The sequence below is a fragment of the Lepidochelys kempii genome, chromosome 2 (assembly GCF_965140285.1).
Source record: "Lepidochelys kempii isolate rLepKem1 chromosome 2, rLepKem1.hap1, whole genome shotgun sequence".
In the NCBI taxonomy this organism is placed as follows: domain Eukaryota; kingdom Metazoa; phylum Chordata; order Testudines; family Cheloniidae; genus Lepidochelys; species Lepidochelys kempii.
In genome coordinates, this window is record NC_136381.1 from 84,689,817 (window position 1) to 84,761,905 (window position 72,089).

Below are 72,089 nucleotides of genomic sequence, written 5' to 3' on the forward strand. Positions count from 1 at the left end.
CTTTCAGGTACCCTCAGCAAGGGCATCATAAAATCTTTGTATATGTAATGATGACCTTTAAAACTAAAAAAACTGACACCAAGGCAAGCTGCACACCATTTACACAAGAACTCCTTAGAATTTACTCTACCTATGCCATCTGCTTTCTCTGGTATCTAGAGGGCTGTGCTCATTCGAGAAAGGGTAGAGTTGATAGAAAATGTTTTTCCTCATTCAAAAGAGCAGGCCAGATGCAGTGTATTCATAGAAACAATCTGAGACATCTTTTCAAACCCCTGATGCACAATTTCTGTTTTAAAGTGTGCACTTGGTTCTTTGGTTAGAGCAGGGTGGGAAATGGAATTTTCATCCCAGGGGAAATTTATGACATTTCAAAGTTTTCTTTCAACCTTCTTTCTTTCAAGTTTTTTTTTTTTTTGGAACAAAAAGCCAAAATTCACCACAAAACATTTCCAAAATATTTGTTTCAGAAACAACCTTATTATGATGTTTCATTTCAACTTTATTATCTCAACTTTTATGTTATAACATAGTTGAAATGTTATAAATTACAATACAAATACAAAATGAAAGATGTTGACCTTATCGAAGTGAATCATTTTGATCATTTCCCATCAAAGATGTCGACGGAATCAACACATTCCCACAAAATGTTTCAATTTTATCCAGTCAGCATTTTCTGATGGAAAACTGTTCAGTTGGAAAATTTTCAGCCAGCTCTAGCTGAAATCTTCAGTGTGTTCTCTCTCTTATCTCTTCCCCAGTCTGGCAAAAGAAAGCAGTCTGGTGACATTGCAAAAAAGATTTTCTTTACTATACTAGAGCTAGCCTTACCATGCATTCCCTTCTCCCACTATCACCTCTGAGTCTCTCTCCTCCTACACTACCTGTTCTGCATAGAACAACTTTTTTAATTCCATTGAACTAGGCCTCCTTCTTCTCATTCAAATCCCTGCCAAAACCTACTTCTTCCAAGACTACCACAACTGCAAATGAAGTCAGTGAATCAGCCTTTGTATCTTTTCCACAACAACTTCTAAAAAGGGGGATTAAGAAACTGGAAAGCAGGAAACGGGGGGGGAAGCAACCTCCCTCTGGATTTCGCAGAGCATCTTGTTTTAGCTGTAACTTAATTTATGATTATAATCTCCCCATGGTGAGGAATGTCTTTATTTGTGCCTTATGCAATACTGAGCACATCATCTGATCTTACTGAACAATATGTAATCATAATTTTGTAAACAGAGACCGCACACATTTTGAAATACCAGGAAGCTCACCATCTAACAGGAGTTTGATTTTGTTCTTAGATATTCCAACTGAAAGATTGTTCTATCTTTTAAAAAAAAAACAATTAGTGCACCTTCAGGGTCTGCTACTTTGCTATTTGACCCTCCTGCATAGCACAGGTACAGAATGTTGCCTGCCTAAGCACCAGCTTAAAAAATGATGAGGAAGAGAGAGAGAGCAAAGGGAAACCTAATCTTGTACTGATAAGAGCATGGTCACCAAGTTACTCCTACCCTGTTGCAGGAGTAGGGCCTACACACGGAGCCCAAAGTGAAACACTGCTGTCTCTTCAGATACAGCCATTTCCATCCACAGCCCATCACTTGCTAACCTGTTTCTTGAGAGTAAGGGAGTAGGTATACACAGGGTTTGATCCTCAATTTTCCCATTTATAAAATGAGAATAATACTTACCCTACTTCCTAGGAGTCCTCTGAGAATACACTTAATTATTTTTTTTCTCTCCCTGTCCTCATTTTCAACTGGCAAACCATTCTTGCTCAACCTTTTAAAAGCAAGCAGACAAAAATCCAATCTCAATTAGACACCAGGCCTAGAAGACTTCACTGTGAAAGGTGAAAGTTTGAGAAAATTATGACAAACTGAGACAGGCCTTTAGAATAGATATGATTGGGCAACCTAAATCTCTGATGAACTGGTCTGGGTGGGTAATATGGTTGTTTTGCAATCTAAAGACTATATAGGGAGTCACTACATGCCTCTCTCTCTCTCACACACACACACAACCCTCTTAAGGATCCACGACTGAATCCTGGCTCTTTAATTCTGAAAACACAGATGTTTACCACTTAAGCTAAAGTTCCCTGGTTGATGGTTGTAGTACTAGGCCCTTTGTCTTTCCTGTGGGACAGCCACTAAGGGTCTGTTTATACGGCAGCTGGGAGCAAGCCTACCAGCCCCGGTAGACAGACTTGTCCTAGTGGGGCTTGCACTAGTGCACTAAAATTAGCTGTGTGAAGGTAGTAGCACTGACAGAGACATGGACTAGCCACCCGAGCTTGGACCCAGAGGATAGAGAGAGAGGTTCACTCCCACTTGCCATGTAGACATAGCCGAGGACACATCATATACAGACATAGAATATCAGGGTTGGAAGGGACCTCAGGAGGTCATCTAGTCCAACCCCCTGCTTCCACTTGCCATGTAGACATAGCCGAGGACACATCATATACAGACATAGAATCATAGAATATCAGGGTTGGAAGGGACCTCAGGAGGTCATCTAGTCCAACCCCCTGCTCAAAGCAGGACCAATCCCCAACTAAATCATCCCAGCCAAGGCTTTTCAAGCCGGGCCTTAAAAACCTCTAAGGATGGAGATTCCACCACCTCCCTAGATAATGCATTCCAGAGCTTCACCACCCTCTAAGTGAAATAGTTTTTCCTAACATGTTTATGTGGAGCCTGTTCATTTTACCATGAGGATAGGATTAGTAATAGGGAGAGCTTCTGGAAAAGTAGGTGGATGCCAGCTAGATTTTAGAGGCCATTCACAGCTATCTGTGAGGAGGAGACGTGTTTTGTAATACTTCCTGCTTTACAGAACAGTGAAATCCCTGAACTAAGAACTGGCTCAGTTTTGTGATTGCTGAGAATTGAAAGAATGTTGCTGAAGTATATTGATATGAAAGTACAGCTGCTTGTCTAGGTCATTCCAGTCAAAACAGTACAAAATACAAGATGCAGTTTACCATATTTGTTTTGCACCAGATAAAATAAGTAACTCACATGAACTGTACTAGTTGATTGAGTTCTATGAGTAAAACAATTGTATCTTGCAGTATCGAGCTGCTGATGCAAACTTCTGTGAAACAAAGGGCATCTTGGAATTCGATGACAGAGGCAAATAAAAAAAATGCTCTATGATAAAAATATATAGCTAAACTTCAACAAAAAACTTTCTTGGCCCTGGTTTATCAATAAAAATAGATGTGCATATGGCAATGCCAACCGTATACTGTATAAACTGGTTTCAGAGTAACAGCCATGTTAGCCTGTATTCACAAAAAGAAAAGGAGGACTTGTGGCACCTTAGCGACTAACCAATTTATTTGAGCATAAGCTTTCGTGAGCTACAGCTCACTTCATCGGATACATACTGTGGAAGGTATAGAAGATCTTTTTATACACACAAAGCACGAAAAAATGGGTGTTTACCACTACAAAAGGTTTTCTCTCCCCCCACCCCACTCTCCTGCTGGTAATAGCTTATCTAAAGTGATCACTTTAGATAAGGAGAGTGATCACTTTAGATAAGCTATTACCAGCAGGAGAGTGGGGTGGGGGGAGAGAAAACCTTTTGTAGTGTTAAACATCCATTTTTTCATGCTTTGTGTGTATAAAAAGATCTTCTATACTTTCCACTGAATGCATCCGATGAAGTGAGCTGTAGCTCACGAAAGCTTATGCTCAAATAAATTGGTTAGTCTCTAAGGTGCCACAAGTACTCCTTTTCTTTTTACTGTATAAACCATATCTGAAACATGTATTTAGGGAAATGTAGCAGATTCAGTGCTAACCTCAGGGTACAACACACACTTTTATAATGTAATCCTAGTGCTTCATTGAATTATATCCAGCTGAATTCCAGCTATTTTGCTACAGCTGAATAATTCTTCAAATATATATCTGAAGCCAAATAGGATGAGATGCCATTATCAACAGACTTTGATTTGAGGTGGTCTATATGATTATGATCATGTCAATTTACCTTTTACAGTGAGCCAGTAAGAGCTTCAGGGGATTAGCATGCCTGAAAATCTCACACACTGAAATAAAGTCTTAAATGCTTTATTTTAGGCATTACAGTTTGAAAATTTTGGCTTCTTGGTTAATAGTCTAAGCAAAAGAGCAATTGTAGTAAAGTGTTTAGCCTTTCCACAGTTCATTAATCTACTTAAATTTTTTTAAGAATAAAAAGAATTAATTATTTTGGGCTACATTGTGATACTCACTTTAGCATCTTACTCTACAAGTAGCTACTTGGATTTTAATGGGACTATTAATGTTGTAAGGTACTATTGAATGTGAGTTATGGTATCACAGTCTGGCCTTTGATAAAGAAAAAGTCATTCTTCACTGAGTAACTGTAATCATCATTACTTTATAAAAGAAAAATGGGAATAACAACCTTTAATTACAATTAGAGGCTTCATCCTGTAATTCATATACTTTTAATCTAAGGTAGATATTCTCTCTGCAATAAAATTTGTTTATAATGTGTTTTTACAGATAACAAGAGCAAGTTATTAACCAAATATTCTAGGAAAACTAACATGGAATTAATATGCTGATTTTTGTGAGCTGAGAAGTGACTTGTTATTGGTCTTGCTTCTTATAACATTCAGCTGTAAATAAATGATCCAATATAATACAGGTAACTATATCATTTACTCTTCTCACCATTATTTGGTCATCCAAACACCATTTCCATTTATTTAGTGTTTGACTGAAACCTAAAATTGGATATTTGCTTCCTTCTGGGTTTTTTGTTTGCTTGCTTGCTTATTTGTGAATCAAAAATGTGTGTTGTACTAATTTCTTCCTGGGAAATAGTAACTCCATTAACTGTAGACTTTTGCTCTTTGCAGACCCTCCCAATCTGACCTGTGTCTTGACTCATGTAACCATCTGTCCCTAATATCTAATTGTCTTCCAGTTTGTCAAGGTGAAATTTTACATCAGACAAATTTCTGGAAATGATTACTATCTCCTTTGACACTCCTAGTTTGTGCGATTGGGATGAATTCCATATCAGCTGCTAGCTTTTCTCTGAGTGAAAGAATATTAAACACTCACTGAACTTTGAATGCCTTGGCTTGCTGACTCCACTAATAACGCCTATGACCCCATCCCAGCAAAGCACATAAGCATGTGTGTACATCAAGCACATGAGTTGTCAAGGTTCCTCCCCCACTCTGAACTCTAGGGTACAGATGTGGGGACCTGCATGAAAAACCTCCTAAGCTTATCTTTACCAGCTTAGGTCAAAACTTCCCCAAGGTACAAAATATTACCCCCGTTATCCTTGGACTGGCCGCTACCACCACCAAACTAATACTGGTTACTGGGGAAGAGCTGTTTGGACGCGTCTTTCCCCCCAAAATACTTCCCAAAACCTTGCACCCCACTTCCTGGACAAGGTTTGGTAAAAAGCCTCACCAATTTGCCTAGGTGACTACAGACCCAGACCCTTGGATCTTAAGAACAATGAACAATCCTCCCAACACTTGCACCCCCCCTTTCCTGGGAAATGTTGGATAAAAAGCCTCACCAATTTGCATAGGTGACCACAGACCCAAACCCTTGGATCTGAAAATAATGAAAAAGCATTCAGTGTTTTACAAGAAGACTTTTAATAAAAAATAGAAGTAAATAGAAATAAAGAAATCCCCCCTGTAAAATCAGGATGGTAGATATCTTACAGGGTAATTAGATTCAAAAACATAGAGAACTCCTCTAGGCAAAACCTTAAGTTACAAAAAAGATACACAGACAGAAATAGTTATTCTATTCAGCACAATTCTTTTCTCAGCCATTTAAAGAATTCATAATCTAACACATACCTAGCTAGATTACTTACTAAAAGTTCTAAGACTCCATTCCTGTTCTGTCCCTGGCAAGCACAGCATACAGACAGACCCAGACCCTTTGTTTCTCTCCCTCCTCCCAGCTTTTGAAAGTATCTTGTCTCCTCATTGGTCATTTTGGTCAGGTGCCAGCGAGGTTACCTTTAGCTTCTTAACCCTTTACAGGTGAGAGGAGCTTTCCCCTGGCCAGGAGGGATTTCAAAGGGGTTTACCCTTCCCTTTATATTTATGACATGAGTAGATCCATTGAAACCAGTGGGACTATTCACATGCTTAAGTACTTTGTTGGATGGGAGCCTTTATCCTTACTTACATTTATTGCATCCTGAGTATATGTGCTCCACAGGCAAGTGGAGAAGACTTAGATTCAGAGTACCTGGGTTTACTTGAATAGAAATGTTATTAAACTAACACTATAAGGGATTTTAAATACTTTAATTGTTAGTAGTTGTAGACAGCTTTCGTTGCCTGTCTCTCAACACATTTCTGAGCAGTCTGAAATATATTCGTCCAGTAAAACCTCAGGTTTGAAGCATTCATTTAGGTATCATAGTCAAGATCAATTAACATATGTTAGTTATGTTTTTTGTCATCCATACACTTGCTCTAATGTATCTTTCAATTGTCCATCTTGTTTTGACATCAGCATCTTGATTTCCAATATCATAAGCTTAATGGATTTACAATGACGTTATCATAAGTTTGCTTAGATAACACAACCAAACCTTTGGGGAATTTGAAGAGGGTCCCTTTCAGTCAACTGTTTTATATCCTTAGTACAGAAATAAACAGGCTTTATCAGGAGCTTATTTTACATCAATTCTAACTGATGACATTCTTAGACACCCATAAGAAGCAATCATTATTCCTTAGAGGTTCATTTGTTTGTACTCTCATGGGTATTTTCTCAGCTAAGGCCTTTTTATAAATACCATTTCTGCTGTCGAGTATCAGGGGGTAGCTGTGTTAGTCTGTATCCACAAAAACAACAAAAAGTCCAGTGGCATCTTAAAGACTAACAGCCCGAATAAATCTGTTAGTCTTTAAGGTGCCACCAGACTCCTTGTTATTTCTGCTGTAGGATTTTCTTGGCTCTCTGTACAGCTGTCTCAGCCTGTCCATTCACACGTGGGTAATGTGGGCTATCAGTACTAACATCAAAAGCATATTTCATTCATAATGACTTAAATTCTGCTGCAGTAATTGTGGTCCATTGTCTGTCAGTAGTTGTTCCAGAATAACAAAATGAGCAAAAGTGCATTTCAGTTTCTAGATAACATTGTGTCATGTTATGTTTTTTAACTACACTATTTCTATATACCCGGGAAAATAATCCACTACAACCAGGTAATAATGTTCTCTGAATTTGCATAAATCTGCAGCTAGTCTCTTCAAGGTCTGCTTGGTAGGGGTATTTGTCCAGTGTATCGTTCAGCATTGTCTCTTATGTTGATTGGTACTAGATCTCCTTTCAAAAGTCCAATAACATCAAATCCTCCATCAAGTTCTTCCACCTTTCTCATTAGGCCAGGGGTGGCCAAACTGGGGATTGCAAGCCGCATATGGTTCTTTTACCATTAAAGTGTGGCTTGTGGAGCCCCCCCTCCCACACCCCCATTCTTCACCTACCAGACTTGGGGTTGCGGAAGCTCAGGACCTCTGCCTTCTGCCCAGCGGGAAGGGGGGCGGTCTGGAGGCTTCAGCCCTGCAGGGCACACCTGCCAGGGCTTGGGGCTTCAGCAGGAACAGGGCTGAAACCCCAACCCCCAGCTCCCAGCAGGCGTGCCCAGGTTCTCGAACTTCTGAAGATTGTTGTATGTGGCTCTGAGGGCCAGTGAGTTTGGCCACCCCTGCAGTAGGGCCATCATGGCTGCCATACTGTGGCTGAAAAGCTTATTGGTCTTTGGTCTTTTGATTACATGCACTCTGAATGCATAGCTTTTCTCTTTGTAAATTGTTTCTGTGATGAACTGGCCCATGCAGTTCAGGATAACTACAAGGCTAGTCAGAACTGTGTCAAGTGACTTCTGGTCTGGGAAGGGTTGAAGGTTATTGTAAGTCATTTCTGAGATGACAGTGACTTCAGCTTCTGAGTCAATTTTAAAATCAATAGTCTTGCCATAAATATTCAATTTCACTCTCCAGGCAGGTTCTGCACTGTCATGAGTGATAGATCCCAAAGGAATTATTGTTGATTGTCTGTAATATGAGTCAACTCCCTGACTGCTTTGGTGCCTAAAACAGCTGCAAAATGTCCATATTTTGTGCAGGTATTATGACTTGCACCTCTGGCATCATCTCTTTGGATATGCCTTTTTCAACATCTTTGCACTGAATTTGTCCCTCTTAGCCTGGGAGTAATTTCTCCTTGCCTTGGGGATTTTGTGATAATGACTTTTAACACTCAATTGTCTGTTTACAGCTTCCAAGCTACTTTCAGGTTCTTCAAGTTGCTCCTGCCTTTTGTTCTGCTGTTTGACTAGTTCAGCTTGCTTTGCTATCAGTATAGCTGTGGCCAAGCTTAAGTCTATCTTCATCTGTAGCTGCTGTGAAAGATTTTTATCTGTTAAGCCAATAACCAGCCTGTCTGATATTTTCATGTATTGCAGTTCCAAAATCACAGTTTTCAACCAATGCATGCAGAGCGTTTATAAAACATTCAGTGTTTTCTCCTGGTTCTTGAATTCACTTGTGAAAACATGCTTTTTAATAAACCATATTTCTCTGAGGCATAAAGTATGCATCAAATATTGCCAGAACCTTTTCATAGTCATCTTTGTGACTGTCTTCTGTAAAGTCAAAGGATTTCAAGATATGCTCTGCCTGCAGCGCCACAGCATAAATTAAAGAAGATACCTGAATATCTACAGTTTCCTGGTGGAGCTTGGTGGCAATTTGAAATCTTGAAAATACTGCTTTCAATCTTTCCATTGTGAAGATTTGGCAAAGCTGAAGTTCTCTGGGACACTGAAGAGTTGTGTGTTGATGAGATCCTGCAACCTTTGTTGTTGTTGTTGTTGTTTTTTTCTCTTGTGTCTGCAACCTTTTGCTTTGGTTCTTGTGGGGTTTTTTTCCTCTGTCACTAATTTACTTCTGACTATATGTCATGTACTTCTTGTACACAGTAGCTTGCCGGGCTATTAGTAGATCAGGCTTCTGTATCAGATATAGACTGACTACAGAACCAATTTCCCAGAGAGATATCCACGAGATGTGTTCAGTATAAGATCCTTTAATGCTCTGCCAGGCATGGCTAAGTTTAGTTTAGTTTAGTTATTTTAGAAATAAGGTGCAAATTTTAACCATGAAGGTAATTAATCATTGGAACAACATACTCAGGGTTGTGGCCTATTCCGCAATCAGTGAAAATCTTTAAAACAAGATTGTATGTTTTTCTAAAAGACATGCTCTATTTCAAGCTTCTGGATATGAAGCAGTAGTTAATTCAAGGAAATCCTACAGTTTGTGATATGCAGGAGGTCAGACTAGATGACCACAGTTGTCTCTTCTGGCCTTCAAACCTATTAATAGATAAACATTTTGTGAAAGCCCCTTGTTAAAATATTGGCAGCACGTCACCTTGTTTGATAATATATTCAATCTGTTATGACGCAGAAAGATTTGCTCCCAAGAACAGCTTTAAAGGACACATGGTTTACATTTTGTTTAATTTGATCTAATCAGTATGTCTGAGTTGTTAACTCAGGCATCAGCTCTGTATGCATCCAGAGAAAGGTGATCCATATTTAACATAGGCAAATAAAAGCAAAGTATTGATCTATGACAATTAGTTCCTTACACCAAGACCAGTTGTACTATCAGTACTGGGAAAGGGCCAATTCCCAGCCTCAGAAGAGAAACAAAAAAATGTTTATCTGAAAAAGTGTTCAGTGTGGTTCTGCCCTAAAAGCTGATTTGTTAAAATGTCATCAAGTGATTTCATTTTAATTGTCCTTCTATGGTTTCCAGATAAAATCTGCTCAACGTACACTTAAAAATAAAGTTTTTCTAACTCTCAACCCCACAAACTTAGCCTTGGATCAGAATGCCACCACTCACTTATCACTAACAATAAAGATTCTGGGAGAAATTTTCAAAATAGCCTTTGAGCTAGATTTTTTTAAAGTCTTTAAACTCCTAAAGATGCAGATAGGTACCTAGTCGGATTTTCAAAGTAGCTAAATGATTTAAGCCCCTAACTCTCATTGAAAGCAATGGGATTTAGGCACCTAACTTGCTTAGTGTTATTGAAGAGTGCACTAGGTGCCTGTCTGTCTATTTAGGCATCTAAAAAACTTTGAAAATCTGGCCCTTAGGAGCCTAAATCCCATTGACTTTCAAGCAGTTCAGCACCCTTGTTCAAGCTGAAGCCACAGAGTCCCCAAAGCGGGATTTTTAATGTAGGTGGGGGACCTCATATCTCACCAGATGGGCCTGATCCTGTAGACATGATCGGAGCACACCTAACACCTGTCAGACCCTGCAACAGGGAGAGTGAATGCAGGGGGGCAGCACAGCACCTGCACAAAAGACAGAGAGGGGCACAGGGAAATGCAAGGCAAATGAGAGAATTATTAAGCATGAGCAGAAGACACAGACTGTTTCAACTGCTGGAGTATTTGGTACATAAGCAGCTGTCCTGGCTTAGGTGCCTAACTCTAGAAGAAGGTTCGTGGCTGAGGATTCTGAGCAGGAGGCACATATCTCTGTCCCATCAGCCAGGAGTACCGGGTCAGCTGCTTAGATACCTAAGACCCTTTCCTTTCACTGCACCTCTCCTCAGCATTTCACTCCTGGCTAGTATAGTGGCTCCTTGCTCAGCTGGCTGGCTTCTGAAAATCCCTTTCTTAGGCACTTAATTATCTCTATAGGGACCCTAGATGCCAAGGAGCCACGTAACAAGGGGCTGAAAATTCTACGAGGCAGTGGGCCTTCTAAAGGTTAGATGTTGTTCCACTCAGCTAAGCAACACCTAAAATCTCTTTAAAAAGATGGCTCCAATTGCTCAAGTCTCTTTTGAAAATGGGACTTAGGCTGGGAAATCAGTTATACGTCAGCTTTCGAAAATTTTACCGTCTTCATTAGAACTATTCTTGTGTTGGTTGGTAGAATTCAGCTCACTCTTCTGTAGCTGTAGCTGTGTTGTCTCTACAGGACTAACAGGAATAAAAAATGAAAAAAAAATTCAGTCGGTATACTAAGATGACACACAAGGAGCGGCTGGCGTTAATCCAATGGAGCCACTTTTACACAGTCAGATTTCAAAGTATTGTACTGAGGGTCGCATGGACCCAGGCTATTAGGAATACACTGCCTCTGAATTTCTGAACTCAATTCATAAGAATCGAGAACTGCAGATACATGCCCTGTCCCCCAGCATGACTCATTCCTGTTGTCTGTGACAATGATAATGGTGAGACCACACAAAGGATTTGAAGGTTATAACTCTCAGTGACTTCTGTCGTCAGAGCAAGCCACAAAATTGTTTTCAGCAACAGAGATCATTTACTGGTTGTCATGACAGCTCTTGTTTGTCAATTCACTGTGCAGCCACACTGCTGTAAAAGGTAAACAATTTGTATTTGTCAATTGATTAATAGGTCTACAGACCATTAAAATGAGAGCTGAAAGAAACATTTCTAATAGGATTAGAATAAGCTGGAGATAGCATGATTTTCTGATAAAAGAATGCAATAGAGATAGCTATATTCAAGTTTGGCTGATGCCTCACCTAAAGGGACATACACACATGTTTATTACAGGTCTTCAATTGATCTGGTACGTGGCAGTACAGCATACTAGTGCCTCTCTCAAACTGTTGTCTTGTCTTCCAGATTCTCAGCTTTCTTTATTTTTTTAACAAAGCAAATCTTTAGGTGTTATGGTTGTGAAGAAAACCTTAGAATGTTAACGAAGCAGGGGGTTGGACTAGATGACCTCCCGAGGTCCCTTCCAACCCTGATATTCTATGATTCTGTGAAGTATAGCCAATGGAGGGATGTCGATATGAGTCTGCAGAGAACGTGGAGCAATAGTTCTGTGAGGTATGGATTGCTGCATTCATTTTAGTGAGAGCTTAAAGATGCCTAATGATAATTTAAATGTCAACAATGCTAATTATTTCATTCTACATGTAAGAACAAAGAGGGAGGTTTACAGATGTGCACAATTCACTGTGTCTGACATATCGTTTTGGTGCTATGAGTTGGTGGCTTTTGGGAGATACCAACACCAAATGTTTTTCCCCAGTCAAGAAGGATTTAAACCCAAGTAACCCAGCAGAGCCCATCGACCCCACCAAGAGGAAGCCAAGTTCAAGGAGCCCAGTGGAGCCCAGACAGCATGCAGAGTCATATTTTGAACATGTGCACAATTTACTGTCACAAAACCACATTTTGGTGACTAACATGGGTGGAGCTTATGTTGGTGGGCAGCGCTTGGAAGAGTATAAATACCTTTTTCCCTTCAGTTTGACCCCAGTTTAGTAGGGTCTTATTCAGTTCTCACTGAAGTCAATGAAAAAACATTGATGAAGGTGGACCAGCTCCTATTTACCTAGAAAAAAGCAGAGACCTACCGTGATCTGCCGGATAGGCCAGTTGAATGGGGAGACCTGGGTTCTATACCTGGCTGACTGATCTACTCCTTGTCACTGTCTTTTTGTGTGACCAATGGCAAGCCACTTCTCTGTCACTCTGTTTTCCCTCCCACCCTTTGTCTGTCTTGTTTGTTTAGACTGTAAGCTTTTGAGGGGCATGAACTGTCTCTAACTTTGTGTTTGCACAGTCTTTAATATAATGGGACCTCGGTCTTGGTACCTCTAATCTCTATTGTAATACAAATAAATAATAATAGAAAAAATAATTATCTTGTGTCAGTTGCAATAGATTGTATTGCACAAATGGAAATGAATTTTTGTTTATTCAATCTATTGTAACCCTTCTGCCCGTCAGAGTTGGCAGCAACAAGGGCCGGGTTCAATATCTAGGGGTTCCATTCCAATAACACAATGCAAACCGGCTCGAGCCCCCACCCAGTGACCTGGGACAAATATATACCACCCCCGCTGGGCGCCTCCAAGAGGCAATACTTCCCCTCTCGCAAGCACATAGTCTGAGTGTAGCAAAAGTCTTTTAATAACAGAGAGAAACAATGTGGCATTATGTTGGGGAAACACCACCAACCGGATTCATAACACAACCCATGAGCAAAAACAACCCCACCCCAGGCAAATTGGGGCATGCCCTTTTCCCTTTGGTTCTTGAGTCCAGCAACCCCAAAAGTCCAATGCCCCAAAAGTCTCTGTCCCTGGTCAGGGCAGCCCCAGAGTTCGAAAGTTTATCGGCGGAGCTTTACCTCCCAACCTGGGTGGAAATGGGACGGGGGTAAGAGGCACCTTACGTGATCTGAAGCTGACCGCCCCATAGCTCCATAGCGGCGCTCCTCTCCGCTCCGCCAGCCGCCCCACAAAACTCCTTCGCGCAGCTGCACTCCGCTCCGCCAGCCGCCCCACGAACTCCTTCGCTCAGCTGCGCTCCGCTCTGCCAGCCGCCCCACGAACTCCTTCGCTCAGCTCCACGGCCCACAAGCAGCTCCTGCCATCCACACACTGCTCCGTGTCGAACTGCTTCGCCAGCCGTCCCGCAAACTGCTCCACAATATATCTTCAGGCTCCCCCACTACTTAACACAACACTCAGTGATTTCAGCACTTAGGTGAATTCAGCTTATAATAGGGGAGCCCCAGTGCTGGTGCACTGTCAGCCCAAAGTGAGCTCAGCAGCCTATAACTAGACTTCTAATGAAATCAAAATTAGCTCTGATATTCCACAGTGGAGAGAGGAGGAAGTGCAATTAGCATGTAAGGCCCTCACCAAGGGGCCCATGCCACCAAGTATTAATACTTGTCCCCAGCCTCTCTCCATTCACACAGTTTTGGAACCCATGACCCTTGCCTAGCGAGTGCTACTTAGATGATGGTGAATCCCTCCATCGTAACAAAAGGCCACGTACAGTTCCAAGCACAGTTCCCATAATCAGGGTAATAACAATTTATTCTTCCTGCCCCAATAACAGAGACACTGGGGATCCCACAGCAGCCAAAGTGACCATTTGGGCAGCTATGGTCTCATTCTAGGCGTGGTGGGTGTGCCTATGCAAATGAGATCGGCCCCTGAAGTTCTTTTCCACAACTTGCCACACCTCACCACCAGATGTCAGGGTGGAGCTCATCCTGACACTGCTTACACTATAGAATGACATATACCAAATTCTCTAGTTCAGATTCCCTGCTATGACACTACAGTCGTTAGTAGGGTTATATCCTGGATAAAAGACTCCTGTGTTTCTAGTTACTATACATCTTTAGTCCTCGGCATGTGTTTACAAGATTTGGCATGTGGAACTAGCATGGATGAGGTATGTGCAAGTCTCATCATCTTTTGTTGGTGTTTTTTATACATAGCAGAATTTGAGCTACTTTAGACCTAGCTATAAAATGAATATTTCCCCGTTTCCAAACCATTGCATGTCCTCAAGACTTCTCTGAATGATGTACAGAACTGCATCATTTCTTTCATAATCTTGTGTTGTGCTTAAACTCCTCTCCATAATATTTTTGCAATTAACATGTATTTTTGTTTATTTTTTATTTTTTTCACAAGATGTTGAGTCCCAACAATTGCAATAAAATCTATTAAACTGAAGCTGAATGGGTCTCCTCTTGTTGAAGGTCGTCTTTATAATCCATAGTCAACAATTGTTGAATATTTCTTATCTCTATTCAGTGATGGCATCAGGCATCTGATTTCCAACACTGCAAGTGCAAGATGAATTATTATTCTGCTTGGCAAAGCACAGGCATTAGGTGCATTGATAAGCAAGGTCAATAGTTTGTTCTGAGTCACAAGAATCAAACATTAAAATTTCAGTATTTTAATGTCAAGGGTAATTAAAAGAGAGACATGTCTCTGAAAACACAAAGTTTTGTCTGGAAAAGACAAAGAAAATAGCCCTAGACAATAACCTATGATCTTAATTGCAAAGGTTAGAGCAGAACATTGACTGACTAGCTTGTCTTAGGTTTTTGCTACCATTGTTTAAATCTGATTCATGAACTGTATGTTAGAGCAGATGAGTTTTTTAATGTAGACCGTAAATTTCAAAATGCAGGTATTTCTTATATATAATCCCCAAACCACTGAAACCTAAACTAACATTGGCAACCCATTTGTATTTTAAACCACAAGTAATTCTAGACTTTGAGGCATGTAAAATCACATATTCTTAATGCCTTCCAAAATGACTGGAGAAATCAAAAGCTCTTTAAGAAGAGACATTGAAAATCAGTGTTTAGAGAGGAGGCAAATAGGAGGAGATATGACAGGTATGCAAAATGAATGATATAGAGATTGGTGTAGAGTACTCCTGTGTACCAGTTCTTACACTACCAAAGTCAGAGGACATTCGATGAAATTGAAAAGTAACAAGTTTATACCTATTAAAATAAATACTTTTTACACAATGCATAACTGACCTGTGGAGCTCATTGCCACCAGTTTTCACTAAGACAAGGATTTAGCAAGCTTCAGAAAGGATAAGACAATTGAGAATATGTTGATAATGAGAATGTCTTTAGTTACATTAAAAGAATAAAAATAATTGTAAGGAAAATAAACATTCATGTTTCAGTGCATAAGCTGGTGGGGATAAGGAAAAACTTCCCCTATTGGCAGGCTATTCCTTTATGAAGTTTCTTTTTGCTTCCTTTGAAACACCTGGCACTGGAAACAGGAATCTGGACTAGATGGACCTCTGTTATAGAGTCATAGAGTTTAAGATCAGACGGGACCACTAAATCCTCTACTTTGACCTCCTGTATATCACAGACCTCCAACATCATCCAGCACTGTCCAGAACCAGTCCATTTTGATTTGAAAATTCTTTGATTTGATTTGCGCTCTCGTTATAGGATCAGTGAAATTATATGATGGGGCATGATGTGGGACAAAGACCAAAAAAGAACATGTGCTTGCTGGTGCATGGAGGCACAGAGGCTTGGACTCCTAGATCAGAGGTTCTCATGACAAATGTTTTGGTGGCCTCAGGGTGCGGCCACCAACGCTTGCTGGTGGCCTCTCTCACATTTTTTTTCCTAAAATACTTAATTAACTTTAGAAAGAAAACAAATTAATATGCACATGTACACATCCAAAGCATTGTAATGTATTTATTGCTAACTACTAAGGCTGCTGCCGTGAAAAGTGATATTTGTATGTTTGTTAACATGTTTCACAGCCTCCCAGCTAGCTACTAAGTCTGCTGTGAAAAGTGGTATTAACAAACACACAAGTATCACTTTTCACAACAGACTTACTCAGCCTTGGCAAGCCCAGGGACAAATTAAGCCTTAGATGGGGAGGTGGATAGGGAGGCAGCAGGGACCAGGGGAGGCAGCGGGGAGCCAAAGCCTAGGAAATGAGGCCCTGAGATGGAGCTTGAAGCCCCTGTAGCCTAAAGCCCCAGAGTTGGGGGCCGGGGCTAGAACCTGAGGATCAGGGGACGGAGCCTGAAGCCAGATAGCCAGAGCCTGTTGCCCCACCACCCCAGGGCTGAAGCCTGAAGCCTGAACCTCACTGCCCCCAGGAAGGTGGGGAACTCACAGGCTGCCAGTTCCTCCAGCATTGTGCCCCAGGTGTCTCCAGAGGGAGGGGCAGGACCCAACCCCTTCTGGCAGCCCCAGCAACCAACACCAAGGCAGCACATCCAGGAGCAACATAGAGGGGGATGGACTGCACTGTACATTACTCAGAGTAGTGAGTAACATTGCTAAATAATACTACTTTCATCTCTTAACTGTCCTTATAAAAATGATTTTTATTGTAATCAGCCCAAATGCTGCAGCCCTTACTCAGGCAAAACTCCCATTGGGAGTCAGGAGAATTTGGCCCATCATGTTTTATCCACACATAGTTAATAAAATCAACCCCAATGATAGAGGTGTTAGTGGATATTAGCTACATTTACTTTTTTGATTCTGAGGAAAGAGGAGGGCCAACGTTTAAGGGCCACTGCAGCAGCAAGGAAAAAGTCAGAGATATTTCCAACCGTTTTTTTTTGTTTGTTTTATTTACATTACAAATGCCAACTGCTGGCAATATCCACATTTGGCTGGAAGCCAGTTCCAGAGCAGAGCAAGCCATGAATCGAAAAGTGCTGTGGACTTTGAGAAGGGTGTTATTGCAATGATAAAAAGCCTGACAGCCTTGCATACTAAATAATAACAGGTTTCCCTAAACCAGGAAGGCCCTACAAAACAAGAACCTAAAAATGGTTGAAGCAAGTGTAGCTAATGGCTAAAGAAGGGAGACGTGGCAGCTGAGTTCTATTTTTTGCTCAGCCACTTGCTATGTGTCCTTGAGCAAGTCAATTAAGCCCTCTTTTCTTCAGTTGATCCATCTCTAGAATGGTTATAGCAACACCCTGAAGGGGTCCTGTAAAGCTCCATTAATGCTGGGAAAAGCAGTAACCTCTTTGGCTGAAGTGTTCTGTATATGTGAAAAATACAATTAATTAACTACTGTTATTGAGCACAGCACATTTGGACACCAACAACAGTTTGTCTGTGTAATTACTGTAGTGTAACTTTTAACCCAATCAAGTCAAAGGTAGAGTATGTATTTGTGATGTTGGCAGGCCAGATGCCAGTTCTTGTCAAGGCCTCAGACATTACCTCAGAATGGATAACCTTGTAGCTGGAGACCAGACCAGGTCACCTGTATGTTAGTTTTGCTTACAATGGGTATTAGTCTTATAAGAATGTGGTTAGTGTTGAGCATCTATGAAATGCTTGTAAGTTGCTGTGTGCATTAAGCTCACTTGCAATGTCTGTATGCCATGCTATAAGAAAATATATAAGTTTTGCTTTATAACTTTGAAAATGTTTGTCCTGAACTTGTGAACACAGGCACGGGAATCGTCCTGTCTCTCTCTGCCCATCCAGAAGGACTATCAAAGATCATCACAATACAAAGGATTGGCTAATGGCCCTGTCGCACCTGGGAAATGCTACATGCAGGGAAGAAGCTCATCCTGTGGGCTTGGAAGCTGAATGAAGGAAATAAAACAAAGCCACAGGAAAATTTTCCATCTTTTTGGCTGTTTGAACTCTGACAGTGCCAGAGACTCTAAACTGAACCCAGAGATCCCCAGAGGCTGCCTCCTGGGTGCTCCCTGAAAGATACTTTGAATTGACAGATCACTACAACTCTGTCACTCTCAGGATTTAGTTGGTAACTCATATGTGTGTATATGTTTGTTTGCTTTAACTTGTAAATAACTCTCATTTCTTTTTCTAGTTAAAAACCTTTGGATAGTTTATTACAGGGGTTGTCTTTGGTGTAAGACCTACTGTACCAGACTGATCTGGGGTAAGTAACTGGTCTCTTGGGACTGGAAGCAACCTGAATGTGGTGTGATTTTTGGTGTAAATGACCAGTTATCACTAAGTCCAGTTTATCTGGGTGGCAAGATAGACTGGAGAGTCTAAGAGGACTCTCTTTGATTCCATGGTAAGGCTATTACAGTGATTCAGGAGTTTGCATTTGTTACTGGCTTGAGGAAATCTAATTATAGACCACACCACCAGTTTGGGGTGTCTGCTCTGTTTTTGACAGTCTGCTCTGCTCTGAGGTCAGCACTCATGGTCGTGAGCCGCTCTAGAGAGCATGACAGTATTTATAGCTATTATACACATCAGACTGCCTTACAGATCCACTTCCAGCATTAATTTAGACTCAGTGCCTGCAACTCCTTCAGGGAGGATATTTTTGCTTAGGCGCTGGGTGGTTGTCCAGTGTCAGCAGAGTATCTGAAAAAGTCATGCTGCCAGAGGAAGGAGGGGAACAGTATTTATATTAATATTGGTGTGAGAGTGGAGATTAGCGCTTTTATGTTTCTATTGTATGACATTCTGGGGTGCTATCTGGACCAGTGAGGGGCTATGTCATCCCTACCCTGCAAACTCGAGTATCTCACAATGCTTTGCTGCTTTAGCTCCCACCTGGGCCATTCGCAAACAGTCAAACAGCCTGCAGGTAACACCCTGAGTATCTGTGTATAGCTGCAGCCTGCCAGTCACACTCCAGTCACATTCTGGCTTCTACCCGCCTTGGTTACAACTTACAGGGTGACCCCAACACTCTCCCAGTCCTGGATTTTCCCCCACAACATATGTTCTGCACTGTCCAGTCCTCTCCTGGATAGTCCAGATATATTAGGTCCATTGCCCCCCCCCCACAGAGGATTGATATATAGCAGTTTGCAACCATAAATGGAGTTATCCCCCACAATTCACAACACTGGATTAGTTTTAATTAAAGAATAAAACAAATTTATTTAATTACAAAGCAATAGGTAGAGTACAAGAATAAGGCATTCAAGTCAGAAATGGTTAAAAGAGAAATAAAGATAAAATGCTTCCTAACACTAGACTTGGTTCAAGGTGAAATCCCTTACCACATGTTTCCAGTAACACTGCTGACCAAATTCTTAAGCCAGGATCTGCTCCCAAAGTCCAACAGCTGTTTCTTTTGTCTTCTTAGGAGATGAATAGGGAGACATAACATGGGGTGGTTTTGCCCCTCACTTTTATAGTTCAGTCCCCCTTTGAAATGCATTTTCCTGAGCGTTGCCTCTAGATAAAGTTCATTCCCATTGTGGGGATGGAGACAATGAGTCTGGTGGCAAAGGAGGTTCCATGCTGTTTTTTGCTAAGATGCAGGTGTTTGTTCCTGCCACCCTTGCCAAAGAATGGCCACTTGATAGGTGATAGCCTATTAGCTTTGATGACATCTGGCTAGAGGCATCAATATGTCTTTTGTCTTTGAGAAACAGGTTTACCCATTCCCCAGATTTGTCTGGTAAACACACTTCAGTTATGACTACATACTTTTCACTGTGACATGATTGTCCAGTAAGTTATTAGTTTTCAAGTGGTACCTCACAAGGCATATTTTGTACAAAGAGTATTACAATAATGAGTAGCATGTGAATACAGGGATGCATTTGATCACTTACTGCTTCTGCTATTTGTCACTGTGGATGGATGGATATCACTATTGCTTTAAACTGAGACTAGTAGACAAATTGGGCCTGATTCTGTAATTCAGCAGTCTTTGATAAAGTCACTCCTGATTTACATCAGTTTTGATGACAGAAGAATCAGGCCTATACTGTTTTGTGCAGGCACACCCTGTTAAACTAGCCTAGACTGTATAACATGTAGGACACTTGAAATATTTTCAAATAACCAGTTTTATAACATGGACCAGAACCTCATCTGGTGTAAATCAGCACCATTGATGTCATTGCAGCAACACTGATCGACAGCAGCTGAAGATCTGGATATGCATGTATAGTTTTAATTTGCTAACATGAAGTTGTTAGGAATTTTTTTAATTAATTGAATATAGAATTTGTACACTAAGTGGATAATACTATATACCATACTTGTGTCATTTTAAAAGAATTCTGTTATCCACAGGTGCAGTTGCAGTAAATAAGTTGCTCACACCAGTCATCCCAGGAGACAGTGTGGTCATACTCCAAGCTGCAGGAGGCCTTTTCCCTTTACTAGCAATAATGATATACAGCAATTAAATAGGCTCTCTCGCTCTAGATATCGAACGTGTCAGGAAGATGAAGAGGAAAATGAGATCTTGCAGAAAATTGTGACAAATAAGGAAGTTTTACATTTAGAAGAGAAATTATCTGACAATCTTGTCCAGTAAGGTTGGATTAAATGAAAATGCCAGCAAGCCTGGATATGGTCTCTTATAAGCATCTCTTTCCAGGCAATAAGTATATATCCTTTGCAAATGGGGGCATTAGCTTGAAAAATGCTCAAGACCTACACTTGCTTCTGACTTGCTTCATAAATGATGGATCCTTAGTAGCTCTAATAACAAAGAAGTTATGAGTATATATCCTAAGTACATAAACACAGGTTGAGAAAGGTTAACCTTATTACAGATTCAAAGCAGCTTCACTTATTCTCCCTGTGCAGAGAGAAAAGGAGGACAGCACACATATAAATATTTTATTCTTTTAGAGTATCTGTAATTAAAACAAAGATATAGAACTGTAATGTGTGCTTTAAATCACCAGAGTTATGGCAACATGAGATGATATTTTTGCATGAGGATATTGGATTTGAATGAACAAGGTGGGAGAAATTAGATTCTTAAGTAAAATTAGATATTTTCCCACCAGACTGCAACTGTATGTGCAAACAGAGCAGGAACTTACTGAAGTATCTCTAAATGCAAGAAGCAATCAGTATGTCTTTTAGTTAGAGATGTTACCTTTTGGATTGGCAGGAAAACAACAATTCTGTTCCACAAATTTTTAAGTTTCAAAATTTGTTTTTGTTCCAGTGAGACATTTTGAAGTTTTTCACGGAAAAGCCTACAGAGGCCAATCCCAGAATAGCTCTGTGCTTAAGGCCCTTACTCCCAATATGAGAGATGTAAGTTCAAGATCCATGATCTTCTGAATCAGGTAAAGCAAGATCTTAAACTGCAGTTCCACGTGTCCCAGCCATGTGAGCTACCCACCAGGCTATTAACTCAGCCTTTCTGTTTGGCCCAATGAATATTTAATTTTTCAAAGTGGAATAGCTCCAACTGAAGAAAAAGAGAGCGAGAGAAACCGTTGGCTGTTCTGGTATGGGTTGGTCTGTCTCTCTCTCTCTCTCTCTCTCTCTCTCTCTCTCTCTCATTCATTTTTACCAGATTCCAACCTGGACCTGAGAAATATTTCAATGGAAAAAAGTTTTGTCTTTTTTTTTTTAACTAGTACCAAAGAACACACAGCTACCTCTGATGTTGGAAATTGTGGATTGGTGGAGAAGTAAGGGGGAACTACTGACGTGTCAGGTACAGGAACTAGGAGCTAATATATGTATCTGTTTAGTAAAGATTGAGGGGATTGGTGCAGCATTTTGTTGGCCCGTGCAGATGTCACACCCAGTGCATGTGGTGACATCTACTTCCACAATATGTTTGGGTAAGCTTTAGGGTGTGGCTGGTATGTAGATGTAACACCCTCTCTCCTCTCGACCCATCTAAAGTAACCACAGAGACTGCTTCAGTTCTTTCAAGTGGCATCTGTGCCATTCTTGAAGAATACAAATGCCTCATCCACTCCAGATGTGAAAGAACTGGAGCTACTTAAAAGAATGAGTCCTGGTGACATCATAACTATGCATGAAGCCACTGAGTCAGGGGACAAAGTCCTCTCCTAATCTATGTTAATAGAGACAAATTTACTGACTGCTTAAAGGACAAATTATCTCATCTCACCAGAACAGACTGACTTTGACCCCCATCTTAAAACTAGGGAGTGACTGAATGTCCACACCATAAAACTCTGCCTGCCCCGGACTTAGAGCAAACTTTCAGAGCAGAAACCCCACTCTCCTATAGGAGCATTCCCCTGTCTAAGTGCCCAGACTGGCCTCTCCAAACTTGACAGGTTTCAGAGTAACAGCCGTGTTAGTCTGTATTCGCAAAAAGAAAAGGAGTACTTGTGGCACCTTAGAGACTAACCAATTTATTTGAGCATGAGCTTTCGTGAGCCACAGCTCACTTCATCAGATGCATGCCGTGGAAACTGCATCTGATGAAGTGAGCTGTGGCTCACGAAAGCTCATGCTCAAATAAATTGGTTAGTCTCTAAGGTGCCACAAGTACTCCTTTTCTCTCCAAACTTGTTCTCCACACCCAAGTCTGACCCTTTGAAAATTCTCCTTTAACCTTTGTGCTTCATTTTGTCCATCTGCAAAATGTTGAGAACCTGCTTTATGAATATCTGTAAAGCACTATCAGATCCTCTGATTAAAGGGGCAATAGAAATGTAGACAGGCGATTTTAATTATCTGCTGTTTTTCCTCCTGGCTTTCACTGGCTGATGGTCTAATTCCCCCACTGAGAATTCAGCATTGTTAGACCCTGGCAGGTACATAATTTGCAATGACAGGTTTTTCACAACTGGCATATCTCAAATAAGCAAATGTGTCCTTGTAATGAGGATTTTTTTTTCTTTTGCTTCACTATCACACTGTGCAGCTTTCACATTGCCAGAAATGTTGCTTGTACCACAGCTTGTCTGGGCTGTGTGGGGCGTTTTGTTCCCCTCCCCTTTTAAAAAATAAAAATGAATGAGGCACAAATGACCAGCATTATGCCTAGCGTGAATGAACAGCAATCCTGCCAGCATGTGTCAGCTCAAATTGCAGGTGAGTTCTGCCAATGAATGAAGGTAAATAACTATGGCAAGGTTTCACTACTGGACTGCCTTGCTCAGCTTGTTAATTAATAATTTTACGTGACTTGTGTCCCCTCTCTGGCTAAGAACTCATTAGCAGCATTCCCATGCAGACTTGCTAGAGGCAGGGCTGGAATAATCATGAATTCTCTGCTGGCCCCTGTCTATCAAAAGCTCACTCTTACGTCAGCAGCACGGAGCTGGTGAATGTAATGCAAGACAAGTTGAATTCAGATTTTTTTCCCTGCACCATTCTTCTCAACAAGTTTATGGAGGAGATGGTATGATGGGATAACATGGTTTTGGTAATTAAATATTCATGGTAAATAGGCCCAATGGCCTGTGATGGGTTTTTAGATGGGGTAAGATCCAAGTTACCCGGGAAAGAATTTTCTGTAGTATCTGGCTGATGAATCTTGCCCATATGCTCAGGGTTTAGCTGATCGCCATATTTGGGGTCGGGAAGGAATTTTCCTCCAGGGCAGATTGGAAGGCCCTGGAGGTTTTTCGCCTTCCTCTGTAGCATGGGGCACGGGTCACTTGCTGGAGGATTCTCTGCTCCTTGAGGTCTTCAAACTACAATTTGAGGACTTCAATAGCACAGATATAGGTGTGAGGTCTTTTTTAGGAGTGGTGGGTGAAATTCTGTGGCCTGCATTGTGCAGGAGGTCGGACTAGATGATCATAATGGTCCCTTCTGACCTAAATATCTATGAATCTATGAAACAAGGAAGATGACCTGCATATCAGCAAAGCAAATCTAAAAACCACTGCTCTCTTGTCATCCATCTGAACTAAGTGCTAAACTAGCAAAGCTAATGCACAGGCAAGAAGCAAGACAACATTGCCACTTTTCAGGATAACTTTTCAAAATTTTGGGCCAGATTCACCAGCCCACTGAGTCTGCTTTGGCCCTCTGCAGCAGCACAAAGCAGACTCAAAGCTTCCTGGGGATTTCCCTGGCATAGTAGAATATCTCAGTGGTGCAGAACTGGCATAGAACTCCTAGGCCACCCCCAGGACCAGATTTAGGGGCAGACGACCCAGGCAAACATAGGCTGATTACTGTTTTGTGGGGCCCTGGGCCAGAGCAAGTGCCCCTCTGCCCCCCACCCCAACCCCACTCCCCGGCAGGACTGCCAGGCAGGCGGGAAGAATGGGTCGGGGTACTGGGGCATCCAATTTTCCGGGGCCCCCTGATTGTTCCTGGACATGGGCCCTGTTGGCCCAGTGGCTAATCTGCCAGTGCAGGCAACCACCTGTGGTGCCAGTCTTGGGGAGTACCGGGCTTAGGTATTCAAAAGTTTAACAAATGGAGTGGGGAGCGCCGAAGATGCTCCTCACCTAGGGCGCCATTTGGTCTAGGGCCGGCCCTGACTACCCCTCCCAGCCTCCAGCATAGGGAGCATGGTTGGGCAAAAGCGGGTGCAAGGTGCCTAGGGAGCTGCTACATCCATTTGATCCTCAGGTGCCTTGACAACCTGTTAGAGCCATAGGCAGCCAGCCTAAGATACAGCAGTCTCAGGGCTGTTTTATCTTATATCCAGGAACTGGGCCAGGTGAATACAGAGCTGCCATTATATCTCTTTTGCTCTCCCACCATCTCCCCATCCCAGTGATTCTGGGCCATTGTCTCTGTGCAGCATACCTAAACCAAGTGATTGTACAACTAACTGAGCAAGCAATGACATCTGTAAGGCACTTTAACATATTCAACAGGTGGAGGTAATAAACTACTGAGCATTTCAATGAGAGCATAAAAATAAGATAATAATAATAGTGTAGATAAATAGAGGACCCCAGAAGAAAACATTCACTATAGCCAACAGAAGTGCATACTTCAACACAACGCCTTGCCAACTTGCCTCAACCCTGAGCACTACTGGTGGTAGGCATGACAACTCAGCCACCAAGCTCACTCACTTCTTGGGCATGTGACGGGTTGGATCACAGAGACCCCCTCGGCTGCCAACTGATGTGCCGAGACTAACTCTGAGCCTGTTTTCCCTGGCAGTTTGGGACTTCAGTGCCCTGCCCGGTTTGAGCCAGACACACTAACCTACTACAAACACAGACCCAGATCTGAACCACATCCCCCACAAACTGCAGGCTTAACTGAAAACAGCTTAAGAGGTGTTCCTGTCTCCAACACTCAGGTACCCAGCTCCCAGTGGGGTCCAAACCCCAAATAAATCGGTTTTACCTTGTATAAAGCTTATACAGGGTAAACTCATAAATTGTTTGCCCTCTATAACACTGATAGAGAGGTATGCACAGCTCTTCTCACCTCCACCCCCTCCCCAGGTACTAATACATACTCTGGGTTAATAAATAAGTAAAAAGTGATTTTATTAAATACAAAAAGTAGGATTTAAGTGGTTTCAAGTAGTAACAGACAGAACAAAGTGAATTACCAAGCAAAATAAAATAAAACACACAAGTTGAAGCCTAGTACAGTAAGAAAATGATGACAGATGCAATCTCACCCTCAGAGATGTTCCACTAAGCTTCTTTTACAGACTAGCCTCCTTCTAGCCTGGGTCCAGCAGTCACTCACACTCCTGTGGTTATTGTCCTTTGTTCCAGTTTCTTTGGGTAGGAGAGGCTACCTCTTGAGCCAGCTGAAGACAAAATGGAGGGGTCTCCCAGGGACTTAAATAGACTTTCTCTTGTGAGTGGAGACGTCCTCCTCTCTCCTATGCAGAATCCAGCTGCAAGCTGGAGTTTTGGAGTCACATGGGCAAGTCACATGTCCATGCATGACTCAGAATTTTACAGGTGGCAGCCATTGTTCACATGCTACCTTGAATATCCCCAAGTAGACCTCTTATGTGGATTGGAGTCTTCCAAGGTACCATTTTCTGTTAAGTGTTTCTTTACTGGGCACTTAACTTGCAAACGCCTTTCTAAAAAAGCTGACCAAATGCCTTACTAATGCTACTTAAACTCAAACAAGTACACAGCCAATAGTCATAAATTTGAATATAAAAATGATACATGCATACAAATAGGATGAATATATTCAGTAGATCATAACCTTTACAGAGATATGTTACATAGCATATGTAGCAGAAAACATATTTCAGTTATGTCATATATACATTCATAAGCATATTTCCATAAAGCATTATGGGGCGCAAAGTCACAGGGCACTTGCTGTGATTGCCAGTGGTGGTTTTGTAAGGTGAACACTTGCCTCCTGAGAACTACTGAGACCACCAAACTCATTTCAAATGACCCACCAAACAACTATTAGAACTTGATCCAAATTCAACAGGAGTCTTTCTGCTGACCAATGGACTTTGGATCAGGTCTTTAGATGGGAAACAATGGTCAGCACTGACTTGAGCTGGATTTAAATCAATAGCCTAGATGTGAAATAGTCTATGTCTCATTACCAATTGTTCTCCATTCCTATAAGTCAACTTACCAAAGAAAACATGTTCTGTGTTTTATTTCTTTTATATTAAAGTTTTACAGACCTAACCAGACCACAGAAGAACATACCAAACTGTGACAATACACATAAAAGATAATAAAAATGAAAGCTGGCATAAAGCAACTAGATCTGACTAAACAACTCATAATAATATATTAGATTAATTTAGTCCCTCTTTCCATGGGATTTGTTATGAATTTGTTTGTTATTTGAAATTATCTGGTGATTTTTTATGGAGACATATTTCATTCTATTAATTACCTGAAAATTATTTGCTCTGACTATTGATCTTGAGATTGATCTTGATCTTGAGATTTTGCTATTCATAATTTGCCATTCATACCACATGATTAATGACTGAAGTTATATGACACAATATTTCTGCTTCCCAGTTAGATGACTTGAAATATTTATAATTAGGAGGACTAGACTAAGTTATTTGGGCTGCTCTGTCAGTTTCCAGCTGGTGATGTAAACCCTTACATTGTGAACCTTCATAAAACCACATTGGCACTGGTATTTGTGAGACTTTCATTTTCCATAAACAGTTTTGAAAACACAAACCTGAAAATAAAGAGCCAATGATACCATCAACATGCATTCTGTTTATATTCAAATCAATATTCTTGAATAATAGTTTGCAGTATTTTCCCTGCTCTAGAGGCAATGTAGAAAAGCGATTCTCAAGATTTTCCACGTCAAAATCCCCAGTGACAACAAAAAAAATTGGCCCCCCCCAACCCACCTAGCTATAAAGTAAGGAAGGGTTGTTGCATCTCCCCTGAACCTGACTGTGACCCCAACTTGAGTGCCTATGATTTAGAACAGTATGAATCATACGCATTGTGCAAACTGAAAATAAAACATGCCTTATCCCTGTCTGATCCAATAACATATACTGGGCCTTCTGCTACTCCCATCAAAGCCAATAGTCATGTGTGCAGGGTTGGACTCACTGTAATTATTCAAAAAAAAAAAAAGATCCTTAGAGAAAGACCTATATGTAGGTCTATCCCTATCCATATAAAGCTGGAAAAGACTGCCAAATCTACCTATATAAATCCCAGCAGTGTGATCTGTATTGATCACAGATTAAAGACTAGCAGTCAAACGCCACAGACCCACCAGAACTCCCCTGGCCAGGAGCCACCACTCTACCACAGCCTGGCTCTCAGCACCAGGCTATACCATCTGCTTGTATCCTGAGTCCTTTAAAACAGGATCCTCATGTACCTTTGATCGTGGAGAGAGGTAACAGAGGAAATAATCTTGTATTTTTGTCCCCCCTGAGAAATGAAATATTAATCATCATGATACCTAGTACTTTGGGGCCCTTCATATACACTCAGCGGGTTGCTCCCTAACAGCAATATTTTTCATCATTATACTCCCTGCTCATGGGTAATGGCTTCTGTTCTTCTTACATGGTTAACAAAGTTATATTTTTATGTAAAATGGAGAGAACAAGATCAGCAAAGATATAGATATACCAATTTATAGTATGTGATCTGATGGTAACACTACAGGCCTAAGTCAGTATTTTTGTGTTCTAGTCCCAGCTTTGCTAATGACTTGCTACGAGATCTTGGGTGAGCCAACAAGTGACTAAGGCCATGTCTAGGCTATGGAGGACTATAGAGGCATAGCTATAGGGCTGTAGCTATGCCAGCATAGCCCCGTAATGGAGACACAGTCTACAGTGACAGAAGAGGGTTTTCCATTTCCAAAGAAACTCCACCTCCCCTGACAACAAAGGCTTTCTTCTATAGACTTAGCTGCATCACACTGGAGGTTAGGTTTGCATAGCAACAGCATGTGTGGATTTTTCACACCCCTGAGTACCATATCTATGTCAAGTTTGAAGTTTGAAGTGTTTACCTGGCCTTAAACTCTCTGCTTCTGTTTCTCTATCTGTGAAATGGGACTGGATAGTGAAAGGGTTAATTATTTAACCTTATTTAGGTGTCTGAATAGGAGTTCTTTTGAAAATCTGGCCCCAATTGCCGGTGTTAAGCACCAGAAAATATGGCCTTGAGCTCTTTCAAAAAATCTGGCCCCAAGTGTCTTGCCCCAAGTCACACAGGGAGTGTATGGCACAGACAGTAAATGAATCAGACCTTCTGAGCCCCAATCCAGTGCCTTTCACCCATCCTTCCTCTCATCAGGAACAAAGGAAAAATGCCATATGGCTTTTCCCAATAAATGTGGTTCTATCTCAATATGAACCAGTGAACATCTGCCTTAGAATATTCTGAGATAGAGAAACAGAGTTTACATCTATGTCTGATGCAAAGTTCATGGATACAAAAAATTTAAGCACAGCACTTATGAACAGAGGCAAAAGTCGAACCAGAGATCAGAGCGTCATGAACCTTGTATTTAATAATGTAGCAGGAGGAGCATTTTAAACAGCTGCAGCTAACTTTCTATTTGCATATTTGGGTATTCTCAAGAGTTATAGAATGTTGTAACATATTTGTTTCTCTAATTATCAAGTTTCAATAATTATCAAATGCTCAAGGTAACATTTGAAATGGAAACTGAAGTCCTTTCTAAAAATTCAGAAGAATGTGTAGTGTGAACTTCCCTGCAGTGCCACCAAACCCATTCACTCAAAATCTCTGGTTTCAGAGTAGCAGCCATGTTAGTCTGTATCCGCAAAAAAAAAAAAAAAGGAGGACTTGTGGCACCTTAGAGACTAACAAATTTATTTGAGCATAAGCTTTCGTGAGCTACAGCTCACTTCATCGGATGCATTCAGTGGAAAATACAGTGGGGAGATTTATACACAAAGAGAACATGAAACAATGGGTGTTACCATACACACTGTAATGAGAGTGATCAGGTAAGGTGAGCTATTACCAGCAGGAGAGTGGGGGAGAGGGGAATCCTTTAGTAGTGATAATCAAGGTGGGCCATTTCCAGCAGATGACAAGAACTTGTGAGGAACAGTGGGAGGGAGGGAATAAACATGGGGAAATAGTTTTACTTTGTGTAATGACACATCCACTCCCAGTCTTTATTCAAGCCTAAATTAATTGTATCCAGTTTGCAAATTAATTCTAATTCAGCAGTCTCTCATTGGAGTCTGTTTTCAAAGTCTTTTTGTTGAAGAATTGCCACTTTTAGGTCTGTAATCGAGTGACCAAAGAGATTGAAGTGTTCTCTGATTGGTTTTTGTTATAATTCAATTACAAATCAGATGAAACCCATTGTTTCATGTTCTCTGTGTATATAAATCTCCCCACTGTATTTTCCACTGCATACATCCGATGGAGTGAGCTGTAGCTCACGAAAGCTTACGCTCAAATAAATTTGTTAGTCGCTAAGGTGCCACAAGTCCTCCTTTTCTTTTTTCAAAATCTTTGCTTTTTCCCAGAAGTTAAGTAAATAAATAAATAAATAAATCATCCACCAGCCCATCTAGCTCCACAAATTTTTGCCCTCCCCAATCCCGCTATGTTTCACTAACAGCAAAGGTCCAGATCCTCAAAAGCTGCTAACATTGATCCCATGGTAGGTGATGGCAAACCTCTGATTGACTCCAGGATTTGACTCTCATTTCAGTGTTCCCTGGTATGGAGTCCTGGAAGTATCTTATTATCTTTTCATTTACATGGGTCCCACTGCATATGCTGTGCTTAAGATTTTATAGCACTGATGGTCTGAAAAGCTATGTTCCTGTGAAAAATAACACCAAAAAACAAAAGGAAACCTTCTTATCGAGAAAAGAAAAGGAGTACTTGTGGCACCTTAGAGACTAACCAATTTATTTGAGCATGATCATGATCTCTGTGTGTATATAATGTCTGCTGCAGTTTCCACGGTACGCAGCCGATGAAGTGAGCTGTAGCTCACGAAAGCTCATGCTCAAATAAATTGGTTAGTCTCTAAGGTGCCACAAGTACTCTTTTTCTTTTTGCAAATACAGACAAACACGGCTGTTACTCTGAAACCTTCTTATCGAGTTGGCAGAGTAATGCCTTCACTTCCATAGTAGAGCACTTATCTGTCAAGAGTTAGCATTGTATCTATCACGCATATATCCCTATAATGGCTGGCACTGCTAGCATTTCTGTACAGGAATTGTCACAATTATTTATAATTTATTTCATTGTTAAAGTCTTATTTTATGCTGTCTTCCATTTATTCAATGAATCATTTTTTACCTTTTATATTAGGATGAAAAACAAGCTACCTAGCCACAATTTCAGTCTTTTTTATTTTTTACTCTTTGTAGCTAGAAACTTTAGCCATTATCACAGGGAAACTTTGCTTTTTCTTCTCCCAAGCTCACAGGTCAAATTGTTTGGGGTTTTTTTTTAAACTAGGATATCTACCTGGCTCAGTATCCAAGGCAACAAATCTCTGGTTAATGATTCACTCGAAATTCACTGGGAAGGTGGTTTATTAGTTTTTATTAGTTTTTCCAAGAGCTGGTGCAAGAAGCTGCCTTTAAAAAAAATCCCCTTAAACTTGTGAGCCAAGCAAAGTATGGAAAGTTTAATTACAAAGAGAGGAGAACAACAATTAAAGCTTTTAAAGTGTTGTTATTTTGAGGGGGAGAGGGTGGAATTCACAAAACTTTAAGTTAAGACATGAAATACTAGTAGTCATTGGAATTGTTTTGGAATGCTGGCTAAGAGGTAGCAAATAAATAGTAGGAACAAATTTTCAATTTAAATTTTCTGCATATCAGAAGGTTAGCAGACAGGGTGTTGCAAGGTTTTGTACTATATATAAAATAACACCAGTCTTAGTTTATAGTATATATATTCATTTGTGGTCTAGAAAAAAGGGTGAGCAGTGAGTTAGCAACATTTGTAGATAATGACACAAACTTAGGTTACTCAAGTTGAGAGACATTGGAACTCCAACGGGATCTAACGAAGCTACGTGAATAGGCAACACAATGGCAGATTAAATTCATTGTTGATAAATGGCAAGGTAGTGCACATTGGAGGAGAAATATTGAACTACTTATACATCTTATAAGTTTAAATTAACTGTAATGGCTCAGGAAAAGGAGCTGGGCGTTACTGTGGAGAGCTCAATGAAGCTCTAGTCTCTATTCAACATTTAATTGCAATCTAAAAGGCAAACAAAATGCTACAGGACTTAAGGAATGGAGAATAATATGGAAAATATAATAACGATGACAGGTTTCAGAGTAGCAGCCATGTTAGTCTGTATTCACAAAAAGAAAAGGAGTACTTGTGGCACCTTAGAGACTGACAAATTTATTTGAGCATAAGCTATCGTGAGCTACAGCTCACTTCAGCTGTAGCTCACGAAAGCTTATGCTCAGATAAATTTGTCAGTCTCTAAGGTGCCACAAGTACTCCTTTTCTTTTTGATAATAATGATGGTAGCCACATATGCTGTCAGAAGGTGGAGACAAGCACTGTGTTGAGCAGTTGAATAGAAGCAGCAGCCATCTTTGCCAAAGGAAGCCTGTGGCCTCATCCCATTAAGAATAACAGGGGATAATGGCTGTTTTGGGATTGGGCAGTTCTTCATGGAGCTCTCTGAAGTAGAACATTTTCGTTCAGCATCATTTCTGAATGATAGTAGCAAAATATAACCATCAATCTTTTTTTTTAAAAGTTCTCACGTGTGATTTTTGCTCAAGATTGTAGGAAGTTTAAAGAGTCTGTTATTTTGTTACTCATATCATTCGGTAGCAAACCAGGGGTCTGATATAGGGTGCTACACATCTTAAAGGATCTGTAAGGACCTATTTTTCTTATTCATAAACAAAATTAACAGATTAACATCTACATTTAGAGAAATTAATTACATATTCACAGAGTAACTAGTGTAATGTTGGGAAGGATACGCTGTGTTCATCATACATAACAAAGTGGAACCTTGTAGCATTTCCGTATTAACCTTTTCCCATGTTTCTTAGTCAGTATCTAATCCATGACAGGACTTTACTTTTCACCGCGCTATACTTACTTAGTGTCCTTAATAACCTCTTATTGGGGGCTTTGTCAGTGGCTTTTTAAAAGTCTAATGTCAACCAATTCTCCTTTATCCATTACTTTCCTGGGATGCTCAAAGAATTCAAATAGATTAGAAAGGCATGAATTTTATTACAGAAGCCCTACTGGTTTGGCCCTATCATAATAGCTGGGTGAAATGTTTCAGTTGATTGATTTTTTTTTTTTTTTTTTTTGGTGACAGAAATGCAGATTCGGCAACACCAGAACATTTTGAGTATTTATGTCAGTTTCAACAAGTTGTTTCAGCCAAAAAGACTCAATATACTTTTTAAAAGTCAGAACATTTAAACATTTTCAAATTGAAATGTTTGATTTTTCAATTCAAAATAGAGTGACCATATTTCCTTATGCTGAATATGGGACACCTGGTCAAATTACTTGTATTCAAGCGAGTTCAATAGCAATCAATCAGAACTATGCAGTACAAACATTCAAATTAACATCAAGTTGCCTGAGCCCCTGTTAAAAAGAAATACTGCGTAGCTGGATTCATTTTATTTACCTTCTTATCTTTAAGGATTTGGGGTTCACACAGGGAGGGGTGACACACACACCCCTACCTCCCAAACACCCATGGGGAGAGGTGGCACACACACTCCCTTACACCTCTCTCACACAGGGGAGGTGACCGACCGACCCGACCCTCCCTGCCCAGCGCTCTCCGCCCTCCATGACGCCTCTCCTGTTACCTGGTGCTTCATCTTCTCGAGACAACACGCGGATGGAGGGCACACAGGGTCACATGCCCTCCCCCCCAGATTTCTGCCAGGGTTCACACCAGAATGTGGCCAACAGCAGCCTTTCAGCACTGTGCAGGATGGAAGGGACAGGAACTGCTTCCAGACACAGGGGGAGGGATGACCTGGCCTGTGTCTTTGCAGAGCTCATCTCTTCTCTTCCCCCCTGCACCCCGCCCCGGTGTCGAAAAGCAGCATCGAAAGGCAGCTAACACCTCCAGGCTGCTGCTGGCCACCAACATAACCCAGCCGCCTCCTGTCGCCTGGCTATAGCGTGGGCAGGAAGGGGTTAAGCCCTAAGGATGCATTGTGCACCAAGGCCCAGGGAACCTGACTGCAGGGGTTTCAGTGAACCCCGCCAGAGAGGTGGCTCAGCAGGGGAAGGTACCTAGGGGATGGAGCAGCCCTGGACTCTCTGGGGGCTGGATCCAAAGAGGTGGGGGAGAGTGAACAGGGTGCTAAGCTCCTGCCCTGGGGGCTGCTGTGGAGCCTGCAGGTTTGGGGTGAGAACAGGCTGGAAATTGTTTTCCCCCAGTCCAGGGCTTAGTGGCTTTCCCGTGCCAGCGCTGTGCAGGGCTTAGGCACAGGCAGGGCTCGGCTCCTCCTGGCCAGTGCCTCAGGCCAAGGGTCTTGGGCTTTCCCAGGGCACCAGCCCAGCCAGAGGCAGTGGAGGAAGGAAGGAGCCTGCCAGCCACTCTGTTGGTGAGCTGAGCGCTCCTACCAGGTGCTGGTTCTCCGCACAGCACTGGGATCAGGATGTACCCCGCCGGGGGGGGGATATGGAGGAGCAACAGGGCTCGGGAGCACAAAGGGGCAAAGCAGGGGAGAACAGTAAGAGGGGGAGGACATAAAGGGCTGATGGGCAGCAGAGGTGACACGTCACTGGCCACTGCCTGGCGCCTGCCCGCACTCACCAGCCACCACAGCTCACAGCCAGTGCCGTCCAGAAACAGGACGGAGGACAGGACCCTGCTGGCTGAGAGGGCTGGACTGATGGACCAGCAGGGGGAGCAGCTAGCCCCATGCACTCCATCTTCGCCCCGCCACCAGCCTTGCACATCTACCCCCATCGTTGGCCCTGGACCCCACACACACACTCACCACTGGTGGGAGGGTGGCTGGTGAGCAGGGATCCAGCCAGCAGCAGAACCCACCAGTACTAATAAGGGGGAGACAGAAAATACAGGACAATTTTCCCTTTTTTAAGGAAAAGTTGGGACAGCTGCAGGAGGGCTTAAATACGGGACTGTCCCTTTAAGAACAGAACATGTGGTCAACCTAATTCAAAATGATTTTTTGTTTCCAAATTTCCTTCAATTTTATCTCTAAAAATATTTTAAAAATCATTTTTAAATCCTCAAAATCTAAACACAATTTTTTTTTGGCCCAAAACATGTTTTGTTCTACTTTTCAATTCCCTGAACATTTCTGAAAATTTCACTTTTGGGTCAACACAAAATAATTTTTTTCAGAATTGCCAGCAAATTGGAAAATCAGATATTTGCACAGCTCTACCTATAATATCATGTTCATTTAGATGTTTTATAATTGTATTTTTAATTATCATTTCAACTCATTTACTTAGTACTTACATCAGCGTCACCAGCCTGTAATTCCTAGGATCACCCCAACAACTTCCTTAAAGACAGGTACAACATTCATTACCTTTCCAGTTCCCTGGTGTAGTAGCTCATTTTAATGAGCTAAGACAGAAAATGTCTTTGACCATTTGATGACAGGACAGGTAGTCATACGTCCTGCACTGGCTACACTGAGCTAGGGTGGCTCACCCCACTCAAATTTTCCTTCATATTTGAACTGGAATTTTAACTTTGTAATTGGACACTAGGTTTTATTTTTATCTTTAATTTAGCAGTTGGGGTGGGGGGTAAGGTATTGATTTATTTAACATATTTTCTTTATTTTAGCCCATTAACAATTAATTTAGAAGCCTATTTGCCCTCGTACTAATACTCAGTCCCAACTCCACTGTGCTCACTAACAAGGCCTTCCTCTGTCTGGGATCTTTCAGCTCAGCTACTGATAAGCCCATTGATCTTCTTGCTAGTCTCTTCCTTTGTTACTGTCTGGTGCATTTAGAGAAACAAAAAGCACTTAAAACTATGTCATTTTTGTTTGGGGACTTAGTTCCTGTTGCCTAAAACTCCTTACACTCTTGGCCCTGGTCTACACTAGGAGTTGAAGTCGAATTTAGCAGCATTAAATCAATTTAACCCTGCACCCATCCACACGACGAATATGAATATGATTTGAATGAATACAAAACAGATCTGGTCTATTTCTTGTTTTGAGCTACTTCATCTATCTTTATACATCTTGCTGGCAGCAGACTGTGCAGTACGACCGCTAGCCGTCATCATCTCCTGGGTGCTCGGCAGAAGACGGTGCAGTATGACGACTAGCCATCATCTTCTGCTGGCTTTAGGTTAAAAGACAGTGCACTGCCGGTAGGACTGAATCGCCACAAGACGAAACAAGGCAAATGACCTGGCTGAGTCACTCCCATGTTTGCCCAAGCGCCCGATTAAAAGAGCACCCAGGACTACGTCGATGACGGCTACCAGTCATACTGCACTGTCTGCTGCCAAAAGGCAATAAACTGCTGCTGTGTAGCAATGCAGTACCACGTCTGCCAGCACCCAGGAGACATATGGTGACGGTTAGCTGAGCGGGCTCCATGCTTGCCGTGGTATGGTGTCTGCACAAGTAACTCAAGAAAAAAGGCGCAAAACGATTGTCTGCCCTTGCTTTCACTGAGGGAGGGAGGGAACGGGGGCCTGATGATATGTACCCAGAACCACCTGCGACAATGTTTTAGCCCAATCAGTCACTGGGATTCCTACCCAGAATTGAAATGGGCAGCGGAGACTGCGGGAACTGTGGGATAGCTACCCACAGTGCAACGCTCCGGAAGTCGACGGTTGCCTCGGTACTGTGGACACACTCCGCTGACTACATGCACTTAGAGCATTTGTGTGGGGACACACACAATCAACTGTATAAAAACGCTTTCTACAAAACTGACTTCTATAAATTCGACCTAATTTCATAGTGTAGACATACCCTTGGATATGCAGATTCAGCTCCTCAGAATTCAGCCCCCATAAGAGACACATATCAGTCTGACACTTGGCTTGTCTGTCATACACCACAGAAGAAATTAAGTTATGAGTGAAATCATGACTCATTGACCCTGATCTGAGCAGAACTTTAGAATGTTATTCATCTTGACATTCTCAGTCGTCCATCTGTGATATGGCTTTTTCCTTCCTTCCCCTCTAGCTTGTATTGATTAATTCTGAGTTGTTTCCTATATATTGGGTTGGGAGGTTAGGGATCTGTTTTGTTTGCTTGTTTAGATAATATGGCCTTATTTGTGCTCTTCAGAAATGTAAGTCTTCAATTACATTTTCCTTGGCACCCACAGGTATTTCAACACAGTTGCCTATAAACTAAAACTTATTTTGATTATTATTTCTGTTCCGGTAACTTATATAGTCAGAATATTTTGAAATTCCTTCCTTTACTGGCTCTGTTTTTGGCAGTCTCTCTCTCAAGCCTAATGAGAATATTGATTTTTTTTCAATAAAAGACACTGATAAACACCCATGAACTTTTCACCACTACTCTAGTTTTTCTTCATTTTCCTCATAATTTTACTGGTACAGTAAATGTTGTCTAGCTTGTAATTGCTTTTTACGTATCTGCATTCAGCTGAAGAAACTGCTGAACAAATTCCTCATTAGCATCTCAGAAGACACAAAGGCCATTGCCATCCATCTAATTTTGTGAACACTCATATTGTTTTTTCTGTTACTTAAATGTCAGACCTATCTGGCTGTATAAGAGCTTGGTGTCATTATTGCCCACTCTTCACTGTAGGGAGAGGGGAAGAGAAAAAGGAGAGCAATACTAGTAACCTGGGGAGAGAGAGAGAGGCATGTGGAAAAGAGAGAGGGAAGGAGGACAGAATTAGAGATAGAGGCTGGGATCTGAGGGGTTCAGAGAAGCAGATAAGGGGGGGAGAAGACAAAGGCAAAGGGAGACAGGAGAGAACTAAGAGAAAGCAGGAGAGAGAACACCTGAAAAGCAAACCCACCAAAATACACATAAAGGAAAAAAGGATAGAAAGAGAAAAGAGATGGAGAGTCAAGCAAAGATGCAGCAACAACACCAGGACTTGGGGTGGGGGAAGGGAGGAGAAGCAGATTCATTTCAAACAGAGGGCCCAGACCCACAGAATAGGGGAACCTCTGTACTTGCTTCTATACTCTTCAAAAATGGCATTATGGAATTCCCCGATTATTGCCTTTCAAAATAATATGAAAGGCAACATGTTTGTAGCAAATATGATATTGAAGTATGATATTCAATATCATATTTGCTACAAACATGTTTTTTGTATTCACAGAGCTTGCATTTACAAAGTGGGATCTAAGAATCAGGGTGTGAGGCCTGATTTTCCCCCACCTTGTGCCATCACTTACACCTGTATAAACAGGTGTAAGTGACTACACAAAGGGCAATGCAATGGACAATCAAGGCCACTTTCCTCTTCATCCAATATCACCAATGAAGATTTTCCAGCTGGAACTTAATTAATTACATTGATGATATATAAGCCAGAAAAGAAGCCAGCTCTCCTTTTCATGGCTGTGTTGACTCAGCAGAACTAACAGGTTTAAAAAAAGTAGCAACAATTTTATATTGTGACTACAAAAAAGCAGCTGGGAATCTCAGTGCACACAGAGAGCAGAGCTGTTGTGAAATAAGGTGCTATTTTTATACAGTCAATATTCTGACTACAATTGCACCTTAAAAAGTTGTTCATCTGTAATCTCTATCTATGGCTCTTGGATGCATTGACACTCAAAATAAATATTTGCTCCTGTCCAGCTATTCAGCTGATAAATTAGTAACAGTTTGTTGTTTAATTTACAAGCAAAAATCACAAGGGAAATGATACCACATAAAATAAAAGCACAGAATCCTGCAGGGGATAATTTTCCTGCTAACTTTCACTACACCGGGTAAACTCTGCAACTCAGCTGTACCAATTTAGCTCTCAGCAGCCTGCCACAGCTTGGCATTGCTTGAGGTCTTCTTCAAAAGTATAGAAGGAGTTCCAGGCTTTCCTACCAGCCCAGGCTCCACTAATAAATCCTGTATTTTTTATTCATTATGTGCTGCAATTTTAACCTTCTTCAATTAGATAAAAAGGTTAAAAACAAATGTAATAGACCTGCAAAAAACTGCAGAACTGAGGCTTCTCCCCACACCATAAAACCTTAGCAGTCAGGTTGGTTAGACCCTTGACAGAACAATCAGGCTTCACCTCCAGCAGCTAAGCCATAAAAACGGTTCCCTGCCCGAAGACAAACCTTTTCATTTTGAAAACGAGGAGGAGGGGAAGCCAAGGGGAGCTAAAAACAGACCTGGAGATACAATGTAGCTACACAATAGGTGAAAGGGGAGACCTGGGATAAGAATCCTTATGTATGGAGGGGGACATGTTGCCCTCTCATTCCAGCAGTTGCACCTATTTCTTGGATGGGGGTGAAGAGAATTTACTGGCTAGCAAAGGAAACTAAAAGCATTTGGCGCTCCTAAGGCAGCTGTTGTTCCATTTTTAGCTTAGCTCTAGGAGCTTCATCTAACAATAGCTTTCTCCCTCCCACCCCTCGCAAAAGGAAAGGTTAAAACAAAATGCAGAACAGATGTTCTCCTTGAAGTTTGACTCTTCATTTCAAAAATGCCAGTCTCTAGCTTTAAACAAACAATACTACTAAAAGAAGAGAGGATTCCATCAAACTCTCCATCAAACCCCGAAACCTGCTGTTAGATCTAGTTGCTCTGGCTGTCTTAATATCATGGCATCAAATACTGACTTGACACAAACAATTATACTGCAACCTCCCAGAAATGACAAGATGCAAAGAAAACTCAGCTCCACACATAAAACGAAAACAGCATAAGGAAAGTGGGATTTAGACACTTTCTCCTGGAAATTTCCCTGAAGAAACCAGGAAAGACAAAAAGACAATCAAGCTACTTTTAAAGAGCATATTGGAACCCACATATAGACTTGGTTCTAGATGTGGCCAAAAGTTCAGATCAGCCCTTCTTTTATCTAAATTATTTTATCCCATTCAACATACACATTTCCTTGCTACCCACCATTGCCAATACTGCACATCATGGCTGAAAACGTATATGAACTTTTTTTTCTTGTGCTTTACTACACCTTGAAATACAAGACAGATAGCCTTGGCCTAAGTGCCATTTTCTAGGGTGAGCATACATCCCATTTTGGCCAGGACAGTCCTGTTTTTTTAAGCTCTGTCCCAACCATCAGACTGTTTTGGCAAAAGAAGGCATTTGTCCCATTTGCTCTTGCCAACTGATCGATGGGGTGCGGTGTGGAGGAATGTGCAGGGAGGGGGTGAGCAGAGATGCCAGCCCCATGTGGGGAGGCTGGGCTGGAGGGGGAAGGAATGGTTCCAGGGAGAGTAGAGGGTGGGCAGTCAGGGTTCCAAAGATAGCCTCAAGCAAGGGGCTGGCAGGATTAGAGTGACCAGTGACAGCCTCAAGCAAGGGGCTGGCAGGATTAGAGTGACCAGTGACAGCCTCAAGCAAGGGGCTGGCAGGATTAGAGTGACCAGTGACAGCCTCAAGCAGGGGCTGGCAGGGTTCAAGTGACCAATGACAGCCTCAAGCAGGGGGCTGGCAGGGTTTAAGTGACCAATAACAGTCTGGGGGTGTTTCTAGGGCAAGCAGCTGGGGCCAGCTCCGCAGCGGGGGGTAGGACTCAGGTGAGCGGCTAGGGCCAGCCCCACGCAGTGTCCTGTTTTCTCTTTGGGAAATATGGTCACCCTACATTTCCACAACCTATTATTCTCCTACTTAAAACCTCCATTCCTGTATTTTTCCTTAAAATATATCTTTATGTACAGTATCAGTCTTGGTCTTGATATATTCTGTGATGTACACACTTCCATTTTACTTTCTTTAAAGTGAATTGAATTAGGTCCTTCAAACAGGAAAATGTGGTGATAAATGTACAATACAATGCCACTGTATGTTGTACAGCACTTTCATACAAACTATCTCAAAATTATTTACAGTGTTAAAATGTCAGCTATAGAAATGAATAATAGTGAGAAAAATTGAGATAGCAGCAAATGAGAAAAGACGCATGAAAAGATTTAAAGATGATATATGGTGTGGTATAAGAAGCTGACCCAGGCAATAGGAGATGCAGTTTGACTCTTCATACCAACAGCAGTGTGATTGTATGGATGCCAGTGGTAGGACAAGAGAGAAGAGAAGGAGAGAGAGTGAGAGAGAGGCAAGCTGTGGGAGAAACACTGGAGCAGCTGGAGCAATGTGGTTTGGAGCTAGCCATCAATATGAGCTGGTCAGGGCACTGCTAAGAGCTAGAAGGAGAGGGAAAGGATCTGAACTGGCAGAGGACCTGTGGAGACTTGTGTGCCCAGATACCACTAGCACGGAGGCTTTCCAAGCTGAATTGGCAAGGGATCAATTTATAAATGCACAGCTGGACTTGCAGATCAAGATCTGTGAAAGGAGGCCAAAGTCACTCCAAGAGGCTGTGGAATTCTCCATAGAACTCCAATCTGTTCTTGCAGCAGTGCACCAGAAGAGGAATCAGGTGCTAGTGAGGGAGATGAAAGCTGATCACTATGTACAGCTCTGTGTCTGACATGTCTGATGAAAGAGCGGATTTTAATCTGGATCAATACTGTATTGAATGATTTGAACAAATGATAAATTTGCTTTGTAAAACAGGGAAATTGAGAATAATGCAAAAAGTATAGGAGATAACTCAGTTAAATCCTGGTACTATGAAAAAATAGGCCACAAAAAAGGATTGTTATACATTTAAGACAGGCAAGACAGATGGTCACAAGTGTCTAGTGAAATCCTCCCTCCCAGTTCAGGAAACGGGTCATCAAGCTGAAGAGATGAACCTTGGAGCTTCAAGGCTCAGCCTCAAGGTTTTTGTTTAGATCTGGGCAGTTAAACAACAATAACTAGAGTTTGGCTATTGAGTCTGCAATAGGATCTGTGATGCGTACAGGAATAGTTGACACCGACTCAAACATAACAGTTATTAGACCAGACATGCTAAAAAAGGCTAGGGGATCCAGAACTGAATCACCTAATTGATCTCAAATGGAGACCATGACTGGAGCAAGGGCACCTCTCCAAAATCTGGACTTGAAGGCTGGATCTCTGGAATTCAAGCAAAAAGTCTGGGAGGCTGAAATAGTGGAAGAGCTAATTATTTGGCATGGATTTCATTATGGCTAATAACTGTGTAATCAATGTCAAGAAAGGTGTCTTACAAATTCAGACTGTGGAAATTCCCCTTAAAGATATGGTCCAGGTGAGAGAAATAGTTTTTAGCCAATTGGTTTGCAGTGAAATAATTGTCCTACCCCCAGGGGCAGAAACCATTATAACAGCTAGGTGCCATGGTAGCTCTCCAGCACGGGAAAGATGGGAGTGGTTGAAACTTGTTTTGAGACCCAAGGTCTCAGGGGATTCTTAGCTGCTAAAACTCTGTGGATCTGCAACAAGATCTTATCCCTGTTCATTTGCTGAATATTTCTCACAAGCAGCAAATCGTTTTTTAAAAAATGGAACTGCAGCTGCAAAATGTGAGCCGGTGGATCTGGTAAATACAGGTATAGAGAAAAGAAAACCTACAATGGGGAAAGTGTGCTCCTAGAGCTTCTGTTGGAACTGGTGCAGTGCAGTGCTGAACATTTAAATGAGGAACAGCAGTATGGTCTGACAGCCTTGCTGATTCTGAATCAGGAGATGTTCTCCCAACGCAACAAAGATTGAGGGTGTACTGCACTGGCCCAGCACAAGATTGATACCGGGGGAAACTGACCCATTATACAGTGACCTCACCATTTACCAGTAGCAAAAAAGGGAAGAAGCACCACAGACCACTGAGGAAATGTATCAGGAAGACATAACTGAGCCTTCAACCAGTCCTTGGGCCTCACCCCACATGCTGGTTAAGGAAAAGGATGGTAGCACCAGATTCTGTGTAGACTTCAGAAAATTAAATTAAGTCACTTGAAAGGATTCCTGTCCCTTACCACAAATACATGATACACTGGATGCTGTTACAGATTCAATCTGGTTTTCCACACTGAATTTTAAAAGCAGGAATTGGCAAGTGAAAGTGGATCCAAGAGACAAGGGGGGAAAAATGCTTTCATCGCAGGGCAAGGCCTGTGGCAATTTAAAGGGATAGCTTTTGGCTTGTGCAATGCACCAGACACATGGTGGTTGAGCTAATGGAGGGAATATTGGCATGCCCCTCTCAGCCTGTTATATCCTGGAGCATCCTAAAACATTTGAACAAAAGCTAAACCATTTACAAATGGTCTGATAAGCTGAATTGCCCAATTTGAAACAGAACCAAAAGAAATGTGAGTTGTTTCAAAAAAAGATAATCTACCTCGGGCCCACAGTTAGTGAGGAGGAAATTTCCATGGACCGAAAGAAAGGCTGAGGTTTTATGGAACTGGCTAATTCCACCATTTGCAAAGGGTGGATGAGAACGGAACACTATTTCAGTGATCAGCAAAGTGTGATTTAGCATTTTCAGAGCTGAAAAAGTCTCTTTTGGCTTCTCCTGTCTTGACTTACTCAGTCAGTTGCACACATATAAAAGGGGAAATGACTGCCTAGGAAGGAGCACTGCAGAAAGGGATCTGAGGGTCATAGTGGACCACAAGCTAAATATAAGTCAACAGAATAACAGTGTTGCAAAAAAAGCAAACGTCATTCTGGGCTGTATTAACAGAAGTGTTGTAAGCAAGACACGAGAAGTAATTCTCCTGCTTCACATTAAAGCGCTGCAGCAGCATAGCTGTGACACTGCAATGTTTTAAGTGTCGACAAGCTTTCAGAGGCAGGAAGAAAGCCAAGAAGCAGCCTATAAGCGCAGTGTGACCCTGGAGAGGATGGTTCTTTGATGCTTTGAGCAGGGGGTTGGACTAGATGACCTTCTGGGGTCCCTTCCAACCCTGATATTCTATGATTCTATGATTCTATGATTCTTGGGCTGGTGCTGGGTAAAAAGGCTTGGGGCCATTAGCAAAGAAACTATCTTCTGGGTTTTGGTTCCTCCTACATTTGCAGAAGCAGGACCTTGTACATTCCTTGTAAATTAACAAAAGATTGAATCAAAGAAAATACCAGATTCCATCAGTTTCTGTTCCCAACTGGAATATCCCTAGAGCCTGATCTTTGACTAGCCCCTCGGGTCAAAAAGGAGCAAAAATATCTATCAATAAAACACCTTGTTAAAAAGCAGGTGTGACAGTTTCAAGTCCCAGGATGTTAACTGAGTTGCCAGAATATTTCATGGATCTTCTCTTCACACTGTAAACAGATTAGCATTTTTATTTCAATTGTACATAATGAGATCCCATTTGGATGTGATGTATTTTTTTCCTCCAGCTTGCCATTTCTAGGCTCTCCTAGGGACTGATAAAGAAGCAGTCCTGCATTCACTTTAATTGCCTTTTAGTTTTCAGCAAAAGGGCTGACCCTATGATTTGTGGGACATAAACTGGGGTGTACTGGAGGGGTGGGAGGAGGTGTGCAAGGCTGACAGAGGAAAATCACACACTGAATTGTTTCCCTTAGGTGGAACCACTGGCAGGACAAGGAAATGATGATCCAAGCAGGTGCTTGGGGCGGCATTGGGAATGGGGCGGCAGCCCGTGTCCCGTGGCGGCAATTTGGCAGCAGCCCCCCCCCCCCCCCCCGGCTGTTCCGGGGCAGCGGCAATTCGGCGGTCGCTCCCTTGCTGTTGCGGCGGCAGCAATTCAGCGGCGACTGCTTGGGGCAGCAAAATTGGTAGAGCCGCCCCTGGTGCCCCCGCTAACCTCTTCCTGTTGATACCCCCTTCAGAACAGCTGTGGGACTAATACTTTTTCATTCCTAGCTCCTCTCCATGTCACCTTTTTGTCTGTGGTTCCAGCACGGCTGTTTTCCCCTTGTCTCCTGCAACTGGAGTTGTCCCAGACAGTGGGGCACTTCCGGACAAAGCCGTTAACGTATTGTACTTCTGCTTTATCGCTCTGAGTCAAAGCCCACTGAAGTCAATGGGAATCTTTTAATTAAAATATTAATTTAAATTAATCTTGTAACGAAATTCAATGGGCTTTGGATCACGCCCAAGATGTGCTTCTCTGCTGAAAAAAGACTCTGTAAATCGCCACCAAGAGGCACCATGTTTATTGCCTCTCAATGATTTTCATATTAAATGTGCTCAGGCTATAAGTTTAAAAAGAAGGGGGGGGAGGTTCCAACTGCCAGCCCTGCAAACTCACCCCTGAATAGGAAAATGCTCATTTTTCAGAAAACCAAAATCAATGGGTGGAAAATGGCAAGACAGCAAGGAGGAGACAGAATCAGAGAAAAAAGGGTGGAGGGAGCACATGCCGGAGGAATGCTGGGTGGCCCTCCCATTCCATGGGCATTCTGCCTCTCATTAGCTATCCAGAGCAACAGAGGAAGCTGATTGGCTCCTTGCTCCTCTGTCCCCTCACTAATTTGTATTCTTGCCAGGGTTTTGGGGGATCCTCTGACTACAGTTTAGCTGCCTCACCCTCCCTTCCTCTAATTGTAATTTAGGGGCAGTGATTTTTAGGATGCTGCAGGTTCAAGGAATGCTTGTTTGGGGTAGGAGGGGTTCAGGAAGGAATTGGTGAAGCCAAATTCACAGAGGCCTGGTGTAGGTTTTTTCCACCTCCCTCAAAGCATCATGGAGGCACAGGTCAGTTCAGTAGGACTTAAAATTAATAATAGTAATTTGTATGAATGTTTAGTTCATCACAACTTGCAACTGGTATCCAGAGTGGGTAAAAGGCTAAAAGGGCCAACTCCGAGAAGTAAGACATGGCATTTCTCTGATAGACCTTGGGCCTATGGGAAGATCAGAGGTCTTTGCAGTCCGAGGTCCCTCTACTGGTATCCTCTGTCCCCACTTCGCAGGGACAGAGGGCGTTATGGATTAGATGTTACCTTGATTAGTCCTCAACTGGAGTATTGTGTCCAGTTCTGGGGCCACATTTCAGGAAAGAAGTGGACAAATTGGAGACAGTACAGAGAAGAGCAACAAAAATGAGTAAAGGTCTAGAAAACATGACTGAGGGAAGATTGAAAAAATTAGGTTTGTTTATTCTGGAAAAGAGAAGACTGAGAGGGGATATGATAACCGTTTTCAAGTACATAAAAGGTTCTTACAAGGAGGAGGGAGAAAAAAAGTTCTTCTTAACCTCTGAGGACAGCACAAGAAGCAATGGGCTGAAATTGCAGCAACGGAGGTTTAGGTTGGACATTAGGAAAAACTTCCTAACTCTCAGGGTGGTTAAGCACTGGAATAAATTGCCTAGGGAGGTTGTGGAATCTCCGTCATTGGAGATTTTTAAGAGCAGGTTAGACAAACACCTGTCAGGGGAAGTCTAGATAATATTTAGCTCTGCCATGAATGCAGGGGGCTGACTAGATGACCTCTCAAGGTCCCTTCCAGTCCTATGATTCTATGATATGGTAGGAGCCCTGTAGTCTCCCACGCTGGGCCACATAAATGCCTGGTACATGAGAGCTGGGCAGAGAGCACCCTTCCCCAGTGTCAAGTTAGTAAAGCTGCAGCCTGCTGCTCAAATCCATCCCTGTATCTGTCCTCATTTACCTGCATGTCCTGCTCAATCAGTTTGGGTTCTTTCTATCCTGTGTATCATCACACATATAAAAGTTCTGTAGACCAAAGAGGGCTCTCGGGTACAAATGTGCAGTTCTATTGTCATTGCAGAATTTTGACAACATTAAGTACTTGGGTAATAGAAAAAGGATAAATATTATGGCTCTCTTAGATATCTCCCCTAATGATGAAACTACATGAATGATGAAGCAGACATTTCAACCTATTCTTTGTGTGTGTATGCGTGCGCACATGCATGTGTGTCTGTGTAATTTTTTTTGTATTTTATCTATCAGGCAGCAATTTGAAATCGGGAAGCCCTGACATTAAATGAATGGAGTTAAGCATGCCACCAGTTAAGAACTTTGATCAAGATTTTTTCAAAGAAACCTGCATCTTTAATTAGATGCAATGCTATAAACTAGATTATTCATTTCGTTGTTCTCATTCTATGTTGCCTAACTGAAAGCCTTGCTAGGTGTGACAGGAGGCTGTAAGATATTCCTTGTATACTCATTTCAATAAAGATTATAATCAAAGGTTTGGAGGAAAATTAGAACACTTAGAGGAAAATGAAGAACAAAATAAGAGGGAAGAAACATGATAGAAAGGTAAGGTTCAAACAACAAAACAATGTAAGAGTAATAAGCAATGTTTTTGTTAGTAGCCTTGGCATCCTACACCTTGAATCTCTTCTCTCCTGTGAAAATCTCAAAGCAGGTGAATCAAAAGTGATGTTATCTTTGATGGGCTGACAGCCTTGATTCAATGATCCTCTAGGCAATAGAATGTACTAGCATACAATTTCACTTGGAGACCCCTCAGAGTAGCCTTCTTCTCACTATGTTTTAGTCAGATACAGTAGACACTTTTTCCAGTGTTGTAAATTTCCTCTTAGAAAACCAATGTGTCACTTTTGCCAACCCACTTTCAGATGTCACCACCTCCACTGTTATGTGGTTACATAGAAAAATTGTGTGCATTTTAAATATGAAGATAGCATTAATCAGACACTTTTTCCATGACCAGTTTTCATTTGCTTTTGATCAAATGTATAAGCAGTAAAGTCATTTATTTCTGTGAGATAGGAGAAAAGTGTATTTGCCACTTTCTGCTGTATGGTGTGGGTGATTTTTATTTTAGAGATTTTATTTAAGGTATATTCAGATTACTAATAGTTTCTGTGTATGGGCCAACTGATCACTACTACAATGCCTCATAATGGTTCTCAACTTGATGCCACTCCAAGGACACAGCAAAGCATTTCAATAACAAAGACAATGAAGCAACCAATTTTACTGAGATGAGAAAACGTAATCTGGAGTAAAGCATGTGGATTAAAATACACAGTACTCTCACTATCTGATAAACTCTTCTCTTTGATACATGCAGATGCCTTCTAATAACAGAACTCAGGATAGACCTAGAATGCCTGTGCGTTAAAGCATCTATATGAAATAAATTCATGATATGTAATAGATTTCCCTTTCCCTGAGATGAGAGATGTCAGTTTTTTCTTTGTGTACTGCTCAGGGTATTCTGGGGTCTTTGAAAGTCCTCCATCAATCTTCTCTGACAGGTCCCATGGCTGTTAGTGAATCCTAGATCAGACCAGAATCTCTGTATGAATCTTAATTGCTGTGTTTGGCACTTAGATGCTACTGTGATAGGCAATGTACCAATATCTAAAATAGACATACAGACTGATTATCCTATCAAACACTCATTAGGGTTAGGAGCCACCTTAATAGAATGTCATCAATATTTTCACCTGACCTAAAAGGAATACAGGAATGTCCATTTAAATTACAATACTCTCTACACCCCTACGTTGCTATTACTTACTTAGCACTATACTACAGTTTTCCAGAGCAGGAAGCTGTTACAGTGGAGAAAGAGGTTCATTTACTTCAATAACCACAAAAGGCCACATCATGTATCGTGGTAACTATCTGACAACTATTTCAACTTCACTGTAAATTATTCAGCTATTTCAGCTTCATGTATCAATTTATTATTGTTATTATTTTCTGTCTTTCTTCATGATAATGTGAAAAATAGAGAGGTTTTAATAGCTGTCCATATTGATGAATATATCTATCTACATAACGTGTACTAATCACTTCTGTTTTATTTTATCATATTTTTGTTACGTTTATAAATATCTTATTTACAGTAGAACCTCAGTGTTACGAACACCTCAGGAATGGGGGTTGTTCATAATTCTGAAATGTTTGTAACTCTGAACAAAACATTATGGTTGTTCTTTCAAAAGTTTACAACTGAACACTGACTTCCTAAAGATTTGAACCCTTACTCTGCAGAACAAAAACGCTGCTTTCCCTTTCGTTTTTTGGTAGTTTATGTTTAACACAGTGCTGTACTGTATTGGCTTGGTTTTTCTCTGCTGCTGCCTGATTGTGTACTTCCGGTTCCAAATGCGGTCTGTGACTGGCTGGTCAGTTGGTAACTCTGCTGTTTGTAACTCGGAGGTTCTACTGTATAACTGATCATTTACTTTGGTTTCTAGTCACATTCCAATATCTTTGTTACAATATAATAATGTGCTACTGGCCAAAATTTTCAAAAGTGGGTACTTAATGGTGCTACTGCAACATGTACTACTTTGAAGCTGGTAAGTTCAGCTGGACCATCAATATAATGTGCTTGTTTGTCATTGTGGCTGGGGTGACGGATATTGAGCAGAGGGGTACTCAGTTGTGAAGGATTGCAGGGATAAGATTCCCCTAATTTTAAAGTCACTTTTGCCCCTGCTCAACAAAGGGGTGGGAAAGAAAGAAATGCACCTCCTCCCTGAAACTAAAGGCCACAACTGCCTCCTGAGTACTCAGTGAGTTTGTTCATTTTGTATTCTGTATACTCTCATTTTGTATTAGAGATGTGCTGAACAGGTAAATGTAATTTAAATGATCTCTGAGGATAGGAATCTCCCAGATAAAAAGGGATAACTTTCATTCTGGTCATACTAAGAGTTAAGTAGAACAACTAGTCCTTCAAAATCAAGAGTTCTGAATTTCCCAGGTTGCTACACATTATGTCTAGTTGCATTAGGCACAAGATATGAAGTTCCGTGATAGAATTTAACACAATGTGACTAATGCAAGCAGCTCTGACACACATATCTCTCAACTGGGCCTCATTCTAGGCACATCACCGATTTTAGACCAAACTTTCCCTTCATTCCACACTAACTTGGTACTATGTTGCTGTTCGACACTATATATTAGTAACATACTGAAGCTGAGGTTATAAACACCTTCCAAGATACTAAAGAAATGAACTTATCATCACTCATGTGAAAATCCCATGTCAAACATTTGGACTGGGGCAGGTTAAGTTTTATGCTATGTTACAACTAGTAGGTCATTTTAGCATTACAAATAAGCCCAACTTGAAAAGTTTAGCTATTTCTCCAGTATTGGGGCTATTGGGATCTGGAGTTTTGGTCCATCCCACCAGCGACAGGGGCCAGCTGTGAAGTTTGGATCTAAGCTTCCCAATAAAGATGGGAAGGGTTTGGGGATTTTGGTTTGGGCCAGTCACCAAGTGGCACAAAAAAATTAAGTATATTGGGCTAGATTAAATGGAGTTAGGGAGATATTGTTTTTGGAAACCAGTTATTTTAACATTCCAGAACAAAAAAGCCAGTTGTCACGGGAGCTAGGCCTCTGAGGGGTCAGACACCCAACCTCTCTGTGACAGGCTCCACCATGGAGGATGAGCCAACCCTGATCATAGGTAGCTAGCTCAGGAGCTAATTATTTAAGGAACACTTGGGCCTTTATAACACTTGGGCCTTTATGGAGGCTCAGGGAGGGGCCAGAAAGGAAGCTGCACAGGAAAGAGACTACAAAGACAGGGAGGAATAAGAGAGTCAGCAGGGAAGAGACTGCAGAGGTCCTGGCAGCGGAGAAGCCTGGGGATTTACAGCAGAAAGAGAAGGATTGTTTAAGTACTGTGGTTGATGGTTGATTAAATATACTACACTCTTGAAGAAGCATTGTTCAGTGTATACAAGCCTCACTGGACTTACTGAAAGCCCACTAGGGGAAACTGAGGCAGGGATGTAACTGTGGTTTCACACAGGGCCACCAGGGGTCACTCCAGGGGTGAGTGCTTGCTGTTATACTGACCAACAATGACAAGCTGAACAATGAGCAAACTGAGTAATCAGAATTTCTGATCTGAGGAACATAGTTCCAAATTCATTGTCTAAATTACTTCTGATGTTTGGCTCTGCAAAATTATGTCTCAGCTTTTCTGAAAAATGTAAACTGGAACTTGCATTTCCTCAGCTCCAGTTTTAATACATCAACCAGTGCAGCTCTTTAAATGAACTGCAATCATCACAATTTTTACAGTAAAGCAGCGCACAACAGCTCATAAAATATCAGATTACATTTTTAAACACAGCTGAGCATTAACAGGCCCCAGAAGGATAAAATGAGTAATACAAGTAGGGAGAAAATAGTTCTTTCAGGTCACAAATAACATGTCAGAATAATCTGAAGAAAATTACGTAACATGCCTCAGTCATCAGTGCCATCATCTCTTCAGTCATCAGTGCCTTTTATAGGCACAGTGTTCACTGAATATTTCAAAATTATGCTAAGAACGTTTAATAAATAATGCACTAAACATCTGATGATCTGTCAAGTCAAAGTACACAGGAAAATGTTAAAAAACAAAAGAGTGCATTTATCACAGATTTATGCTCTCCGTCACTTTCTGGTGTTTGTACTGCGTGAATAATTTGTGATTGTAAAAGCGGTAATAAACTCATTTCCCAATAGCATCTACATATAGTCCAATGTACAGTTAGGTCACACAACATGAAATATTTAACTAATTTGAATATTTTGGTGAGGCAATATAAGAAGCACTAACAGCAGGGGGGAAAGAGATATGTAAATTATTTCATATAACAAGCTTTCTCAGGCTGTACAAAGTATAACAAATAAAATCATGCCATATTAATAGAGAGAGAGAGAGAGCAGGAACTCACTGAAAGGCCATTTCGTTGTGCGCGCAGAGGATATCCAAAAAAGTATTTTTAATTCTTCCTGACCACAGGCCAAATTCTGCCCTTGAATAACATATGTATGACTCCAAGGGTGAAACCCCAGCCCTACTAAAGTCAGTGGGAGTTTTGCTATTGACTTCTGAGAGATCAGGATTTCACTCCAAGTGCCTTCAGAATTTGGTCATTCATATTTGCTGATTGTTTCAAGCTTACTATCCTAATCAGGTCCTCAACCAGAGCAAGAGTTTTAACACATGCAGCATGCTATTTGTGTATGTGGGGGGTTTTTTTAAGGAATTGCCCGTAAGATTTTTAAATCAGCTTCAAATACAGACACTTGCCTGGGAGGCCTTTTGCAGTGGCTCAGCTGCATCAGTACAGCCGTGCCACTGTAAGCTCGCTAGGGTAGACATGGCTAAGTTTAGCATCTACTGCACACGAGATGCTGTAGATCAGTGGCACCAGACTATATAGAGCTGGGGTCCAGCAGAAATAGCTCCCCGGGGGTTATGCCATTAAACACTGTATTGGTTGTAATGCATACACACAATGGGGAGCATGCAGGCTTATTTTTGGCACTTCCTGACTTTTGAGTGCTTAACTTTGCATACTGAATGTTCTCTTAATACAGTTTTTGTATAAATTTCCCAGGAAGTCCAAAAGTTACGTTCAGTGTTTAGTGATTACATGGCTCCAAAGCCATGAAAAGTGAAGCTGGCCTGTCACTATCAACAGTGCAGGCTCCCACTGCTTCACCAGGAAAACTTTAAATGGAGGAAGCAAGAGCTTGTACATAGAATCATAGAATTAGGACTGGAAGGGACCACAGAAGATCTAGTCCAGTCCCCTGCAATCAAAGCAGGACTACGTAATAACTAGACCATTCTTGGATTCATCAGTGCTATTGGTGCCCAGATACAGATGGCAGAAAAATCACTCACTGCCATCTGTGACTGGCCAGAAGACTGCTCCCCAGATCTGGCTACCATGATCTATACATCTGGGATTGACACACTGCATTACCACAATTCGTATCTATCTAAGAATGAAGCTATATCACATGAAAAAGGCTTCAATTACCTTCAAGCACAGAAGCTCATCTGCTTAGCAGCACTAGTCACTATGAACTCATTAGAGTTTGGGTAGTTAACTATGCACTAAGCTTGATGCAAATCCTGCTGAAGTTCATGGAAAGACTCACATTGACTTCAATGGGCTTTGGATCAGGCCCATTAAAATTACCCTGGAAAGCTTCAGTGAACAGCAACCATTATGCAGCAAGCAACCTGGCTTCACTGACTGTGCAGGTACCATAGGATGCAGTACTAAATCTGCACATCTCCAGGATTATTTTATAATATGCACAAAACGCATATGGCACTGCAGCTCTCTTTCCATTAGACTTCTGAGAGATCATTATTAAACAGCACTTTCAGTGTTTCTAAGCATTACTGTGCATGCTCCAACTACAATTGTCAAGCCCTCCTAACGTAGCCAAATCAAAACCGCAGAACTGAACAGCATCTCTCTTCCCTAAGGACTATCTCCTTGCCAAGTTTCCACCTTCAAACCCCAGGTACTTAAGTGCTAGACCTATTGGGGGCAAAAGGTCACCAATTCTTTTTTTTAAATAGGAAAAAAGGTATTGTTTGCACACTCAAGAGGAACTGGTTTTGCTCAAGCTTTAAACAAACAAACAAGCTTTCAGACAAAGGGTGGAAAAATGCATCAGGAAAGATGAAAGATTGAGAAAGTTACAGCCCACTGAAAGGGGAGATTTAGAATGAAAAAGTTTAGGAATCCTGAAGTATAGCTGTTGCTAAGGCACTGGAATGGGAGTCAGGAGTTCTGTCTCTGCCACAGGCTTCCTGTGTGACCTTGGACAAGTCACTTCATCCTGTGCCTCAGTTCCCAATTTTCTGCTTGTATGTCATCCACTTTCTCCCATCCATTGTCTGTCTTATCAATGTAGATTGTAAATTCTTCAGAATAGTGGTTGTTTTCTAATATGTCTTGGCGAGGGGTTATATACACATTTACACGATGGGACCTTAATCTTCTAATAATGGTGCGCAAAGGATAAAGTCTGTTTATTTGTCAAAATATTTTTAAAAACCCAACAGAAAAGAGACAGACACATGGGGTGTTATACATGCTGCCCGGCCAAAGTAAACTGCTGGTGATGGGTGGGGCTTTGGGTCAGTTTGGGTTTGGTTTCTCCTCCTCCCCCCTAATGTTTCCCTACATATTCAGTTTTTTTCACACTTCACCGGCATTCTCCCTCACACAAACAGCCCTGCAATCTGAGTACATGTCGTTCTTTTCTGCTGGGCTCCCATGCTCCCTGAGTGATCACATATTCTTGTGGTGGACTTTGTGTAAGGGATTGTCCGGAGTTTAGGAGTTAATAAGTCTGGAAGTGTTTTGTTAATATATATACACACATCAAAGAGGTCTCTCTAGTAACTGGTTTACTCTGACAGCTGTATTGTCTAGTTATTGCAAAAATGAGAGAAAAGAAGATGTCAGCCTGTACAGTATGACTGAGAGCCTGCTGTAAAACATCTGTAGCAGTTTTAAGAGAACAAAGCTATCAGAATACATCAAAAGGCCAAATGAGCTTAAAAAGCAAGAGTGAGAGAGAGAGAGAGAGAGAGAGATTACAAATAGCAGTAGCACTCTGGGGGGATTAAGGCTTTGTTGAAAGTCAATTGTCACATAATTTAGAAAGGAAAATGTCAGAAATGCTATCCTTCCTATGAAGCTGTACCTTAATGGCCAAGGTCTGCTACCCTTCCCTCTCTCCTGGCAAGTAGTCCCACTTAACTGCAATTGGCCCACCAAATTAACATTCTTCATGAATAAAGGTGTCAGAATCCGGCCCTCAACTAATGTTCTTCAACCTGTCTGAAGGGCATGCGGGTGGGTGGGTGTACCAATGTATAGGTGGGAGATCTACAAATCCAGAAGAGAGATGAGAATTAAAGAAAAGTGGGGGTAAACAAGGAATGACCTGTTTCTGTAACTAATAAATAAAAATTCTGTTCTTGAATACAACACTGGAAGACTTTTATAAAATAAGTTGATACAAATACGGTAGCTTCATCTTCCAGAATTAATATAAACATGCTGGAAATAATTCAAGAGGCTCACTCATGAGCCTCACTACATCACCTTTATACATCTTCAGTGGCACAAAGGGGTTTAAACAGCTGAGGATTGTCCTTGTGTCAGAGGAGTCTCTGGGTGCTGTGAAGTCCCCAGCTGGCAGACAACCCTTTGGGACCATTGCAGCTGAGATATAGTTTAGAGCAGCCCTGATTTTTCTAATGTAGATCATCTTTGTTCTGTACTGAACTCAAATCTGATGCCAAGATTCTAACACTTGTGGCCTAAGCCACCCTGAAGTTCCAAATCATCATCATGGAAAATCCCAAAGGACCATAGTCTCTTTGCACCTCAAGCACCATCTGGATCAATTTCTAACTAGGTCCTTAAAGTGGTCTGGCTGGATATTCAACTTTATCACTGACAATCTTATTGCACCACATGATCGCTGGCCATGTAGCAGCATTCCTTGGTAAACAAGCTTTGTAATTCATTGGTCTTCCATCCTAATAACATGTTCATTCCAAGAAAGCTGCCAGACCAGTGCTGATGTAGGCATTTGCTGGGTTCAGCTCTAAATATCTTCTCTGACGATCTTAAGTCCTACCACTTAATAGGGAGCAGCTGATGAAAATGAGGAGAGTTGAAAACATCAGTCTGCTGCTTTTCAGCTTTCTTCAAGGCTCAAGCTCACTGTTGTATAATGAAGTTGATATAATGATAGTCCTATACATCTGCAGCTTCACAGCAAGCTTGATGTCACAACATCCCCACAGAGGCCACAGAAGGGCCTGAAACATAACAGCAGCTGCTGCTGTACCAGTGTCCACATTCACTTTCTCCAGCACTGTCCGTGATGCGTCCCAGGTCTTTGACAGTTAACATCTGCTCAATGTCCCATCCAGACAGGTTAATACTGAACTATTTGTAATCTGGAGTTGGATGCTGCTTGATGGTAATGGTTGAGGACTTCATTTTATCTAGATTAATAACCATGCCAATGCACACTGCTTCTTGCCTCACCAGATCGGCCATTCAGCTGCAGTGAATCAATGAATGGAGCCAACAAAACAATGTTATTGGCATGTGCAAGATCTCCAAGCAGAATGGTGTTCAGCTCAACACCTCTGACAGCTGCCTCCTCAAGCTTATCCATCAACCAATCAACGCGGATATTAAACATCAATGGTGACAGAACTAGCCGAGTCAAAGTCCCATAGAAACAGGAAACCAAGCCATGTGTCTGCCATTGACTTGAACTCAGCTTTCCCTTCCACTATAGAATGCTTCTATCAATGATATCATCTTCCCAGGGATGGCAAGTCACCTGGGAAGACAGATTCCAAAGAAAATCCTCAAATGATTTTTGTCAGGCTTTCCCAAGGTAGGATGTAGTCTGTTTAATCAAAATCAAAGCATAAGGCAACTGAACATCAAATTTTTGTTGAGTGTTTGTCTCTCATCTTTAGAAGTTTTCAGAATTTTCAACTGGTATTTCTCTCTTGTTTGGTTTTCTTTTCATGGGGCAATACTGCTTATAACGAATTGGCAGGTGACACATTTTTCTGACTGTATCGTTTCAAAACTGCATTGACTCAGACTACTGGCAGCTCCAGAAAGTGTAAGAAGAATACTTAAAGAAACACTGTCAGATTGAATATCATATTTTCTATCAAATTTCTTTGCCAGTGTTGTAAACAGATCATTAAAATTGAAATCATTTAAAAAAAATCTAATTTACTTTTCCCTGTCTCTGATATTTTCTTCTTGCATTGTTCCCCGCTTGCAAAATGAAAATAGATAGTCACTTTCATTTTACTGATAATTTCTAGTTAATTTCATTCTCAGGCTCTTCCACTTTATTATTCCTAACTGCAGTACAGCCTTGAGGCCTCAGACAGGTCAGTACACTATTTCACTGGACACTATACAAACATATAGTCAATGTCAGTTAAAGACGATACAGTCTAAAAGACAAGACGTAAGTGGATGAAACAAACATAGCGAGAGAGGGAGGATGGGATAACAGAGTAGGATCTTTTGACACAGACTAGGTGTGTAAACTATTAGTAACCTATCAGTAGCAGTGATCACAACTCTGATGGCAATTTTGGGTGTGCAGCTATACACAATCATACATGGCAGTTTTTCAAAGAGACATTATTAAGGGCACAAGAGCAAACTATCCCACCACGTAGGAAAGATAGGAAGTATGGCAAGAGACCACCCGGGCTTAACCAGGAAATCTTCAATCATCTAAAAATTTTAAAAAAAAGAGTCCTACAAAAAGGGGAAACTAGGTCAAATTACAAAGGATGAATATAAACAAATAACACAAGTATGTAGGGACAAAATTAGAAAGGCCAAGGCACAAAACGAGATCAAACTAACCAGAGACATAAAGGTAACAAGAAAACATTCTACAAGTATATTAGAAGCAAGAGGAAGACCAAGTACAGGGTAGGCCCATTGCTTAATGTGCGGTGGCGGGGGAAATAATAACAGAAAATGTGGAAATGGCAGAGGTGCTTCATGTCTTCTTTGTTTCGGTTTTCACAGAGAAGATTGGTGGTGATTGGATGTCTAATGTAGTGACTGCCAGTGAAAATGAGGTAGGATCAGAAGAGGCTAAAATAGGGAAAGAACAAGTTAAAAATTGCTTGGACAAATTCGATGTCTTCAAGTCACCAGGGCCTGATGAAATGCATCCTAGAATTCTCAAGGAATTGAGTGAGGAGATACCTGAGCCATTAGCGATTATCTTTGAGAAGTCATGGAAGACTGGAGCGATTCCAGAAGATTGGAAAAGGGCAAATATAGTGCCAATCTATAAAAAGGGAAATAAGGACAACCCATGGAATTACAGACCAGTCAGCTTAGCTTCTGTACCAGGAAAGATAATGGAGCAAATAATTAAGCAATCAATTTGCAAACATCTAGAATATGATAAGTAACAGTCAGAATGGATTTGTCAAAAACAAATCTTGTCAAACCAACCTGATAGCTTTCTTTGTGGGTAACAAGCCTTGTGGATAGGGGAGAAGTGGTAGATGTGGTATATCTTGACTTTAGTAAAGCTTTTGATACTGTCTCGCATGACCTTCTCATAAAGAAACTAGGGAAATGCAACCTAGATGGAGCTACTCTACGTGGGGAAAACCATTCCCAGACAGTAGTTATCAGTGGTTCACAGTCATGCTGGAAGGGCATGATGAGTGAGGTCCGCAGGGATCGGTTTTGGGTCTGGTTCTGTTCAATATCTTCATCAATGATTTAGATCAGGGATCGGCAAACTTTGGCACACAGCCCATCAGGGAAATCCGCTGGTGGGCCGGGATGGTTTGTTTACCTGCAGCGTCCGCAGGTTCGGCCTATCACAGCTCCCAATAATCATGGTTCACCATTCCAGGCCAATGGGGGCTGCAGGAAGTGGCAGCGAGCATATCCCTGGGCCTGCGCCGCTTCCCGCAGCCCCCATTGGCCTGGAACAGCAAACCACTGCCAGTGGGAGCGACGATCAGCTGGACCTGTGGACACTGGAGGTAAACTAACCATCCCAGCCCGCCAGCAGATTTCCCTGACAGGCCGTGTGCCAAAGGTCCCTGATTTAGATAATGGCATGCAGAGTACATTTAAAAAGTTTGCAGATGATACCAAACTGGGAGAGGTTGCAAATGCTTTGGAGGACAGGATTAAAATTCAAAAGGATATGGACAAACTAGAGAAATGGTCTGAAGTAAATAGGATGAAATTCAATAAGGACAAATGCAATATACTCCATTTAAGAAGGAACAATCAGTTGCACACATACAAAAGGGGAAATGACTGCCTAGGAAGGAGTACTGTGGAAAGGGATCTGGGGGTTGTCAAGGTTCCTTCCCCACTCTGAACTCTAGGGTACAGATGTGGGGACCTGCATGAAAACCTCCTAAGCTTACTTTCACCAGCTTAGGTAAAAACTTCCCCAAGGTACAAATTAATTTTATCCTTTGACCCTGGATTTCCACTGCTACCACCAAACTCTAACTGGGTTTACTGGGAAACGTAGTTTGGACACATCTTTCTCCCCAAAATCCTACCAACACTTGCACCCCACTTCCTGGGAAAGGTTTGGTAAAAATCCTCACCAATTTGCATAGGTGACCACAGACCCAAACCCTTGGGTCTTAGAACAATGAAAAAGCATTCAGTTTTCTTACAAGAAGACTTTTAATAGAAGTAAAGGAATCACCTCTGTAAAATCGGGATGGTAGATACCTTACAGGGTAAATAGATTCAAAACATAGAGAATCCCTCTAGGCAACACCTTAAGTTACAAAAAAGACACACAGACAGGAATAGTCATTCTATTCAGCACAGTTCTTTTCTCAGCCATTTAAAGAAATCATAATCTAACACATATCTAGCTAGATTACTTACTAAAAGTTCTAAGACTCCATTCCTGTTCTATCCCCGGCAAAAGCAGCATACAGACGGACACAGACCCTTTGTTTCTCTCCCTCCTCCCAGCTTTTGAAAGTATCTTGTCTCCTCATTGGTCATTTTGGTCAGGTGCCAGCGAGGTTACCTTTAGCTTCTTAACCCTTTACAGGTGAGAGGATTTTTCCTCTGGCCAGGAGGGATTTTAAAGGGGTTTACCCTTCCCTTTATATTTATGACAGGGGTCATAGTGGACCACAAGCTAAATATGAGTCAACAGTGTAACGCTGTTGCAAAAAAAGCAAACATCATTCTGGGATGTATTAGCAGGAGTGTTGTAAGCAAAACATGAGAAGTAATTCTTCCACTTTACTCTGCTCTAATTAGACCTCAACTGGAACATTTTTTCCAGTTCTGGGTGCCACATTTCAGGAAGGATATGGACAAATTGGAGAGAGTCCAGAGAAGAGCAACAAAAATTATTAAAGGTCTAGAAAATATGACTTACGAGGAAAGATTGAAAAGATTGTATTTGTTTAGTCTGGAAAAGAGAAGAGTCCAGAGAAGAGCAACAAAAATTATTAAAGGTCTAGAAAATATGACTTACGAGGGAAGATTGAAAAGATTGTGTTTGTTTAGTCTGGAAAAGAGAAGACTAAGAGGGGATAACAGTTTTCAAGTAACTGTTGTTACAAGGAGGAGGAAGAAAAATTGTTTTTCATAACCCCTGAGGGTAGGACAAGATTAAATTGCAGCAAGGGAGGTTTAGGTTGGACATTAGGAAAAAGGTCCTGTCAGGGTGGTTAAGCACTGGAATAAATTGCCTGGGGAGGTTGTGGAATCTCCATCACTGGAGATTTTTAAGAGCAGTTTAGACAAACACCTGTCAGGAATGGTCTAGATAATTAGTCCTACAACGAGTATAGGGGACTGGACCTCTCAAGGTCCCCTCCAATTCTATGATTCAATGATCACTACCACAGTTGTATTTCTTCTTCAACTGTAAGCTCTTCTGGGCAAGAACTGATTCTTCATGTATGAGTAGTCAGCACTTAGTACATGGTGGATGCTGCCATACTACTAATAATATACAAAAATTAATGCTGAAAAACTTTAACTGAATGAACTATACCCTTTGGGAATTTTTTTGGAAAGAGTTATTTTGAGTGTTATTTTTTCAAAACCTGCATTTTGAGCAAATTTAACCTGACAAGGTATGAAACCTAGAGGCTGAGATTGTAAATTGCAGATGTTGTAAAGTGTTGGGTACATTAATTGTGCTATATGCATGTTTTTATAATATCAAGAATATTCAGTGAATAAGTTCACTAGCAAAGATTAAAGAATAGACGTGAATGGTAGGTAAGTAAAGACAAGATAAGTTTATTTAAAGAAAAGAGAAAAAGTCCTTAAGGTGTAAAAAAAGTTGTCAAGCCCTTTGTGGTAATGTACTTAGAGCAGCTACAAGAATAATTTTAATAATTATGCAGGAGTGATCTCAGTTTGCAAGAAGAATTTCATCAACCTGAACAAACGGGACTCTCAGACGCTGACAAGGTTACCACCTCAATTATAATAGGTGAGTAATTTAGGGCAGCCCTGGGTTTTCACAGAGATAAACACGGCGGGGGGAACCTTTAATTAACAGCTTTGAGAGAATTGGGAAGTGCAGTTTTTTGGTTTTGTTTTTTACTGTGCATCAGAGGTCTCTCTCAGAACCATCGAAATATTGATATAGTTCCAAAGCTTCCTCCCTCCCTCCCCCACTCCCACGCATACTTTTAAAACCAAGCACAGGAAAGTCCAATTTTATTTCACCTTTTTCTTTTACAAGAAAAGAGAGAGCCAAGAAGTCATACATCTCAAATGTAGAGCCTCACCAATACCTTGTAACAAGGACGAAAAGTAACTGTTCAGCATCATGAAGAGTCAGGATTAATCAAAAATAATGAGAACACTTTAGAGAGTTCAACTTCAAAGTTGGCCTATTCTGCAGTGTTTTAAGCCTAGGCCAGACTGACTGTTTTTCCTAATGCCTTAAATTAAACCATAGACATCAGTGACCTCAGGGTAAGAAGTGAAGTAAAAAGTAGCTGCCAAACTTTCAGTCTTCAAACAGCAGCATTAACTGAGGGGATTCGTAACTGTCAATTCTCTATTCCTCTGCCTTGCCATTTTTCTGGAGCCTTCGGGAAGAGGTTAAAGTGCTGGGGAGTAGAGAGGGCTGCAGTGATACTCTATCTCGTCTAACTATGGACCTGGAGCTTTTAACAGCTGGTTAGGCTCAAGTCAGAGGTTTGGCATCTGGAGAGGCCTGGGGAGACAGTTAAGGATTGTGGAGCAATGACTTTGACAAGGCCTGGCTTCTCCCCAGCTTGCAAAGGATCCACTGCCACAGCATGGCTCTTTTAGGCAGTTTTATTTCTCAGACATAGGCGAAACAAACAAAAACAGTTCTTCAACGCGCCCTGGGCTACAATCCCACTAACTTCTCATTGCCTCCTTTCCTAGTGGACTCAGGCAGTCCTGCTGTTCCTGCTTCCTAGCTCTGACTCACAAGGTCTCCCTTTTCCCCTAGTCCAGGTTCCCTCTTTTCTAGGTCATCTGATGTGGCACAGAAGCACTGGCTCTGTTCCCTCTTACAGGGCCAGTGTCATCTTCGGACCTTCTTTCCCCCATAAAGCCTTGCCCACCACTAAGACAAGCCTTACCATCCTTATACACCTTACCCCATCCCGAAAGGTACTGTCTGTATAGCCTCAACTTCTCCAGGGCTTTAAGGTTTCTGTATGCAAAGGCTCTAATTTTCCCTTAAGCTCATTGACCATTAGGTTCAGGTGATCTCACTCTTCCTGAATGGCCTGATGTTCCTCAGCCAGCTTCTCTTTTACTTACAGGATCATCTGTAGCTCGCATTCTGAGGCCTCCAGTCATTCTGGAAGTTCTCCAAGTTTACACTAGGAAGCCATAAAACAGATGCCACACAGGGCCACTGTTTTCACCTCTGGCCTCTTATTTGGGCCCCAGCCTGCTTTATGAAGTTTTGTCTGGGTCTCCACAGCATCCTGTTCAGTCTGAGGCCCTGCTTGGGTCCACACTATACACTGATCAGCCTGAAGTTCTGTCTGAGTCCCCAGTATACACTGATCAGTCTCTGCCATGAGCTTCCACTCCCTGGCACCCTTCTCTATCTGGAGCCTGGCCATTTCCTGCCCAGCATTGAGCAGGCTGTTTCTCACTCACTGCTTCCACCCTAAACCATACTAATTCTTGTTCCCGTCCTATTGACTGAGCAATAATATTCTGCCAGTAGGTGCTTATATCCTCTAGCTCTTGTCGATACTTTTTTAGCTGATCCTGTAGGCTCTGAAGGTTGTTGAGAGCTTCTTCTCAGTCGCACTCTGCCATCTCTATTCGATCTTTCTGTTCTTACCCCTCTTTTTCCGATCAACCAATGGTCTTCTCCATCTTCAGTTGTTACTCTACCTTTCCCCACATTAGGACCAGTCTCTCCCCAGGATCAATGGCCATGGAAGATTCTTGACTACCCTGACATGTAGCTGACTTCTTTGACCCTGGGTATCCAGCTTAACCTCTGCTGTGGGATAGACATGTCTCACCATGTATATACACAACATGTACACCACTTCTTTGCCAACACCTCATCTTCCCAGACACAGGTGCACCCACAACCTGAGTCCATGAGACCTCCTAATGACCTTCCCCCCATCCTGACTGGTACCATGTACAGCTGAGCCCCAGTGCCATTCAGAATGGTCCCCAGGCAACAAGCCTGGCTGTAATAACAGCCCAGGTAATCACATTTCATTTTCATATATTCTCATCTAATCTGCCCATGCTTGCCACATCTAAACCACACTGGGACTTCCTTGGCTGCCCTCAGAAGTGCTTCTACTGGACTGTGGCACTGCCTGAGGCCCAGGTAGATCCTGTGCACACCCCTGTTTTGGGCTATTCAGGATCCTCTCCAACTGGGAACTTCCCTGCATCTCCACCTGTTCCATTCTCTCAAAATGGGCCAGTCTTAGTCTGCAATGTCATTCAGGCTGCTTGTCTCCTTTGTCCTCAAAGAAGGTTTCTGCCCATTTGACTGCCTCACCCACTTCCTTACCCAGCTCTGGGCTCCCAGGGGAAGGACCTTCAAGAATTGTTCCAACTAGTCTCAGCTATGAGGTCCTGTAATCTTTGAGCCACTAGCCATGGTTTTGCCCCCCACAGGAATGGTTTGACCTGAAAGCAGTGCCTGTGCACCGCTGGAATCAGCTGAAACATTTAATGGCCCAGCAAGTTCTGAAATCACTCCTATTGCTGGAAGTGGATCTCCTGCCACCGCTGTTGAGTGGCAAATTATGCCTCTTGTTGCTTCTGCACGCTCTCCACCAGTTGCACGAACATAGCCTAGGTCTGTTCCTGCTGCCTCTGTAAACCTGCTGCTCCTGCACTGTGTCTGCTGCAGCAGCAACATCAACAATGGGTGTATCACCTCTTCCATCTTTCTTGATCACGGAACCACACGTGATCAGTCAAGGCTTGGAGGATTCAATTTCCCCTCAATTCCAGGGGCTGATCAACTGCCTGCATTCTCCACCACGTGTAACAAGGCAGGGCTTCTCCCCAGTTTGCAAAGGGTCTACTGCCACACCCACAGTCTCTTTTAGGCAATTTTATTTCTCAAACATAGGAGAAGATCCATTTTCTCAAAAATGGATCTTCAACTCACCCTCGGCTACAATACCCATTGTTTCTCAGTCTCTCACTGCCTCCCCTCCCAAGAGACTCTGGCAGGCTTGCTTTCTGCAGCTTCCTAGCTCTGACTCACGGGGTCTCCCTTTTCCTCAGCCTCAGGTGCCTCTTTTAAAGCCTAATCTGGGTCAGCTGATGTGACACAGGAGCACTGGCCCTGCTCCCTCCTAAAAGGCTAGTGTCTTCCCTCTGACAATACATTAGCTGGATATCTCTACTAAAATAAACATCCATCATCGGGGCAGTAGTACTAATATTAGTGTAGAACATAGAGCAGCAAACAAGGATCAGGATCCCATTGATCTAGACACTGTACAAAAAAGTGAAAAATACAGGTCCTGCCCCCAAAGAGCTCAGACTCTATGACAAGATACAAAAGGTGGCAGAAACAGAAAAAAGTGTGGATTGGGAGGATTAGATAACCATAAAACAAGTACGTTTTACATCATAAACAATGGTTCCAATTTGTCACCTGCTCAGCAGGGAAAGATTTAATAAATGCTAGTATCATATCTCATACATATTGTCTTGTAATAACACAGAAAAGGTTTGGAGTGCCACTTAGGTAGATCTTATTGGCTGAGCTGAAAAAAAAGCTTAACTCGCCGTTGTCTGTTGGGTGAAAAGTAGCAGAGAATGTTTGGATATTAATAAAATGTTTGATTAAGAAGTAATATATTACTGGTAGAGAGTGGAAATGAGCAAGCACGCTTAGCACATTAGTAATATTATGTTGGCAAACCTGGTCAATTCATAGGCCACAAATAAAAAATCTGGCATAAAAGTAAAGCAATTATATTACAGCATAATATAAGTAGCCCCTTGATAAAGTCTGTGTCAGGTAGGTAATTTCAATGTACACAAAGGTGAAGATTCAAATATAGTGTAAAATATCTATTGTCACTTACCAAGTCAAGTGTTTAATGATTTGGATCCTATTAGAATTCACAACATCTACTCTAATTGTATCTGCGCCTTGTAAACTCATCCTCTCATAGTCTGAAAAGGATGGGTTGCAAAGTAAAAGAAATTCCCTGATACTGAAAGACAATTTATATAGTGAAGAGCTTTAGAATGCTTAATTGCTTTTCCAGCTTCATCTCCACTCGTTATAGAAATCCTTTCATTCCCCTGGAGCTAACCTTGTCATGGCAATTGCTTCTGCTATCACAAGTGCAGTGAATTTAGAATTCCACAGTTTTTAAAATCATTAAAATGAAAGCTGCAGCTAGTGGTTCTTTCTGGAATCTATTTGTTTTATTTTCTAGTTTGTCATCTTCCATACCTGTTTAGTTTTTTTATGCAAATTTTCCTTTTCTATGAAAGACATACGGTTGAACAGATTATCTCAGATCCTCTGGTTGATCTCAACTCCTTTTCTTCCATAACCCCCAAATTCAGTCCTTTTTCTCATCTATGACTCCACATTCCAGGATTCTTTGCACCAGGATCTGCAATGCTTTAAGGCCACTCACTCTATCTTCTTCCTTCCAGGCTATAGTAGGGAATATGCACTTTCACTTCCAATCCCAAATTTGGAAAGAGAATGCATACTCTCCCAGCCCCAGCCCTTCATTTCAGCAAAGGAGACAGTGCTATTTACTTGAACTACAGTGGAAGTAAAAATACCTTTCTATCCAGTTCACAAAACTCTTGAAGGTCCCAATTTTAAAGTAATTGAAACAATAAATATTGAGCAAAAAGTTAATCTAACACATCTCTGATGCCTTTTGCCAGCTCTTGTTTTTCTAGAGGTCACCTGTCCAAGTATTAACCATACAGTTAGGCAGTTATCATGCAGACCATAGTAGAGTTGTGCACTGACTCTGAGACCTGATTTACTCTCAGGTTTTGTACCAGTATTCCTATGTTGGTTAGGGGAGTCATTTGTCTACTGAAATAGTTTTTCTGCATCCACACTAAAGGTACTGTACCGCTTTAAGACCTGATCTACACTCAAAAGTTTTGCCAGAATAGCGACAGCAGTTAGGAGGTTGAGTTTTTGTCAACACAGTATAGTAAAAGTTCCAATGTAGACACAGTTATAAAAGCAAAAAAGTGCTTTTACCAATATAGCTTATTTCACTTGGGCAACTTGTATAAACTGTACTAGCAAAAGGACCCTTTAGCTTGTATAAACTGTGCCTATGCCAGCAGAAATTTTATAAGTGGTAGGACAAGGCTAAAGGACAAGGTAGGACAAGGTTAACTGTTCCATACAGCTAAATCAATACAACTTTTGTATGTAGACAAATCCTTAACACGTGGATTCTTCCAACTTTGGCCCTGTGTGCACAACAGACTTTTGTCAGTATAGTTATGCTGCTCAGGAATACGACAAGACGTGATATCATCATAGCTGGGACAACAAAAGCCCCTAAATGCAGTTATACCAGTAAAATTCACTTTTGTCTGTATAACTTGTTTCATTTGCGGGGGCGGGGAAGGGGTGAGGTGAGCTAAAATAAACTATGCCAGGGAAAGCGCAGCTTGGCTGGTATCAACTGCATCCATAGTAGGAGCATTTTACCAGGATACTATACTAGTAGACCTAGCCTTTGCCTGAGGAGATTTTCATCACCAGTAGGATGTGTCTCCATCTGATACCATTTTTTCCACACTGTATATACTGTAATCTGTTATTATGGGCTTCATTGCTAAAGCCAGAAGGGAAAACCCCAACTATCTTAAAAGGTGACATCAGTAGTTCTGTGCATATCAAGCAGCAGAAGTTCCCAGCAGCCAGTGCTTCTCTCCAAAATCAGAATGGCACACCTTTTGTGAAAACAATTATTTATTTCCATCTGCCCTAAATTTGCTCCTGGCAAAGCATCTTTTATGTGACACTGCCATATCCTGCCAAATTTCCAGGTCTTACTCTTTTGTATGACCTCCTATCTTTAAATCAGCATATTTTTGTCCCTCATCCCTGATTCATGATACACAAGGCTGATTCAGTGGTTTACGCTTTTGAATAAAGAGGAACATGGTACTATGCCTTGTTTGGAAGATCCCTTGCCTGCCGAGTGAGTCCTTGGCTCCTTTACTGTAAGCAGCGGGGTGCATGTGGCAAGTTCAAGGAGCCTGGGGCTATGAACTCCTGATCTTTCTCTCTATCTTTGTGGTACTCCCTTCCCCTCCACCATCTCTGAATAACTCCCTTCATGTCCTCAGCTGGAGATCAAAAACATGGAAGACTCAAAGGATACCTTTGACCTGAACATCTATTTGAGCCCATCCTAGAGGGAGCAAGAATGCTTTCTTCCCCTGGATGTCTAGTTGTCCAGGCCATTGTTGTAGTGTATCTTCCAGCCCTTATGTCCCACCACTACTTGGGACTATGTTCAATGTTAACCATGGCCAGCCTTTGGGAGCATTTGGTATGCAGTGAGTTTTTCCATCTCATGGAATTGGCCTCTGCCTGGCTGCTTTATCTTCCCAGGAACTAATGAGAGTCTTCATGCCAAATGGCACAGCAATTGTGTAACTCCAAAGAATATATTGGAGGAGAGCAAAGTGGTGAAAGTATGCACACGATTTTGGCACAGAAATTAATACTAACAACTAAGCACACGATAATTGTCCGAGTAGTACTGTGCATTATGTACAGGTGAGGGACTTCCTGTACACTTGCCCTCAAGATACTCTGGGCAGGTAGCAAAAAGGACACAGGCAACCCTTCCTATTATGGACACTGAAGGCTGAGCAAGAGCATTGTGGGATGTAAATGGGATGTTGCAGTGTGCCTGCAATACCTGAAATTTCCATCCACACTAACATTGTAATGATGCAAAGTAAGTTTACAAGCAGAGGTACAGACAGGACTTCTTCAGAAGTGCCCCAATTACAACCATACTGGCAAAACTTGAGCAACATCAGCAGCACATTTGTGTGTCAACACAAAATGTTTTAAAAATGCAGCAGGCATCTGAGCTGGTTGTGACAAGGGTTCACCCCCCACCACCACCACCACCAGTGTAGACAGTCCTTTGAAGGGTATTCCTGTGAGAAACAGCTTGTGAGATTCTATAATAATACACTTCTATTCAGAGGCAGATCTGTCTCCATAGGAAAAGATGATATCCTGCTAAGGGTATAGTCCATGCATGCTGATGGCATTGTTAAAATACAGTGCTGTACCAGAAAGACAATTGATCCTATAAAACGTCTGTCAGTAAAGAGATACTGAATGGATGATTATGACAATGAAGAAAATATGACAAAAAAGGGAAGATTTGGGCAAGGAATAATCTCTATGGCCAGGCAAATGTCTCTGGCTACAGCTGCTCCTTCCCATCTTGCTGGGTATCTCACTGCTGGCTAAGTCTCTTCCTGCTCGGGTAATTCTAGAGGGGTGGAGGGTTGATGATGCTTATTATACTTCTTCCCTTAAGGGCCAGATCCAAAGTCACTGGAAGCACTACATAGACTTCAAAGGGCTTTGGATCAAGCCCCAATACAAGATGTAGGACGTGAGATTGTTTGATCCTGCCCTTCACCTTGCCTCCATCAGCTTCAAGGAGCAATGGTGCTGCTCTTCTTACTTCACATTTGCAGGAGCAGGGTTACTTTGTGAAACCACCATTGCTCCCATGAGTGGAAAGGGTTCATGGGGGCAAAGGGGTAGTTAATAACCACTGTCTCCCCACCACCACTGTCTTTTTAAAAACTGTACAACTATGAAGTAATTATTAACCCTGAAACTCACTATTTTAAAGAGTTGGGTAGGGAATTTTCCAACAACATATTTTTGCCTTAGAAAATGCTGATTCATTGAAACCAAAACTGTTTGTAGCTGGTTTTGACAAGTCTCCTGATTTGAAAAATGTTTAAAAAACAAAAGTTGCAACATTTTCAAAACAAAACATTTTGGTTTTTTACATTTGAAATAACTTTAATTTATGTAAACCAATTATTAAAAGGCCAAAATCAAAATGAAATGTTTTGAAATCATTGAAACAACAACACATTTTGATTGACCCCAATCCGGAAAAAAATCAAATTATTGGTTTGTGAAAATATTCGAGATTTCAACTTCTCAGCCTGATTCAGGATGGACAAAATGCTTGAAATCTTGAAAATCCTCATGGGATGGAAACCTTTGTTTTCCACCCAGCTCTACTATTCTCCCACATGAAAGTCAGGACAAAATGGACAACGTGACTTCATTTTAAGGAATTGTACCATGTTTTCCCTCCCATATTTTCCTCTTATTGTATTAATTGGTAATCTTTTTAATCAAAATGAGATGTAGGTGCCCATTCACAAATTCCAATGTTGCTCTATCCAGATTGTTCTCAGAGCTCACTAGCTGATTTCTAACCTAGTATTCTATTATTGTCAGGGAAGGGGGCCAGGGCAAAATTTATAACAGCATTCCAAAGAGAATGCTGGTCTCATAACGAACACAAATTGTTAGCATTTATCATCATGTGATGTAATCATATAAAAGCTTTTCCATCCTCATTCCCATAAGGTACTGTTTGTTAAATTGCATTATAATGATGAATGACAAAATCTTTTGCATGACATTTTAAGCTATTACAAAATTCTAAAGGGAATGCTACTATGTAATGCTACTGGAGCCTTTTGATATAAGAACCCACAGCTGAAAGACATGATCATAAGTCTTAAAGCTGTTAACTACTTAACTTCACAACATTTACTTCTAGAAAAACAGTTTTCTTTAAACATGCCCTTAACACTAGGTAGCAAACTATATCCATATTACTGAGGTATCTGAATGGGAAATATGAATGGGGAAATGTTGGCTTTTAGAAAGGTTTTATTTAGGAAAAAAATAGCCCAATTAGAATTATCAATACAATAATGGTTACAGGCTAAAAGCAATAGACAGCTATTTATCTACAAGGCATTCATTTTTTTTTGTTAGTTTTAATTGACAAATCCATTCCATTCAGGTGCTAAGCATCTTTAACTCCTGGCAAAGCCAATAGAAGTCAAGGGTACTCAGCCACTCAAATATGTGCTCAGGACCAGCCCCTGCCACTGTTTTCAGTAGAGAAAGCAGAAATTGTCCCTCGGGTTATAAGAATAGACTTTACCATAATAAATATTGTTTTCCCTATAGCATTCTAGTGACTTCAGAATTGATGTGGTCTATTTGCAAAAATGAGCCTGTGTAATTAAAAGGTGACACTTGTTAGAAAAATCAGACAGATTAGCATAAGATTTGCCACGTAATTGAAGCTATCCTTTTTGGGGAAACTGAGGAAACCCATATGCAAAGACTGAAAGACCTCTGCATAACACTGTTAAATCTCAGAGACCCTAATGCATTCTAAGAACACGAGGCCTGATTCTCTTCTAACTTTACACCAGTCTTTCACTGGGGTAGCTCCATTGAGTTCAATGGAATCATTGCTGGTTTACATCACTGTAAATGGGAGGTGAATCAGGCTCTAAGACATTATTCCTTCCCATATTTATGTCCTAATTACAGCAAATGATACAATGTTCAATGACCTCTTTTGAGCTTTGATTGTGTATTAAAATTAATAGAAATACATTAAATATATTTCAATTGAATTGGAACAGATAGACTTTCTTTGGTTTCCATTGAAATATATTCCATAAATTCTGCACATTTTTTACATTTTACTTAATTAAAAATTAGTAGGATGAATTAGCCCTGAATTTCCACTTATTTCAGCTTTTCACAAGATTAAAAAGAGAAAGTATCATAACACAGACCTCTCCGTATGACATTGGGCCCGAATCTGCCATTAACTTTCATGGATGTGCATTTAACTCAGGGCATGATTTGACCTAAAGCATTGTGAATTCTGCAACTGGTGTTATAATTTAGGGAAATAAGCAGTTAATGTTGGGTGTGCTGGCCTCTTATTACAAGAGGAAAAGAAAAGGGCAGGTTACCCATCCTTCCACTGGTTAAATATTTCAAACAACTCTGTTTTGAGACAGGTGAGTTATAAATTGCACAACTCTCTATTAAGCAGAGTGAATGGCATTTCACTCTACAACATAAATGGTTATAGGCTCAGTTTTGTGAGATGTTGAGTATCCTTAACACCCAATGAAGCCAAGATAAAATGAAGGTGCTCAGAATCTTTATTAAGTGCTCATTATTTCCTCAGATTGGGCCGTAACCAGACATCTCCTGGAATCTGTCATAGATGTTTTTAATACCCAGGAAAACTACCACATTGATAACACTAGCAACTGAAGTCCTCCAGCAATAGAAACAGATGTCCCATAGTTGTTTGCCTCCCACTGACCTGCCAATGTGCCTTAGCCTCCAGAGGTGTGAGAGGAATTCATTCTACATACCCCTTCAGTCTCATAGACTTTAAGGCCAGAAGGGACCATCTAGTCAGATCTCCTGCACATTGCAGGCCACAGAACTTCACCCACCCTCTCCTGTATTAAACCCATAACCACTAGCAGAGTTACTGAAGTCCTCAAATCTATTATTCACTCTAGTTCAAACTAGCAAGTGACCCGTGATCTATGCTACAGAGGAAGGCAAAAAATATCCAGCATCTCTGCCAATCTGACCTGGAGGAAATTCATTCCCAATCCCAAATATGGTGATCAGTTAGACCTGGAGCATGTGGGCAAGACCCACCAGCCAGACACCTGGGAAAGAATTCTCGGTAGTAACTCAGAGCCCTCCCTATTTAGTGTCTCATTTCTGGCAATTGGAGATATTTGTTAATAGCAGACACAGATGGACCATATACCAGGTCTTTTTCTGCCTCTGTTGCTTCCAACTGATGCATCCCCAGCTTATAGCAAAATTTCTTATTGTTAGTCCCTAAATGCATGACCTTGCACTTTTAAATTTCATCCCATTTCTATTATTTCAGTTTTCAGGATCATTCAAATCTTCTTGTATGATATTTTGATCCTCCTCTATGTTGACAATACCTCCTCCAAGACTGCCCATGGGGGTGCCCATCTGGTTGGTGGTGAATGTGATGGGGGAAAATATTAATGGGAACAAGATGGAAACCACCAACTCATTTCACATCAGCCACCAAACATCTGTCAAAGAGTAAGATCGTGATTTTCACAGTTCAGGGCAATTGCACCTGTATTTCCCCTCAGTGGTCCAGCAAGGGCAAAAATTCTCAGGCTTCCAGGTGTTGCCTTTCTGGCTGGATACCTATGCCTCTTTCCCTTCTGATTGGGGTGTTTCCTGGCTGCACAGTTCCCTGCCTTCTCTGTGTCATTTCCAGCACATACAGGTTACCCCAGGACACCTACAGAGATGGTTATCAAGTGTAATTGATACCATTATAAGGAACCACACAGCACTTCTTTGGCAAGCTTGTATATTCTTAAGGTAACAAGCATTACAGAGAAAACTTATTTAAACAAAAAAGACCCTACACGCATGCTAATAAGCTTACCAGCATTTACCCTAACATGGATTCTGGCAGGAGCAGTCCTTCACACAAGGCAATTCCTTGTGGTTACAAGTTCATCACAGCTTCAGCTCAGAACAAGCACCCAATCTTATGGGGCCTCAGTAGGCCAAGTCCTTCCAACTCTACCCTAAGGACTGGGGCCCTCAGTAGAC